We start from the raw sequence: 59,028 nt of genomic DNA, 5'->3' as shown, positions 1-59,028 counted from the left end.
CTGGTGATCTAGTCTTGCCTCACTTTTAACCACTATTCTCCATTCACATTAACTTCTTTCTGTTCTGGGAACAACCCACATTCACTCCAGCCTTCAGGATGGTGCATTTACCATGTCCTGTGCCTGGACTGTTCTTTCCTGTCTCTTCTCCTGGTACAGTCCTCCTTATGCAGGTCTCACCTTTCTTGGTCACCCCATCTGAAGTTACCTCACCCCGCTTCCTCAGCAGCCACTCTATGACATTCTCTGAAATTATCTCCAGGGGAGAGCAGAGAGCTACCTGGTCCCAGCCACATTCCCGCTGCATCGCCATGGCTTGGAAGACACCCAGTTCCTGTTTGTGAGGTAAACGTTGGGTGCACATAAGGTTATGTGTGAGAATTGTGTGTAGGATTGTGTGTTTAGGGGGTTGTGTGGAGAGTGTGTGTGTGTTTTGGTGTGTGTGGTTGTGAATGTGTATGATCATGGAGGTGGCTGGTATGGTTTTGAGAGGGGGTGTGTGAGGTGTTTGTGTGTCGTGGTGTCTGTATGCGGTTCATTTACTCAGTTCTGGACCAGATAATTTTATTGCTTAGTTGCAGTCATTCTGGAGCTGTCAGATGCTCCTCACTCTAGGCATCAGGCAGTGATCCCAGCAACTGACCTTTGCCTTTTCTAGGGTGGGCTGGAAGATTCCCTGTTCTAGAGAGAGGCTCTGAGAACTTAAGGCCCTGCTGTCCCACCCTAAATTTCTGCTCCCTGAGCTGGGGAATATGTAGGAGGCCATCTAGGCCATCCCCTTGCCTCAGGGCAAGGCTGTGTTATACCAGTGCTTGGAAGCTGCTCAGGCCACCCCCTCATCCTTCCGGGCGTACACCTGCTGCCTGAGGGTGGCAGGTCCTGTTCCTGCCGCTGCATCTCTTCCAATCCAGGTCTTGGCCCAGGCTAGCCTTGTTCCCAGGCTGTCTTCCATCTGAACTCTTCCCAGGCCTTAGGCAGGAGCTTCCTGGGGTGGGGCAGGCTTCCCTCTCAGGCTGGGACTTCCCTTGTGTTTGTGTCTGTGTGTGTGTGTGGCAGGGGCCTGGGTCTTCCCTGGGACCAAAGACCCTTTCCTTCCCTGAGCGGGGAGTTGGAGCAGGTGGAAGGCACTGGGAAGCAGGTCAGGCAGAGGGATGGGGGCTTTCCAGCTCTGTGCATGTCTAGGGCCGGGGGTAGGAAGGAGGAGATGTCCCAGGATCCAGGTGGGGGTGCTGCTTTCCTTTCAAGACGGAAATTGTTGTGACTCCTAGGCTGGACTTGGAATTCTGCCCTCACGACATTATCCTCAGGTGGAGATAATACATGACTTGCTGAATTGCTGTCAAGACTCAAACATCTATGTGTGCAGTAGGTCCCATCCCTTCTCACCTCCCCAAGGAGGTGCACTTCCTCACTCTCTCGTCCATTATCAACCTTTTGCCCTTTACTAGAATCTCTCCCATCACGATAAACATTTTGCTATTTCTCCATCTTTAAAAAAAGAACAGCTCCCTTGTTCCCACTTCTCCTTCTAGTGTCTTTCTCATTTCTTTCCGTCCCTTTACCACAAAACTCCTCAAAAGAATTGTCTTCATCCATTGTCTCCAATTTTTCTCTTTCCGCTCTCTCCTGAGCTCACTCTAATCGGGCTTTTGCTTTCCCTACTCCAGCAAGGCTGCTCTTGCCAAGGCCCCCGTGGACTTCCCCATAGCTAAATCCCATGGCCGACCCCTCATGTTTCCGGCCCTCTCAGCAGCATTGGACCAAGCTGTCGCTTCCTTCCTGAAACACTTTGTTCATTTGGCCTCCGGGACATCACACTCTCCTGACTTTTCTCCTTCGTTTCGGGCTCTCTTTCTCAGTCTGTTTGCAGTGTCTTCCAGATCTCTTTTACTTCGAAGTATTGGTGTACCCCGGGGTTCAGGCCTTGGGCCCCTTCTCTTCTCTGCCCTCACGCCCTCTCTAAGCATTCTCATCCAATCTCAGGGTTTTACCTATTTATTTATTTTAATGTCCTCCCCCGCCACCATTCTTTTATTGTTGTAAAAATCCATACAACACAACATTTGCCAGTTCGACATTTTTCAGGTGTACAATTTAGTGACATAAATTACATTAATTATGTTGTGCAACCATTACCCATAATAATTGCCAAATTTTCTGTTACCATAAACAGAAACTCAGTGCTTCCTAGTAGTGACTCCCCTGTCCCTCTTCCTCCCACTTTGGTTTCTACACCTTTGTCTATTCTGTCTCAGGGTTTTAAATAGCAAGGATAGGCTGATAACTCCCAGATGTGTATCTCCAGCCCTAATCTTTTACCTGAACTCTGGACTCATGTATCCACTTGCTACTTTACTTCTCCTGTGGACACCTATAGGTATCTCAGGCTTATTATGCCCCAAACTAAGACCCTCACTTATGAAGGTTGTCAGAGTTAGCAACAAACTCACAAACAAGTACACAAGCAAACAAAAAACAGGATGCCCAGTTAAATTTGAATTTCAGATATTGCATGGGACATATTTATACTAAAAAATAATTTTTGTTTGTCTGAAATTCACATTTAACAACAACAAAAAAATGGGCATCCTGTATTTTATGCAGCAAGTGATTAACATGCTCGGCAGCTAATGGGAAGGTTGGCGGTTCAATGCGTCCAGAGGCACCTTGGAAGCAGGGCCTGGGCATCCGCTTCTGAAAAATCAGAAAACCCTATGGAGCACAGTTCTACTCTGACACACATGGGGTTGCCACGAGCCACAGTAGAATCAACTGACAAGTGGTTTTTTTATCTGGCCTGTGTTTAATCTGGCAACCTACTCCTTATGTTTCTTTCTAAAGCTACTCTTCTCACTTACTCTTCCAGCAAATGACAGTCTTACTCATCTACTTTTCCAGGCTCCAAACCTTACAGTCATTGTTGACTCTGTCTCATATCCCACATTCAATGTCAGTGAATCATTTTGGCACTACTTCCAAAGTATCTCAGAATCTGACCACTTCTTGTCGCCTCCATTAATGTTATCCTGGTAACGTTAAAACCACAAATCATTTCTTTCTTGTAGTATCGCAATAGCCTCATAATTGGTCTTTCTGGTTTGGCCCTTACTTCCCCTTCCCTCTCCCCTCCCCTCCAGTTTATTCTACTGTTAGCACAGCTGGTGGAGGGATTGTGCCCCTTTCTGTTCAAAACGCTCCACTGGCTTCCCGACTCACTCAAAGTGACAGTCAAAGGCATCAGGATACCTGTAAGCCCTCTGTGCTCCGGCCCCTCTCAGGGCTCATCTGAACACTCGGGCCTGATTCTCCACGTTGCTTGACTGACTTGCTGCCTTGCGTTCTTGTGGCTTCCCTGGTGCTGCCCGGGTCCTCCCCAGCCTGGGCGCCGGTGCACTTACTGTTCCTTCTGCCTGGACCACTTTCCCCAGATCTCCGCCTACTCGCTCTCTCGCCTTTTCTGGTCTGGTCTCCCCATCTAGAACTACAGTTCCCTTCCCGGTACCCCCAATCCCCTTCCTGCTTTATTTCTCTCCTTAGCACTCATAACATAATCTATATTTTGCTTATTTTTCTCGTTTATTTTCTCCCTTATCACTAGAATCTACAAAGACAGCAATTTTTGTCTGTTTTGTTCACTGCCATATTCCCATTGCCTAAAACAGTGCCTGGCATGTTGTAGTAGACAAAAAACTATTTGTCAAATGAGTGACTGAAACCCACAAAGCACAGTGAGCTTGTGACCAGGCTAGCACATAACTAACCAGTTGCTGTCGAGTCAGTTCCAACTCCTGGCGACCCTCTGTGTGTCAGAGTAGAACTGGGCTCCATGGGGTTTTCAGCGGCTGATTTTTTGGAAGTAGATCACCAGGCCTTTCTTCAAAGGTGCTTCTGGGTAGATTCAAACCTCCAACCTTTTGGTTAGCCAAGCACGTTAGCTGTACCACCCAGGGATTCCAACCAACACCTAGCAGCTGTTTAATCAGTTCTCTTCTAGCTTACTACCCGTACCATCCTTCCCTTCAGAGGTTCCTCCCTGACCACCTGTCCTCCTTCAGGAAGCCTTTACTGATTGAGCCTCATTTCTCTCCCCTCCCTCCTGCCACCAGGCCAAGCCCCTGCTGTTGAAGGGTCAGTTGGGCTGTCTGGAATCTGTCTGTCCTCATTCAGCCTCTACTCTTCTTCTGGATGAGATGAGGCTCTTGGCTTGGGCTGTCCTTCAAGCTGTGAGGGTTTGGGGTATCGGGCTCGGCTGAGGAAGTCAACCCATGTGAGGTGTGTGTAATATGCCTGAGATGAGCCTGGCACCTGCAGTGTGGAAGCTTCGGGAGCCTTCGTCCTGGGCTGAGGAGGTGATGGGCACCGGGCATTGGGGAATTGAGCCTAGGCCAGGTCTGGCTGCAGGGTTGTGGTTCCTGGACCCCCGTCACCCAAAGTCCAGAGGTCCTGACATAGGCAACTGAGTAGATGGCTTGCCATGAACTGAGCTGGGGAGCATAAAAAGAGGAGCAGATTGGGAAGGGCAGAAGGAAGCAATGGGAGCAGTTTCAGACATGCAGAGTTTGCTAAATGATAGGAATATTTTTAAACTATGATCTGATGTAGCCATTTTGACAAGGCCACTGGGATGGTTTGACATGGCCTTTACAAATGATGCAAGTGCTGAACAGACAGTTTCACCCCATCCCACGCTCCGCTCCTGAGCCTCGCCTAGTCACAGACGCTTAGCCCATCTGCGAGTCAAGGGCTGGGGTATGGCTCAGAAGTGGCTGTTTTCACACAGCCTGGTTGTCCTCTGCATCCAACTGCCCTGCTGTGGCTGGGTCTGCAGTCCCTGAGGCATCCACGTATGGGTGTTCAGAGGCAGCTAGATGCAGGGTCTGGGCTCAGGAAAGAGAAGAGGGGTGGAGATGTGGTCAGAGAGCAGGATGACCTGCATCTGTCCCCCTGTTTCCTCCTTCCCTCCTGTTAAGCAGCTGCCCTGTCCTTCTCTAAGCCTGAGCCTTCACCTGGGCTCTGGATCCCATTCGCTCCGGCTCTCTTGGGGACCTTGAGAGTGACTGCGTGTGGGTGCATGTATCATCTGTGGAGGGTTGGTCAGAAGGGCCTCCTGGAGAAGGGGATGCTTAAATTGAGATGGTGTTATGGATTCAATTGTGTCCCCCCAAAAAATGTGTGTCAACTTGACTGGTCCATGATTCCCAGTATTGTGTAATTGTCCACCATTTTGTCATTTGATGTGATTTTTCTATGTGTTGTAAGTTCTACCTCTATGATGCTAATGAGGTCAGATTAGCAGCAGTTATGTTAATGAGGCAGGACTCAATCTACAAGATTAGGTTGTGTTTTAGGTCAGTCTCTTTACAGACATATAAGAAGCTAGCAGAGAGACATGGGGACCTCATACCACCAAGAAAGCAGTACTGGTAGCAGAGCGCATCCTTTGAACCCTGGGTGCCTGTGTGGAGAAGCTCCTCAACCGGGGAAGATCGATGACAAGGAACTTTCTCCAGAGCCAACAGAGAGAGAAAGCCTTCCCCTGGAGCTGGCAGCATGAATTCGAAATTCTAGCCTCCTAGACTGTGAGAGAATAAATTCCTTGTCGTTAAAGCCAGCCACTCATGATATTTCTGTTATAGCAGCACTAGGTGACTAAGACAGATAGGAATGCTGAAAAGGAACAGCTGTGTGAAGCTCTGGGGGAAGAGTGTGACCTGCAGAAGCAAGTGCTGATACCCTGAGATGGGAACATAGTGTGTTCAGGAATCAGAAAGAAGGCCGGTGCGGACGGAGAGTAGTGAGAAGGGGAGGGTGGTGAGTTTGGAAAGGTTAAAACCCGTTGCTCTAGGGTTGATTCCAACTCTGGCAACCCCATGTGTGTCAGAGTAGAACCGTGCTGCATAGGGTTTTCAATGGCTGATTTTTTGGAAGTAGATTGCCAGGCTTTCTTCTGAGGGACCTGGGGGTGAACTCAAACCACTCACCTTTTTTTAGCAGCCAAGTAGATTAACCGTTTGCGCCACCCAGGGACTCCTTGGAGAGGTTAAGCAGGGGCTAATTTTTTTTAATCATGTAGAATCTTGTAAGCCATGAGTTTAATTTCTTTTTCTTTTTATGGGAAGCCACTTGGAGGGCTTTAAGCCAGGGAGTGATGTGGCTGATCTGAGTTGCACACTGGGAAGATCTCTCAGGTTGCCATGTGGAAGAGGAATTGCAAAGGAAGAAGAGGGCCACTTTATGAGCTCCGCTAACCTAACCCTAACAGCATAAGCTTTGTTGCTGGGAATCCACATGTGCCCTCTGAGCTTGTATGTATGTGTGTACACTGACTATGACACTGTCTTGGCCCCACTGCACGAGGGCCACAGGTGATGCCACCTGTTTTAAACCTAGCCTTCCTTAGGACCCATTTTCTTGGTTGGACGATTTAAAAACTTGGTTTCAACAGGGGTTCCAAAGCACTGACCTAAGCCTCTTGGCTCCTCTCCTTCTCTACCTTGCCTTTTGCCGTGTGGCATCTGGGGTCTTACAAGTTTGGCAGCAGACATCCAGGGCTCATCACTTGGTCTCCCTTTGTCTAGAAGAACAAAAGCAATGAGAAGGTCATGACAACTCCACATGTGTATCTACACATGTGCCCTATCAGATCATTGATCCAATATATTGAGACCTAAAAAACCGAATGGTGCCTGACCCAGGAATAAGGTTGATCACAGATCCTAGATAGGTCTATGATCAAAGGGGGAGATTGTTAAAACCAAATAACTCCTTAGAAGCCTGGGCAAGGTTCCAGGACTTCCGGGCATCTCATCATTAAATATACCCTTAAAAGTTTCTTTTTCCCAAAACCTGTATCTCTAAGATTTTGTGTATTCCATGTGACTTGTTCTTCAGCACTATTGTATAACCTTCAAAGAATTAGCTGTACATTCTTTCTTTAATTATGAGACTGTGCATGGCATATAAGCAGGAAAAAAAAAAAAAAAAAGCTTCACATCCTGGCAGTTTCTCAAGAACTGATGGCCCATTTGCTCACCTCTTTCTCTCTCTCAATAAATAGTTCATCACTTTCATTGTCAAAGTCTTTGTTTTTACCAGAGGGCAGGGATCACTGAGGTTTTTGTTTTTACCTAAATCCAACCCATCAGTCTCATTTATAGGTGAGGAGACTTGGGCCTCAAGAGGGGAGGGCACCTTCCAAGGCCACACAGGGAGACTTGACCCAGGTCGGCTAAGTCTTTCCAGGGCTGTGTCCCCTGTGGTTCACACACAGCCTCCATCCCCACCCCTGGCGATGGGACAAGACCAGAGAGTCTGCCCTGTTTGAGATCAGGTTCCCTAGGAGCAGAGACTGGGGCAGGAATTTGGTATGAAGAAAGGAGCAAGGGATACAAGATGGGCGGAAGGGGACGCTGAGTATGGATGTGGACTCATCCATACTTTGGCCTGATCCCTATGGGGTGAAGGGACACTGGATCATAAACCCTACCAATAGAGCTGTTTCCTCTTGCAGGCAAGGCCACCAGGCCTTTGAACTCCTGTATTAGCCAGTCATTGGCTTCAGGCCACCCTGAGGGTAGGAAGGGAGTGGCAGGAAGGGGTAGGCGGTTCCCACTCTGTCAAGGTCAGTTCTTCTAGGGCAACTATAATAAGCCAAAAGCAGCCAATATTCCAAGCAGCTCAGGCAATCTGGTCAGGGTGCCAATAGCATCTACCGACTCCAGGAAAACAAGGGCAGCTCCCATTCCCAATGCAGAGTACGGACCACCCAGTCTGGGACAACAGGGTGACGCTCTGAACCAGGTGGTCCCACACTGTTCAGACCAGGGCTTCGAATAGATTCATTTCAGTTTAAACTCCTGCTAAGAATTTGCATTTCTAACAAGTTCCCTGGTGAAGCAGTGGCTCTCAAAATTTATTATACGTAAGAATCACCTGGTGATCTTGCTAAAGTGTAGATTCTGATTCAGTATATCTGGAGGTAGAAATGCAAATTCTCAGCAGGGGTTTAAACCGAAATGAACCCAGTTAAGAGCCCTAGTTCAGTCCAAGTAGCTCCCAATTCCTGGCCAGGGGACCATCCCTGGTCAACTCTCCCTGAGCCTCTAGATTCCCACTGGGTCTACTTTATGGTGAGCATGCTCTGGGCCCAACCACTCCCATCACAGACCTTTCCGTAGGTGCTGCCCCCAGGAAGTCTCAAGACCTTAGTCACTGAGCCAGCCAGAGGCCAAATAGCATCTGACCAGCCAGAGGCCTCAGGAGGTAGCCAGGACTAATCCTGTAGGAAACCCTTCAGTCATCTATTCCCATGGATTGTCTTATGCTCAGTCCCTGTGCACACTCTCACCTCCCCCACATTGCTGTCACCACCGCTCTCAGACTTTTCCGCGTCCACCTTCTTGAAGAATCCCTGACTAGTCATCTTAAACCCCAGCCACCTTTCTCTTCAACCCTCTGCCCTGCTCCCCACTGCTGCCATCTACTTCTCATTCATTAAAGACTTTAGTATGTGGCTCAGGGTCTTCTTCTCCTGTTGTTCTCCTATGACCCAGGATGTCAGGGCCCACCTGTGAGTCACCCTGTCTTTTTCATTCCATGGCCCCCTCATCTTCTGTGACCTCCTCCATCCATTTGGCTACCCACTCACAGGACCACACCTCAGATCTTGTCATCACCCAGAACTGCTCCACCTCTAGAATCTTCCATTCAAGTTGACAAATACATGTTCACTTATATGTGACAAGCCCCATGCTAGGATTTATCTGGAAGAATCAGACACAGTCCATCCCCTCATGGAGCTTATGTTCTAATGAAGAGGCCAGCTATTATACTAGGGGCATACTGTGGAAGCACAGGATGCTGGAGGAGGTAGGAGGTTGATCTGACATCCAGGCATCCAGAAAAGGGTCCCTGAAACTTCTTACACTGGAACCATCCATTATCCCCCTTCACTGGTAATCACTCACTTCCTGTCCTCCCTTCCCTCCTTATCCAGTTTAGACTCCATGGGCCCCATCAGAGATGGATTACTCAGTAGGCCAGGTAAGCGTGTGCTTAGGGCATCAACAAAGCAGGGGGACCAGTTGTCTGAAGCAAAGACCCATAGATGCCAAGCAGACAGGACACAAGGAAAAGTGAGCACCACAGTGGAAGGGAACTTGCTGCCTCTACTCACCGATGGGCAGTTCTTAAAACAAATTTAGGCAATGATCTAATATTAACCTGTCTTCTAATACATGTTGGGAAGCGCATGCTGTAGCAACCAGTGCAATCCTGGAATCATCTACTCAGATTCTAGATGCCTTCAAAAATATTGCTGCAGTCCAGACACAAAAAGGAGATACCAGAAGAGAAGTTGAAAACATCACTAACAGAATGCAAATGCTAGAGTATGTATTTATGTTATGTTGAATAACATATTGCAGCATTTTCATCAGATAAGTCAAGCCTCAAGATTCAGAAGTAAATCTAAAGACATGCACAGACCTCCACCAGTCATTAACAGGGTATTTACATAACTTAAGAAAAGATTTTGAAATTTTTGAAACACATAACATAACAAATACTGCCAAATACTGATTATCAAGTAATTCACCATTGCAGAAGCATTAGAAAGAAGCAAGTAAATTTGGAAGTGCTCCTGAAGTATTGCGTGCCAGAGATCAATTTCACATAACCACATACTACACCATCATCGACACACTTGAATATTGCATAAAAAGAAGGGCAAAAGTGTATGAAGTTCTTTCAAATAGACTTTCCTTCTCAAACAGTGTGGATGTACCTGATGAAGAATGCGTGAAGGCATCCAAAAAATTAGTGCAGGCTTATCCCAATGACTTAAATCCAAACCTACGGAGAAGTACAATTTCAATCTTCTATGAGACCCAAGTTTACAGATTCAAGAAAGACAAATTTTACTTGTGTAGACATGTATGAAGATACATGTATGAAGAGGCATGTCTGAAGGTAAGAGAAGATAAACTACAATGTGAATGTGTTTCCCAATGTTGAAATTGCTTTACACATATTCATGACTTTAATGATCACAAACTGCACAACAGAGTGCTTGCTCATTTTCCCCGCAGAGACTCAAAAATCAGCATATGACAATGATTCCAGAAAGACTCGATTCATTATCCTTATTATGCATGGAAGTAAATATTGTTCAGCAATTTAATTGTTTCAAATCATTGAAGAATTTGTAAGAGCAAAGAATAGAAAGAAATATTTTTAATATATAACATGTTAGAGATGAAAGATCTATCTAAAAATGTTGTTGTTTTTGTTAGGTGACGTTGAGTCAGTTCCGACTCATAGTGACCCTATGTACAACAGAACGAAACACTGCCTGGTCCTGAGCCACCCTTACAATTGTTGTTATACTTGAGCTCATTGTTGCAGCCACTGTGTCAATCCACCTTGTTGAGGGTCTTCCTTTTTTCTGCAGACCCTGTACTTTGCCAAGCATTATGTCCTTTTCCAGGGACTGATCCCTCCTGACAACATGTCCAAAGTATACAAGACGCAGTCTCGCCATCCCTGCTTCTAAGGAGCATTCTGGTTATACTTCTTCTAAGACAGATTTGTTTGTTCTTTTGGCAGTCCATGGTATATTCAATATTCTTTGTCAACACCACAAATCAAAGGCGTCAATTCTTCAGTCTTCCTTATTCACTGCCCAGCTTTCACATGCATATGATGAGATTGAAAATACCATGGTTTAGGTCAGGCGAAACTTAATCTTCAAGGTGAAATCTTTGCTCTTCAACACTTTAAAGAGGTCCTTTGCAGCAGATTTACCCAATGCAACGTGTCTTTTGATTTCTTGACTGCTGCTTCCATGGCTGTTGATTGTGGATCCAAGTAAAATGAAATCCTTGACAACTTCAGTCTTTTCTCCATTTATCATGATGTTGCTCATTGGTCCAGTTGTGAGGATTTTTGTTTTCTTTATGCTGAGGTGTAATCCATACTGAAGGCTGTGGTCTTTGAACTTCATTAGTAAGTGCTTCAAGTCCTCTTCACTTTCAGCAAGCAAGGTTGTGTCATCTGCATAACTCAGGTTGTTAATGAGTCTTCCTCCAATCCTGATGCCCCATTCTTCTTCATATAGCCCAGCTTCTCGTATTATTTGCTAAGATACAGTAATTTGTTGTTTCTGATCATTAAATTTTATTTTATGACATCTTTTGTACACTTATAGCATTTATTACAAAACAAGCATCAAAATTGAAGTATGAGCTATTTAAAGCAAAATTGTTGAACGTCAATTTTTCATTGTGGGAGACCAACAGAATTTTACATTGATTGTTGAAACAATTAAGTTCACTGACTCATTTTCTATATTGTAGAATATGTGGAATATTCTTTTTGTAGAAAATGCTGTATACGGTAAAAATCTTAGTATCCTGCATCCACTAAAAATTTTATAATCCAGTTCATCTCATTCCACTAAAATGACATACGCCACTTTTTTGTTCAATCACTAATATTATAGTGACATTTAAAAAGAAGTTGCATCGTGAATAGCTAAGACACACACACACAAATATATATATACATATATATGTTGTTGTTGTTAGGTGCCATCGAGTCGGTTCTGAATCATAGCAACCCTATGTACAACAGAACCAAACACTGTCTGGTCCTTCTCCATCCTCACGATCGTTGTTATGCTTGAGCCCGTTGTTGCAGCCAATGTGTCAATCCATCTTGTTAAGGGTCTTCTTTTTCAATGGCCCTCTACTTTACCAAGCTTTGTGTCCTTCTCCAGGGGCCGATCCCTCCTGATAACATGTCCAGAGTATGTGAGACATATCATCACCATCCTTGCTTCTAAGGAGCATTCTGGTTGTACATCTTCCAAGACAGATTTGTTTGTTCTTCTAGCAGTCCAAGGTATATTCAATATTTTTCACCAACACCACAATTCAAAGGCGTCAGTTCTTCTTCAACCTTCCTTATTCACCATCCAGCTTTCACATGTACACGAGGCAATTGAAAACACCATGGCTTGGGTCAGGGGCACCTTAGTCCTCAAGGTGACATCTTTGCTTTTCGACACTTTAAAGAGGCCTTTTGCAGCAGATTTGCCCAGTGCAATGCATATTTTTATTTCTTGACTGCTGCTTCCGTGGGTGTTGATTGTGGATTCAAGTAAAATGAAATCTTTGACAATGTCAATCTTTTTTCCATTTATCATGATGTAGCTTATTGGTCCAGTTGTGAGGATTTTTGTTTGTGTTGAGGTGTAATCCATACTGAAGGCTGTGGTCTTTGATCTTCATCAGTAAGTGTTTCAAGTTCTCTTCACTTTCAGCAAGCAAGGTTGTGTCATTTGCATATTGGAGGTTATTAATGAGTCTTCCTCCAATTCTGATGCCCTGTTCTTCTTCATATAGTTTAGCTTCTCACTTTATTTACTCAGCATACAGATCGAATAGGTATGGTGAAAGGACACAACCCTGATACACACCTTTTCTGACTTTAAACCATGCAATATCTCCTTGTTCTGTTTGAATGACTGGCTCTTGATCCATGTACAGGTTTCTCATGAGCACAATTAAGTGTTCTGGAGTTCCCATTCTTCACAAAGTTACCAAAATTTGTTATGATCCACACAGTCGAATGCCTTTGCATAGTCAATAAAACACAGGTAAACATCTTTTTGGTATTCTCTGCTTTCAGCCAGGATCCATCTGACATCAACAATGATAGATATCCCTGGTTTCATGTCCTCTTCTGAAACTGGCTTGAATTTCTGGCAGTTCCCTGTCAATATACTGCTGCAGCCGCTTTTGAATGATCCTCAGCAAAATTTTACTTGCATATAATATTAATGATACTCTTCTATAATTTCCATATTCTGTTGGATCACCTTTCTTGGGAATGGGCATAAAAATGCATCTCTTCCAGTCAATTGGCCAGGTAGCTGTCTTCCAAATTTCTTAGCATAGACGAATGATCACTTCCAGTGCTGCGTCCTTTTATTGAAACATCTCAATTGATATTCCGTCGATTCCTGGAGCCTTGTTTTTCCACCTCTGCCTTCAGTGCATTTTAAACTTCTTCCTTCAGCACCATCAGTTCCTGACCATATGCTGCCTCCCGAAATGGTTGAACGTCGACCAATTCCTCTTGGTATCGTGACTCAGTGTATTCCTTCCATCTTCCTTTAAGGCTTCCTGCGTCGTTTAATATTTTCCTCATAGAATCCTTTACTATCGCAACTTGAGGCTTGAATTTTTTCTTCAGTTCTTTCAGCTTGAAAAATGCCAAGCGTGTTCTTCTTTTTTGGCTTTCTACCTCCAGGTCTTTGCACCTGTCATTATAGTACTTTATCTTCTCGAGCCACCCTTTGAAATCTTCCATTCAGCTCTTTTACTTCATCATTTTTTCCTTTTGCTTTAGCTACTTGACATTTAAGAGCAAGTTTCAAAGTCTCTTCGGACATCCATTTTGATATTTTCTTTCTTTCGTGTCTTTCTAATGACCTCTTGCTTTCTTCATGTATGATGTCCTTGATATCATTCCACAACTCGTCTGGTCTTTGGTCATTAGTGTTTAAAGCGTCAAATCTTGTGAGATGAGGCCGAGACAGTGTCATCATTAGTGTACACATATAAGTACAATCTCAGAGGGCTTGTGTGATTCCTAGGAACAAAGTTTACAATGTTAAGATTAGGTTAGCAGAGCTCATAATGTGGCCCTCTATTGTGGGACTTCCCGCCCTGGGGTTTTTAATTTAGTCCAGATAATTTAGGTTAGTCCTTATTTTAGAGGGTTTTCCCGAAGCAGTCAGTTTCAAATAATTCTGTGTGTCTGTGACATCAGGTTATCAGTCCCAAGAGCATGGACGGTGTCTGCAGGGGCTGTGTGTGGACAGCACACGAGCCAAGCCCGTTTTGTTTTGGTCTTTATCAGCTTCACAGTTTTCACAGCAGCTTGGAAAGGCAGTGCTGGGAGTTCTCAGAAGGAGGAGGAAAAGTTTTCAGGCACATTTTTGAAAGAATGTAGATCCTTAGTATTTCCGCCTCCCCCATGCTTCCCCAGGTGTCTGTGTTCAGGTTTATTTTTCTATATAGCAGTGTGTCTCATTCAATAATTAAAACTTTATATCATTTTCAATTATCCCTGATTCTTATTTAAATCTTGTATCTGGAATATGCAAAAGTGACAAAAGGAAAACATTTTCTTACAATAGACAGTGTGAATGTGTGTAATGAGAGGCCCGAATATGATTTACCTGCTAAGAAAGCCCTGGCCTGTTGGCTCAGGAATCCACCCCTGGCCAGGGTTTTTAGCCTTGGCCAGGGTCTCTTAGGCAGATCAGCTTTTCCATGTTGTTCAGGGTCTTCTGATAACAGTGTCAGTCCATGTATATTGGCCCAGTCCAGGACGGTGTCTAAATCTTTATGGGCTGCTTTTCCTGGATCCAGGAGGCAATCGGCTGCACATCTGTTTGCTCTGGAGCAGAGGACACTTCGTCCTCTGCAGTTAGTTGACAAGTGTGGTCTGCTCATTGGTTATGTTTCTTTTGTCATCATAGAGGCCTTTCTGGTGACCATTCACATGGGTAGCAAAGGCTTATCAGGGGCAGAACTGGTTTTATCTAGATGTCTCATCCTCACAGGGGGGTTGCTTTATATGCCAGTCTAAGGCTTATCAATGTCTGGATCAAATGGCCAGGCTAATAGCTATAGCCCATGTCACAAGTTTCCATGTGCCCCACTAAAAAGGCCCTAACTGTAGCAATTTCTATCAGGGCTTGGAGGCCAAAGCTAGCAGAGGTGTACGTTAATGCATAGACTTCATCAGTACTTACAATAGAGGTTTATAGGGGTCCCAATAGGACTTATCCATAGTCAGGCTTCGGCAAGGGTCCTGATGGTGGTGATCTCAGATACAAAAGCTTTCCTCATCTTGGTACCAGATCCCTGTGGACTGATATCTAAAAAACCCAAGACATACAATTCTTTTTCATTTCCTCATTGAACTTTAATTTTGGCCAGGGTCTTTAGTTACCCCTGGCAACAAAGGGACATGTACTTAGTCCTTGTTGTTGTTGTATGCTGTGAAGTTGATCCTGGCTCATCCCACTGCCATTGAGTCAATTTGGACTTATAACGACCCTGTATAAGAGAGTAGAATTGCCCCCTAGGGTTTCCCAGGCTGTGATCTTTATAGGAGTAGACTGCTAGGTCTTTTCTCCCACCGAGCAGCTGGTGGGTTTGAACCACTGACCTTTTGGTTAGCAGTCCAACGCTTAACCATTACATCACCAGGACTCCTTACTTAATCCTTCATCCAGTTTATTTAAATAATATTGTGTTTTGTTTTTTAATTTTTTTTTTTTTATTGTGCTTTAGGTGAAAGCTTACAGAGAAAACAGTTTCCATTCAAAGTTTGTACATTAAGTGTTCCATAACATTGGCTGTGTTCCCCACAATGTGTCAGTGCTCTTCCGCTCTGGGTTCCCTGATACCTTTCATTGGGATATTCTACCCCTTCCTGCTTCTCATCTTTGCTTTTTGGGCAAATGTTGCCCTTTTGATCTCATATAATTGCTTGTTCTAAGGAGCCCATTCCTTTCAGGTATTATTGTTTATTTTCTGGGCCTGTCTATTGTTTGGCTGGAAGGTGGTCTCTAGGAATAGCTTCGTTTCCAGTTCAGAAGGGTGTCAGGGCCATAGTCTCGTGAGTTTCTCCAGCCTCTGTCAGATCAGTTAGTCTGGTCTTTTTTTGTGAATTTTATTTTTTGTTCTACTTTTTTCTCCTGCTCTGTCAGGGACCCTCTGTTATGATCTCATTCAGAGTGGTGGGTAGTGGCAACTGGGCACCATCTAGTTCTTCTGGTCTTGGGGTTGTATTGGCTGTTGTTCATGTGATCTGTTAGTCCTTTGGACTAATTTCTCCCTCGAGTCTTTGTTTTTTTCACTCTCCTTTGCTCCTGACTGGAAGAGATTAATCGTTGTATCTTAGATGACCTCTTGCAAGCTTTTAAGACCTCAGATGCTACTCACCAAAGTAGGTTGCAGAACATTGTCTTTATGAATGTTGTGCCAATTGACATAGCTGTCCCTGAGTCTATGGCCCTTTGTCTTCTAGCCTAGAAATTTTGTCCCACGAGGTGTTTGGCTATGTCTAAGAAGCTTCTGTGACTGTGCCCCTTGTGTGCTCTGTTGTCTATATCAATATACATGCAGCACTTACAATTATGTATGTAGAAATATCCACAATCAAACCTATATTTGCTGATGGGTGTGCAGTCTTGCACCCTCCCACACCTCTTTAGCATACCTACCTACCTATGTATCCTTTTGTAAGTTATTGTTTGCTAATACTATTGTTGTAGGATTTTCCACGTTATAGTAATTACTGCAGTTGCCTTTTATTTTTGTGTTCCTCTCAGTGTCTTCCTTTGCCTTGGTCATGCTGTGCTGACTTCCCCCATATTGTGTATTGTCTTTCCCTTCACCAATATTAACACCTGTCTTCTATCTAGTTAGTGATTTTCCCTCCCTCCCCTTCCCATCCCTGGTAACCATCAAAGAATTTTTTTTCCCCCTGTGTGTAAACCTTTTTTTCTTTCTTTCTTTTTTTTTTTTTTTTTTAATAATAGTGGTCTCATACACTATTTGACCTTTTGTGATTGACTTATTTCACTCAGCATACTTTCCTCCAATTCGTCCATGTTGTGAGATGTTTCGCGGATTCGTCACTATTCCTTATTGTTGCATAATATTCCATTCGGTGTATGTACTGCGGTTTATCTATACATCCACTTAGATTGTTTCCATCTTTTTGCTATTGTGAATAATGCTGCAATGAACACGGGTGTGCATATGTCTATTTTTGTCATAGCTCTTATTTCTTTAGGGTAGATACCTAGGAGTGGCATTGCTGGATCATGTGGTATTTCTATTTCTAGCTTTTTAAGGAAGCACCATACCATTTTCCATAGTGGTGGTATCACTTTATATTCCCACTAGTAGTGTTTAAGAGTTCTGATCTCCCCACAACCCCACCAGCATTTGTTATTTTCTGTTTTTTTGATGAGTGCCACTATGGTTGGCGTGAGATGGTATCTCATTGTAGTTTTGATTTGCATCTCTGTAATGGCTAATGATTTCGAGCATTTCTTTACGTGTCTGTTAGCTGCCTGAGTGTCTTCTTTGGTGAAGTGTCTGTTCACGTCCTTTGCCCATTTTTTTAATTGGATTGTTTACTTTTTGTTGTTGAGCTGTTGACTTTTTTAAATAAATTTTAGAGATTAGACCTTTGTTGGATATATCATAGCCAAATTTTTTTCCCCAGTCTGTAGATTCTCTTTTACTCTTTTGGAGAAGTTTTTTGCTGAGCACAAGTATTTAATTTTTAGGAGATCCTATTTATCTAATTCGCCTTCTGTTGTTTATACATTTTAGTTATGTTTGGTATCCTATTTATGCCATATATGAGGGTCCCTAGCATTGTCTCTGTTTTTTCTTCCATGATTTTCATAGTTTTATATTTAGGTCTTTGACCATTTTGGGTTAGTTTTTGTATATGGTGTGAGGCATTGGTCCTGTTTCATTTTTCTACAGATAGACATCCAGTTTTGCCAGTGCCATTTGTTAAAAAGACTGTCTTCCTCATTTAGTGGAAGCTAGCCCTATTTTATTGTGTTTTAGGTAAAAGTTTACAAAGCAAATTAGGTTCACCTTTAACAATTTTTATACAAATTGTTCTGTGCCATTGGTTACAATTTTTACGATGTATCAGCATTCTCCTTATTTCCATTCTGTTTGTTCTATTTCCATTGATCTAGCTTCACTTCCCCGCCTTGCCTTCTCATCTTTGCTTTTGGGTAACTGTTGACCATTTGGTCTTATATAGTTACTTGTTTAAGGGAGCACATTACTCACAGGTGATATTGTTTATTTCACAAGCCAATCTATTATTTGGCTGAAAGGTGACCTGCAGAAATAGCTTCAATTCCAAGTTGAAAGGGTATCTTAGGGGTCTCTCTAGTATCTACCAGTCCAGTAGATCTGGCCTATTTTTTTTTTTTAGGAATCTGAGTTTTGTTCTACAGTTTTCTCCCATTCTGTCTTGGACCTTCTATGGGGTCCCTGGTCAGGATGGTAGGTAGTGGTAGCCAGGCAGCATGCAGTTCTTCTGGTCTCAGATTAGAAGAGGCTGTGGTTTGTGAGTCCTGTTTATATTTGAAAGTCAGAAGGTCTGGGTAGAAGTTGGTGGGCCCTCCTATCCCTCCTTAGGTCTATTGAGAGGGATGGAGGGAACAGAACAGAACCTATGTCAGCCATAGGGCCAACACCATGCGGAGAGGTCTGCACGCTGGGATTTGGCCATAAGCTTTCTGGGGCAAGGAAGCAGACAGCCAGGTGGCTCAGGGCAGGCAGGCTTCTACAAGGAGAGAACCACGCCTAGAAAGGCCGTAGCTGCACAGGGCAGGCATCTCTTTCACCCAGCCACTCCCATGTTGCCCCTCTGCTCGTTGTTGTCACCCTTGCTTGTATCCTCAGTTGTCTGTGGAATCACACCTCTACCATGTCAAGTGGGAGCAGCACAGTTCCCACCTGGTTGCTGGGCAACGTGGAGGTAGCTACCCCTCCCATTTCTCATCCCCTTTACTATTGTAGCTGCCACTATGTTGCCACTTGGTTATCTCAGCAGGGGCAGTGGTCAGAGCATTCCAGAGAGGGCCTCTAAGGTCTTTTCAAGGCAGCTCAAAAAAGCGGCCTTCAAGGGCTTTTTACTCTTTTTTTCCCTGCAGGTTTAATTCTTGCTTTGCACAGGGTGCTTTTTAGCGCTAGGGACCTGCTTAAAATTACTCAGCTTGTTGGAACCCTTCTAACCATCTCTGGTCCCATTGTCAGAGGCCCCCGAGCAGTGGCTAGGGAATTGCTCCCTTAGCCCTTGAATCCCCTTGTTTCAGTAACCAGAACAACATCACTTTGTGGGTTGGTCCCGATTCTTTCTTTGCCTTTTGGCTTTTCAAGTGTGGATTCCTTTGCCAGATTTCATCCTTCTGGGCCTCTGGTAGTAGAAAAGCCTGCCATCACCTTGCTGTTTCCATTCCGAAGTGGGACGTGAGTTTCTCCACTGCCTCTCCCCCTGTCATACCAGGAGAAAACAACAAAGGTGTGTCTGTGGTTTTCCGCTGAGGAGGGCTGTGGCTCATGGAGGCCTCCAGTGCTATCGAGATAGAACAGGATCATCAACAACAGATGTGGCGACAGGGCCATAAACCAGGCATCTGTGGCCTTTACCTGGAGTGCCATCATGGCTTTATAAACAGTTTAGAACACCGTTCTCAAGCTTCCAACAATCCAAACCGAGAGAGGCTGAAGGACACTCTCCCGGCTTCTACTTATCTTCTTCCTTCAAGTTTCTCATTTCATTTTCAGAAATTAACACATTCATTTGAAGTAAAAAAGAATTTTTTTTCTGTTCTCACAATATCCCAAATCCACGTATTTGTCTTCTCTTGAGGGCAAATTGACTGCACAAATACCAGCATTTTTTCCTGGAGGCAATTTCTCAGTCCTGAGTTAAAATAGGAAAGTTTAAAACATTGTGTCTTTTCAAAATAATATGGGATGGAGAAACCAACAATAACTTATAAGAAATTAAATGACCAGTTGTTGTGTGGCATTGAGTCGCTGAGTTGATTCTGACTCACAGTAACCCCAAGTGACAGAGTAGAACTGCCGCATAGGGTTTCCTAGGCTGTTATCTTTAAGGGAATAGGTTGTCAGGTCTTTTCTCTTGATGAGCAGGTGGTGGGTTCCAACCGCCAATCTTTCAGTTAGCAGCTGAGTGCTTAACCATTGCACCACCGGGGCTCCTTAAATGGCCAATAGAGAAAATGGCCAGTAGTGGAATGTTTTTGTCTTTGATTTAATAAGGTTACCCTATCTGTGGGACTTGGAGTGGTAAAAAAATTCTGTAACATTTAATTGATCATCATTACAGACTGGTTCATGACATAGGGCATTTGGTCTGTCTTATTCCATGTCCTTTTAAAATTATCATCTAATTGCTGTTTTAACAAAGTATATCACTTATGTAACATTTTACAGTATAAGATTTACCAATTTCTCTCTTTTTTCCTGTCTTTTGAGGTCTGCTCAAGATTGTTAACTAGCTGAAGTATTTTTAAAGGGGCACTTTCCCATTAAAGATTATGTTTTTCTTTCTTTTTATAAACTATGTCAGATCCTTTTTAAAAAATGTATTTTATGTATTTTGTTGCTGTTGAAAATATAACTAGAAAGCAGAACTCACACCACTTCAACAATTTCTCCATGTACAGCTCGGTGACTTTGATTACAGTCTTCAAGCTGCGCACCATAGCCACCCTCCTTTACTGAATTGTTCCTTCCTCATTAACATAGACTCACTGCCTCCTAAATTTCCTGTTTAATCTTTTGAGTTGCTGTTGTCAGTTTGATCCCATAGAGGTAGTTCTTAAAAGAGTACAACGCTCAAGGCAAACCTTCTTCACCAGTTAAGCTAGACTATTGTTTGGTTTTAAGAAGACTTCAGGGAATATTTTTGGCTTAAGGTTTAAAGATTATCTCAGGGCAATAGTTTCAGGGGTTCATCCAGCCTCCATGACTCCAGAAATGCTGGATTTCACGATAATTTGAAATTTTGCTCTGCATTTACCCCCATTTGATCATGATTTTTCTGTAGAATCTTTTATCAAAATGTTCAGTAATGGTAGCCAGGCACCAGCCAGTTTTTCTGGTCTCATGGCGAAGGAGGCAGTTGTTCCTGGAGGCAATTAGCCACACATTTATTCCATTTCCTCCCCCTATTCCAGACTCTCCTTCTTCCTCTGTTGCTCTAGGTGAATAGAGACCAGTTGTTGTGCCTTGGGTGGCTGTTTGCAAACTTTTAAGACCCTAGGTGCTATGCAATGAACTAGGAGGTAGAACAGAAGCAATAAACAGGGTATTAGGCCAATTAACTATGATGTTCCATGAAACCATGACCCTAAACCTCCAAACCAAGAAAACAAATTCAGTGAGATGTTTGGTTGTTCATAAGCAGCCTCAGCAGTGGCTCTTTTTTTTTTTTTTTGGTAAATATACCCATTACATAATATTTGCCAATTCAACTTTTTACAGGTGTATGATTTATTGACAACAATAACATTAATCGGTTGTACAACGCTTACCCTTAATCAATGTGATTTTTCCATCACTGTAAACCCAAACTCAGTGCTTCATAAATAATAACCTTCCCTTTCCCTCCCCCTTCCACCTCTGGTAACCACTAAGAAACTTTGGTCTCCATATATTTGTTTGTTCTTGTCGCTTTATGTAAGTGAGGTCAGACAATATTTGTCCTTTTGTGATTGACTTATTTCACTCAACGTAATGTTTTCATGCTCCATCCATGTTGGAGCATGTATCAAGACTTCATTTCGCTTTCTGGCTGAGCAGGATTCCATTATATGTATGTACCACATTTTGTTATCCATTCATCTGTTGATAGGCATTTAGGTTGTTTCCACCTCTTGAATATTGTGAATAATGCTGCAGTACATTGGTGTACATATGTCAGTTTGTGTCATTGCTTTTAAGTCATTTGGGTATATTCCTAGCGGTGGAATTGCTGGGTCATATGGTAGTTCCATTTTTAGTTATTTTGAGGACCCGCCGTACTGTTTTCCACAATGGCTGTACCATTTTGCATTCTTACCAGCAATGGATAAGGGTTCCCATTTCCCCACATCCTTGCCATTATTTGTTCTTTTCTTTTTTTTAATCTTAGCCATGCTAGTGGAAATGAAATGGTATCTCATTGTAGCTTTGTTTTGCGTCTCTCTGATGGCTAATGATGTTTGCATCTTTCCATGAGTTTAGTGTCCATTTGAATATCCTCTTAGGTGAAATGTCTATTCAAACCCCTTTGCCCATTTTTGATTGGGTTATTTGTCTTTTTACTATTAAATTGTTGAAGTTTTATATATATTTTGGTTATTAGATTCTTATTGGATGTATGGTTTCTGATGATAGTCACTTGTATTTTCACTTTTTTGGTAAAGTGCTTTGATGACTGAAATTTATGAATTTTTATGAGGTCTTATTTATTTTGTCTTTTGCTGTTTGTGCTTTTGTTATTATGTTACACAATCCATTGTTAAAAGCTAGGCCCAACAGTCCAACTCCTGAATTTTCTTCTAAAAATTTTATGACTTTAGTTTTCACATTTAGTTTCTTAGCCTATTTTGAATTTGTGTCTGTGTATGGTGTGAGGCATGGATCCTATTTAATTTTTATTCCTGTGGAAATCTAATTTTCCCAGCACCATTTATTGTGAGACTCTTCTTTCCCCATTAGTGAACTTAACACCATTGTCAAAAGTCAGTAGACCATAGCTGTGTGGATTTATTTCCTGACTCTTAATTCTACTTGATTGGTCTATGCATCTATTATTATACTAGTACCAGGCATTTTGCTTATTCTAGCTGTACAATTTGTTTTGAAATCAGGAAGTGTGAGTCCTCCTACTTTGTTCCCCTTCAGAATTGCTTTAGCTATTTGGGGGGCCTGGCTATGTCAGTTCTGAAGCCATTAAGAAAACATGAAGTTAAAGCCTTTTTAGTTTCATGATTTAAAATAGAGTCCTGAACGCTCCAGGAAAACCTGCCGTAATCTTTTCTACAATCCAAATAGATTCATTTTCATTTTTTCTCCTGCTTATAAGATTGAATCCTTATTTAATGTTTCAGTTTTTTATTTCCTTTCTGCAGAAAGTTTTTTCTTCTTTTTTAAAGGAGGGTATTTTAGATTTATTAAATTTGTGGCCTCAGAAAACCAGTTAGAATACTCCTCCCATTGGGCTGTTTAGTTTTAGTACTATTTTTTTTTTTCCTAATTTGCCCCATAAATAAACACTTTTATCTAAAGAGAATAAGCTCTATTGAAGCTGTTGTACTTCCCAATTATCCTTAGTGAAGGCAGCCCAGAGATTTAAAGAAACTGCAGGTCTGGGGACAGGATGTAATTGCAGGAGTCCCTGTTGAAAAGAAAACAAAAATGAAAAAATGGAGGCTGGAGGATAGCTCCTAATTCTTTTCTCTAAGACAATGAACAACACATTTGTTTAAGAAAGCACAACTACGGCCATAGCATTTATTCATGAACCTGACCGGAGGGACGCCTAGTGACCTGTTCTTAGAATTCATGGATCCCACGCATCTGTCAGTTTGTTGTGCTGTGGGGGCTAGTATGTTGCCTGTCACTGTTATCCAAATAACAACAGGGTCACTCGTAGTGGACAGGTTTCAGCTGAGCTTCCAGACTAAGACAGACTAGGAAGAAGGACCTGGTGGTCTACTTCCAAATAAAATTAAGCGGTGAAAACCGAATGAATAGCAGTGGAGCATTGTTTGATACAGTGCTGGCAGATGAGCCCCACGGGTTGGAAGGCACTCAAAATATGACTGGGAAGAGCTGCTTCCTCAAAGTAGAGTAGACCTTAATGACATGGATGGAGTCAATCCTGTGAGACTTCCATTTGCTGATGTGGCATGACTCAAAATGAGCAGAAACACCTGCAAACGTCCATTAATAATTGGAATGTGGAATGCACAAAGTATGAATCTAGAAAAATTGGAAATTGTCCAAAATGAAATGGAATGCATAAACATCAATATCCTAGGCGTTAGTGAGCTGAAATGGACCGGTGTTGGTCATTTTGAATCAGATAATCATATGATCTACTTTGCCAGGAATGACAACTTGAAAAGGAATGGCATTGTGTTCATCATCCAAAAGAACATTTCAAGATCTATCCTGAAGTACAACACTGTCAGCGATAGGATAATATCCACACACCTACAAGGAAGACCAGTTAATACAACTATTATTCAAATTTACGCACCAACCACTAGGGCCAAACATGAAGAAACTGAAGATTTTTACCAACTTGTGTAGTCTGAAATCAACTGAACATGCCATCAGGATGCATTGATAATTACTGGTGATTGGAATGTCAAAGTTGGAAACAAAGAAGGATCGGTAGTTATAAAATATGACCTTGGTGATAGAAATGATGCCGGAGATTGCGTGATAGAATTTTGCAAGACCAACAACTTCTTCATTGCAAATACCTTTTTACACCAACATAAACAGTGACTATACACGTGGACCTCACTAGATGGAATACACAGGAATCGAATCAACTGTATCTGTAGAAAGAGAGGATGGGAAGCTCAATATCATCAGTCAGAACAAGGCCAGGAACCAACTGCGGAACAGACCATCAATTACTCATATGCAGGCTCAAGTTGAAACTGAAGAAAATTAGAACAAGTCCATGAGAGCCAAAGTATGACATTGAGTATATCCCACCTGAATTTAGAGACCGTCTCAAGAGTAGATTTGACACACTGAACACTAACGACTGAAGACCAGATGAGTTGTAGAATGACATCAAATACGTCATACATGAAGAAAGCAAAAAACCCAAAACCAAACCCATTGCCATCGAATTGATTCTGACTCATAGCGACCCTGTAGGACAGAGTAGAACTGCCCCACAGAGTTTCCAAGGAGCGCCTGGCAGATTCGAACTGCTGACCCTTTGGTTAGCAGCCATAGCACTTAACCACTATACCACCAGGGTTTCCTAAAGAAAGCAAGAGGTAGTTAAAAAGATAGGAAAGAAAAAGACCAAAATGGATGTCAGAAGAGACTCTGAAACTTGCTATTGAATGTCAAGTCGCTAAAGCAAAAGGAAGAAAAGATGAAGTAAAAGAGCTGAACACAGTATTTCAAAGGGTGGCTCAAGAAGACAAAATAAAGTTTTATAATGACATGTGCAAAGGCCCAGAAAAAGAAAACCAAAAGGAAGAACACACTCGGCATATTTCAAGCTGAAAAACTGAAGAAAAATTTCAAGCCTTGAGTTGCAATATTGAAGAATTCTATGGGGAAAATATTCAAGGATGAAGGAAGCATCAAAAGAAGATGGAAGAAATACATAGAATCACTGTACCAAAAAGAATTGCTTGACGTTCAACCATTTCAGGAGGTAACATATGATCAGGAACTGACGGTACTGAAGGAAGAAGTCCAAGCTGTAATAAAGGCATTGGCAAAAAACAATCCTGTAGGAATTGATGGAACGCCAGTTGAGGTGTTTCAGCAAACGGTTGCAGCACTGGAAGTGCTCACTTGTCTATGTCAAGAAATTCGGTAGACAGCTACCTGGTCAAGCGACTGGAAGAGATCCATATTTATGCCTATTCCCAAGAAAGGTGGTCCAACTGAATGTGGAAATTATCAAACAATGTCATTAATATCACATGCAACTAAAATTTTGCTGAAGATCATTCAAAAGCGGCTGCAGCAGTATATCGACAGGGAACCACCAGAAATTCAAACCACATTCAGAAGAGGACGTGGAACCAGGGTTGTCATTGCTGATGTCAGATGGATGCAGGCTGAAAGCAGAGAATACCAGAAAGGTGTTTATGGTGTTTATTGACTATGCAGAGGCGTTCAACTATGTGGATCATAACAAATTATGTATAACATTGCAAAGAATGGAAATTCCAGAACACTTAATTGTGCTCATGAGGAACCTTTACCTAGATCAAGAGGCAGTCATTCGAATAGAACAAAAGAATACTTCGATGTTTAAAGTCAGGAAAGGTGTGTGTAAGGGTTATGTCCTTTCACCATACCTACGCAATCTGTATGCCGAGCAAATAAAGTGAGAAGCTGGACTATATGAAGAAGAATGGGGCAGGCATCATGACTGAAGAAGACTCATTAACAACCTGCATTATGCAGATGACACAACCTTGCTTGCTGAAAGTGAAGAGGACTTGAAACATTTACTGATGAAGATCAAAGACCACAGCCTTCAGTATGGATTGCACCTCAACATAAAGAAAACAAAAATCCTCACAACTGGACCAATAAGCAACACATGATAAACTGAGAAAAGACTGAAGTTGTCAAGAATTTCATTTTACTTGGATCCGCAATCAACGTCCATGGAAGCAGCATCCAAGAAATCAAAAGACACATTGCATTAGGCAAATCTACCACAAAAGACCTCTTTAAAGTGTCAAAAAGCAAAGCTATCACCTTGAAGACTAAGGTGGACCTGACCTAAGCCATGGTGTTTTCAATTGCCTCATATGCATGTGAAAGTTGGACAGTGAATAAGGAAGACCAAAGAAAATTGACGTCTTTGAATTGTGGTATGACGAAGAATGTTGAATATACCATGGACTGCTAGAAGAACGATCAAATCTGTCTTGGAAGAAGGACTACCAGAATGCTCCTTAGAAACAAAGATGGCAAAACTACATCTCACATACTTTGGACATGTTATCAGGAGGGACCAGCCCCTGGAGAAGGACATCGTGCTTGGTAAAGTAGAGGGTCAGCAAAAAAGACGAAGAACCTCGATGAGGTAGATTGACACAGTGGCTGCAACAATGGGCTCAAGCATAACAATGATTGTGGGGATAGCACAGGGCTGAGCAGAGTTTCTTTCTGTTGTACATAGGGTCGCTATGAATCAGAATTGATGGCACCTAACAACAACAACAACAATTTAATGATAAAACGCCAGTCCTGGGCATTCCCCAGGCTTCTTGAAAGTTATTTAATTTTAACACCTCGAAGGTCTCAGATGGGGAAACTGACTCTTCCGATCCTGGAGATGACCGAGTTACAGATGGGGTGGCTGAGGCGGTTCTTGGGGGTCCAGGGAGGTGCACAGAGGAGGGAGGAAGGGCATTCCAGGGAGAGGGAACAGCATGTATAAGACAACAGGCATGATACGGCATGATGTGTTTGGGGGAGCATGAACCCTTTGGTGTTATTGGTGGGTTAAAAGGAAGGGAGGAAGCAAGGGGTGAGGTTAGGGAGGTCAGCACGGGCTGGGTTGAAGCCAATGAAGCGGGGATTTTAAAGCAGGAGGAAAGGTATGGTCACATTATAGAAAGATCACTCTGTGAACTGCAGCGGGGGGCAGATGGGGAAGGCCCAGCTAGAGGCGATAAGGCTGTGAGCTAGGGGAGGAGGGGCTGGATGAGGAGTGGGAGTCAGTGGGATTTGGTGTTATGTTGGGATGTGTGGCCTGAGGGGCTGAGGGAGAGAAAGCGGGCGAGGATGATATGCCAGCTCCTGGCTTGGACAGCTGGGTTGATGGCTGTACTGTTCACAGTGTGTGGGGAGGGTGTCTATGAGGAGAATGGGTTTGGGGGAGAGAGTAAGCTCAGTCTGCGTGTTGCTGAGTGTGAGGTGCCTGTGGGGCTTTCCGAGAGTTGTCATGTGGGCGCTGGGTGTTGGGCCCTGGGATTCAGAGGCAGGTCCCAACTGGAGTGTTATCTTGGGCGTTGTCAGGGTATGAGTGATGGTGGCGGTGGATGAGGTTGCTCAGCAGTGTGTGTCTGGCGAAAAAACCGGGAAATTCCAGACTTAATGATCTGTAAGGAACACTTTAACTGACTCATCGAGCCCCTGGCCTGTGGGGATGTGTCTTCCACACACCCTAGCATCCTCCAATGACTCTCAGTACCCCCAGATTTCCCCTCCCACCCTCAGAGGGGTCTCCCTTCCTGTGACCTGTGCCAGGCAGGTTAGAGAGGTCAGAATGGAGGCAAAAGAGGCCTCCGGGCCAACAGGCATTCATGTGATGACACCCACTGAGAACTGACTCACTCTGGGCCCAGGGGCTCCTGGGGTCTTTCTCCTGCACCTCAGCCAGCTACTTGCAGAGCCCAAAGCCCCTGGGGCTGCCCCTGCCTTTGGGAACTCCCCACCACATCCTGGGACACACTCTGTGTCTAGGGGGAGTGATTGTGAGCCCGGATCTGAGGTTCTGGGGCCCAGTCACCTACCAAATCGTCTTGGCTTCCATCGTGAATCCCCTTGCTTACCCATCACTTCCCATCTACTGTATTTTCAGTGCAAATAATGCACGAGTTATAGGGTTTATGCCAGCCCCACATCCCCCTTGTGCATTACTTTCCTATGCGCGTTATGTGTGTTGTATGTAGGGGTGCGTTATGTTTGTGGGCATGTTATTTGTGAAAAATATGGTAGTCAGTAGAGTACTGGGAAGATCCTATTTATTAAAGATTTTGACATACCATATCACCATATGAAGAATCCCCACCAGCCAGTCAGCTGCATCCCCATCAACCCCTGCCCCGCCCCATGAAGGCTAAAGACACAGCAACCCAACTGTCCAAGGCACTGGCCCCAGGGTGAGCTTCCCAGACCCCCACAACGGTCCTCCTGACCTGCCCTGCTACAGAAGAGGTGCCATTGCCCTTGCCTGTTTTCCTGGGTGGCCTGGGAGCAGGCCAGGGGGACCCAGTCATCCTATATGCTGGCATTGCCAGTTATGTATATCCACCTGTACCCAACTCATCCTTCTCATCTTGGTGGTGCTCTTCCTACAGTGGACATATTTCTGGCACATGTTGGATTAATGACTCTGAGATTTATGGCACCACTTGACCACCAGGTAGGTGACCTCATTGAGGTTAAGCAGGATGCAGGTGACAGCTGTCACCATAAAGTAGGTGAAGACCTTCTCTGCAGGTTAGGAGATGTAACAATGCACAGTGTGGAGACATGGTGTCACAGAGCAGATTACCGTGTAGGGCATGTCATAATCCTTGGTGATGGAAGATGTAGAGGAAGCTGGAGTTGATAGTTGTCTTGAAGATGAAGATGGTCAGCAAGTTTGGCCACCAGAGCTCCTTGCCCTTATTGAATAGGAGCAAGGTGTTGTGCCTGTGCTTCAGGTGGTGGCGTGCCTCAAGGTCCTTGTGCTTCTCTCAGTTCTTGCAGTTCACACAGTGCTTGCTGTAGAATACACCCGTGACCACCTGCAGTGAGCCGCATGTGACCAGGATGAGCTACAGGGCCCAGAGTACATGGGGAAGAACTTGTCTTAGTAGATGCTGGGGCAACCTGGCTGCTTGGTGTGGCAGACAAAGTCCTTCTGCTCGTGCCCCCATATTTCTTTGGTGGTTACCATGTACACCAGCAGGCGAAAGAACAATACCATGGAGAGCCAGCTGCAACCCAGCGCAGTGAAGTTCATGTTATCACTGCTCAGGAGGCCCTGCAGAAATGCCCAGTTCATGCTGACAGTGTCCCTGGGCCCTCACACCCATGGGTCTATATACTTCTGCAGCACCCACTCAGACTTTGGGGGCCACTAGCCCCGGGAGGACTGGGAAGTGGGCACCCTTTATTGATGGCACAATTGACAAAACCCTTTCACAACCACTGTGTTGCTGTGTCCCCACTTACTACGACCTGATTGAGTAAGGGTTGCCACGACTCCCATTTCACAGAGGAGTAAACCAAGGCCCAGAGAAGGGAAGGCACCGGCCTAAGGTCCCACAGCTGGATGTAGTAGAGCTGGTCTTGAACCTCAGTCTTCCAGTTACAAAATCAGGGGCTCTTTCCTTCTGTAAACTAATAGATACATGTGAATGATAATTATCCTGCATGGACTTGCCAACCAACCTCTTTCACCCCATGTTTTAGCCCCACTGTTTTGACCACAGTGAGTTTCACTGGGATTCCAACCTTCCCAGCTTTAGGGAGGGACAGGGGAAGGGGCAGAGGTGGGGTTCTGGCACAGCCCTCCCCCCACCATTTACTTTCTCAGAGATGCCCCTCCCTTCCATCTGTTTGCTGGTCCAGTCTTCCATTATTTCTATGCAGCCCCTGTCCTGAGTGCTCACCTCCACACCCCATCTCTGGATTCCCATCGTGTTCCATCCCCTGCTGTGCCCCACCCCGTCCCTGCCTCAGCCCTGGGCGCCTTGAGCATGTTCTGACATTGGCCGCTGGGAAGCCTTTTCTGTCCCAGCCCTGAGCACCCTCCTCTCCTTCGTGGCAGAATGTATCGCCTGTACTCAAATGCTATGTTTTCCTGTCTTCTGGACACACTGTCAGCTGCTGGAGGGCAGACTCTACATCTCAATCATCTCTGCTTCCCCAGGATCCAGCACCCAACCTGGCTAACGGAGCCATGATAATCATGTGTTAAACAGAACTTAAATCACATTTCTTCCTGATCCCTCTTCTGCCTTGTCTTGTCCTTTGCCCTTCCCATGATTTGGCGAGACATTCCTTCCCCTCCAATAAGAGTTTTCCTTGGGCTTTTCCAGGGACCTGACCTGCTGCCCCTTGGGCCCCCTCCCTGAAGCCAGTCCATAGCCCGAGGACCCCTGGCCATCCTTAGCATGGCTGACCCCTTTCTTCCCAGCTGTCCTCCTCATTTTCTTGATCCTCTCCCTTCTTGGGTCCAGCAGCTGCTCTTCTGTCCCTGAGATTGTCCATCTGCCCAAGGGTCTCCTGGAGGCAGCTTTTGTTCCTCACTCCCCTGCTGGGTGGGGCTTTCTGAGCCAATGAGCTGAAAGAGTGAGTGGGTGGGCAGGTGGGCAGGCGGGCAGTAGGCTTTTCCAGACACCTATTCAGAGGAAACACCTGAGACTGTTCTCTACTGATTTATACCGTCCCTCTAGGCAGGTTGAGCACGGCTGGGCCTGGCTGTCTGGGGTAGCAGGTGTGCGGGTGTCTTAGTTTCTTAGTGCTGCTATAATAAAAATATCACAAGTGGGTGGCTTTAATGAACAGAAATTTATTTTCTCACAGTTTAGGAGGCTAGAAGCCCAAATTCAGGGCACTGACTCTAGGGGAAGGCTTTCTCTCTGTCAGCTCTAGGGAAAGGTCCATGTCTCTTTTTAACTTCTGTTCTTCAGTTCTTTGGTGATCTTCATGTGGCATGTATCTTCCCCTACTTTTCTGCTTACTTCTATGTGCCTAATGTACCTTAAAAAAAAAAAAAAAAAACTTCAGAAGTGATTGACTTAACACATACCCTACCCTGATATATGGTCTCATTAAAGTAGCAAAGAAAACTCTGTGCCCAAATGGGATTACACAGGATTTACAAAACACATTTTTTGGGGGACATAATTCAATCCATAACAGTGGGTGAGACCTCAGTGATGGGGTCTGGTGCCCTCACACCCAGGCCCAGGTCTGCACCAGTGGGACCAGTGGGATCACCTTCCCCTTTCTGGTTGCCTCATCATCCACCCTCCTACCCCAACACACACACACACACACACACACACACAGCTCCAGATAGTTCTTTTTCCTTTAGACCTTTTCTCTGGAATCCTGCTTCCGACATTTATGGAAAGGGGCAACTTGGGTTCAGCTCAGGAAGACATCCCACCCTGGTAGGGAGATTTCTGAGGACTTCTGGTTTCTGCTGAGCTTGGGCTGCTCTTAGGAATGTGTCCCATTGGGGGCTGCAGAGGGTCATGGGCTCATCCCACCCTCAGGACAATGAAGGTTAGTGTGCAGCCAGGGAGGGGCCCCCTGCCTCATTTCCCACAGCATTTATTGAGTACTTCGTAATACCAGTGATTAACATTTATGTGGCCTTTCGCAGCAGGCTAAGCCCTTCCACAGCCATGAGCTCCTCCCAGCCTCACAGCCACCCCTCAGGGTAGGAATATTAACCCCCCGCTCCCTTTTTGAGAGAGGCTGAAAGCACTTTCCTGCAGTTCCAGTGAATCTTGGATAGGAATCAGGCATCTGAAGACCCTCTGCCTTCCCTGCAGCCCACAGCCACTGTGGACTAAGCTCCATTGTCTTTTGAGACAACCCTTGGGCCTAAAACTGCATTGGGGAGAAAGGCTAGACTTGAGTATGGGCAAGTAGCACAGGACCCAGGAGAGCTGGGGAAGCCCTTTTCTGGAGGAGAGGATGGCTTCTTATCTGACTGGATCAAGCATAGCCCTTTGCAGGGCCAGAGGGATAGACACAATGACCTGATAAAGGTCACAAATGTCAAAGGACACCTTGAGTGAGTGAATGAGTTGAGTTTTATTAAGCCCTGACCCTGGGCCGCACAGGGAAGGCACTGGCATATGTGTTCTCTTATTAAATGTCCCTCACAATAGCCCTGTAAGGTGGGCATCAGTATGTCCATTTTACAGGAAAGGAAACTGAGGCACAGAGGAGTAATTTGCCCAAGGCCACACGTCTGGGGCAAGTGGCTAGAGTGGAGGAATAGGGATTTGATCACAGGCGTCTGACTTCTCCTTCTCGTCTGTCTCCAACTTGAGGCTCAGCTTGCCCCCCCAGGCTCAACCCCATCAGCCCATTCACTGATGGTGCGCCACTGCGGCAGGCAGGGGTGCTGCTGACCCTCCTGTTCCAGCTGCAACCCATCAGCACAATCTGGGCAGCCCCTCACACCACGGTTTTCTTTACGTGGTCCCGAGGGGGATCTGGTAAGAGAAGAGAGTGAGTGTCTGATTCCAGAAAGATGAGGTCACCGAAGAGGAGGTCATCCTGCTTGCAGGATGAGGTGGCAAAGTCAGAGTGATGCCCCTTGAATGGGGCTCTCCTGGCTGCCGGACTTGTTGGAGTAGCTGGGCTGGCAGGTGTTACAGTCAAAATCCTTGTGGTCATTGTTCCACAAGTGCTTGGCCATCACCAGGTACACCAGCATGAGGAAGATGAAGACCAGAGACAGCCAGATGCTCCCAAATGCTGTGGAGTACTTGTTGACCCCACTTAGGAGCCCCTCGAAGATCCCCCAGTTCATGGTGGGCCCAAACGTTGGCTGCCACTGCAGAGAAATAATAGTAATTGCTCACATTTATAGAATGCTCACTTTGAGCACTTTATAGGACTACGTCATCATATTTAACACTTACAGTCACCCTAAGAGTAGATTTGATTATTGTCCCCACTTTATAGATGAGGAACCTGAGGTTCAGATGGTTTAATTACAAGGTTACACTACTGTTAGGCACTGAGTTGTGATTTGAGCACAGGTCATTTGTGTCTAGAACCCAACTCTTAGCCATAAAAGTGGGTCAAGGGGGGCCAGGGAGCCACCCAGTCCTCCTGCGGCCCAGGGTGCTGGCCTTGCAGCCCTGGTGACAACTTAAGGAGATGGACACTCTGCCTTTTCCCTCTGCCCCAACCTTGGACCTCCTCCTCAGGAGGCTGAGTCTTGGGATGACTCTTCTCCCCTCTGTGAGCACTGCTCTCCCTCCATAGACAGCCCCCTCCACACGGGAACCAGATCTTTGAGCCCTTCACTTGGCTTGGGGACTGGGGCCAAATAACCCATTACCCATTGCCAAGTAGGAGGCTGGAAAAAGGTTCCCCAAACCTCGTCTGGTCTAATGCTCCCGTAAATATCCAGGCAGTGTCCTGCTCAGGGGGAACTCACTTGAAACAAGGCCAGAGGCAACCAGCGGAAGGATAAAGCCAGGAGCCAGGGTTCTCTTTAGGTAGGCTGGTATTCTAGTGTTTCCTAAACTGGTGTTTGATAGGCTGGTCACAGGAATGGTGAAAGGACTCTGTTCAGAAAAGTAGACAAACTCTGGGTTCAGCAAAGCGAAGTAGGTCCATTTACTTGACCATGCTAATAAATTCACATTGTGAATCTCCACAAGAAGGACAGAATACGTGGTCGTGCCCAAACGCCTTTACCACACAGCCCTTCAGTTCTAAGGGTGTTTATTCCTTTCCTCTAGCCATTGTTGGTGACAATTCTATTATTCCCACATTCAACAGGAAATAAAACCACCCAAGCTCCTATACATCATCACCCACTTAAGGAAGGTACTATACAAAACACAGGTCCATAAATCTAAATGTAGTCATTTTAAGTAAATATTTTCATTTATGGTGACTCGAACCTGTATTTTCATCACATTAAACTAAATGGAGGCATCCTTTATCAGACTGTGGGACAGCCTTGTCAGGACAGCAAATGGGAAGTGCTGCTCCAGCCAGTTCTCCTGGGGACTTCGACAGATTGAAACTTCTATTTAAGGAGTATGACTGCTGTGCAGAATGAGGGTGCCCGCTTTCTCAGCCGGGATTTCTCTGCCTGGTGCCTGAGGGGTTCCAGGGGCCATGTGCAGTGGCCTCATCCTGCTGTGCACCCTGGGGCTCCAGGAAGCCTCTCTGCCTAGCCAGGTGCTCTAAGGGATACATGATACCCTTCCAAGTGCGAGGTTCTCAGGCAACACCCAGGGAGGCCCAGCCCTCAGCCTCTGGGGACTCTTGGCACCACCCACATGGGCAGGGTGGGTCAGGGCTGTGCAGGCTCAGGCAGAGCTGTCCTTCTGCTCAGCTCCTGGCCCCCCAGTAAGCCCCTCTCCCTCTCAATCCCTGGCTGAGAGCAGGAAGAACCCAGAGCAGAGAGAGAGGAGCCCTTCATTCCTCTACCATCCAGACCCAAGGTAGCAGACATGCCCAGCCCCCTTACTCTCACTTCCCACCAGAGAAGTCTCTGCTCCACGCGTGCCAGGGCAGGCCACATCTGGACACAGATGCCCTTACCCGATCAGCTACTCCTCAGGGCTCTCTGGGTAATGACTCCTGGCAGTTGCAGTGAGAATTGGCAGGCAGCTGGAATTCATGTCGGGCCAGGGAGGGTTTCTGGGGAAGCAGCTTCCTGGGACAGAGCCTGCCCAGCTGGCAGTAGCCTGGGTGTGCTAGGCCTCCCAGGAGGAGGAGAAGCTATTGGCCGGCACTCTCATTGGCTGAGCTGCCTCTGATGAGACCCAGGAAACTTAGGGGTTCACCCCACCCAGGGTTCTGGGCCCAGAATTCTGGCAGCCTCTCAGGGGAGGCACAGGTCCATTCTGACCCTGCTCATCCTCCCATCCCGGGCTTGTGGGGGAGGAGCTGAGGCAGGCCCTGCCCTCTCATCCCTCTGCAGAAATTCTGCCCTGCTTCTTCTTGGGACTCCTTCTCTGGCCTCCATGGGCCACTGTCCAGGTTCTCCTCTCTCTGTGGTTTTCCATTCTCATGGTTTCAATTAGTTTTGCTAACTCAGTGACTCCCAAACTCTGCCTCCAGCCCACTCGCTTTTGCCCGATCAATTCCTACTGCCTGGATGCCTGTCCCCAACTTTCCTTCCTTGCCTACAACTGGAGCCCTACACATCTGCAGCTGAAGTTTCACAACCCTGCATCTGGATCCCCACATTCCTATATCTGGATTGTCGTGCATCGGTCTCAGGGGCCTCATACCCTGCATCTGGATCCCCATACCCCTATATACTCACATATCTGCATCTGGATCCCTACATCCCAATATCTGCAACCCTACAGTCTGTATCTGGAGCTCCCACACTGCATCTGAAGCCTCATACTCTTGTATCTGGATCCTCATGCCCCACATCTGACACCCCACACAATTGCATCTGGCATCCCACATCTCTGCACCTGGAGCCCCACACCCCTACACCTGGAACCTGACACCCCTATATCTAAACGTCACATACCCACATCTAGAACTCCACACTGCTGCATCTGGATCCTGACACCCCTATACCTGGAATCCCACGCCCCTAATCTGGATCCCCAAAAGCCTGTATCTGGAGCCCCACACCCTGCTTCTGGAAACTGATACCTGTATATCTGGAACCCCCCACCCCTAATTTGGATCCCCACATTTCTGCATCTGGAACTCATAGCCCTGGATTTGAATCTCACCTCTGCTACAATTTGATTTTGGGTAATTTACTTAAGCCTATTTCCTCTTCCGTTCAGTGAGAAAATAATGTGTACCTGGAGCCTCTGAGGGGTTTCGTGAGACAACGGGGAGCTCGAGGCAGTGCAGTGACTGAGTGCACAGGCCATGTGGCCTGAGAACTGGCTTCCTTGCTGTGTAATGCCTCCGTGTCTTATCTGAGATGTGGAGAAGGGAGGGGGAGACAGACTTCCTCACCAGAGAAAATCTCATTTGGATGGATGCTGTCTTTGGGTTAAAAAGGCAAAACCCCAGTCAGGCAGAGACTGTAGGGGGAGGTGGGAGGGCAGGCAGGGGTGCCTGGGGAGGGTTTCTCATTAGCTCTCGGACACAGCCTGTTGGCCTAATTAACTTCAAGGTGCCCTTTAACAGCAGATCACACGGGGCTGGAATCCAACGGACAATGTGCCCAGGAGCCACAAATGCCACGCTTCCACAAGCAAGCACAACACAGTCCCACATGTACACAGTGTTACACACAGGCCACACTTACACAGATGTGTGTGCAGTGTTGCACACACACACACAGAGGGCAGGACTTTGTTTTGTTTACTTACTGCTATACCCCGGATGCCTAGAATGGGGTCTGGTACCTAGTTGTTGTTATTAGCTGCTGTTGAGTCGGCCCCCAACACATAGCAACTCCACACACAACAGAACGAAACACTGCCCAGTCCTATGCTATCCCCAGGATTGGTTGTGGCTCAGACTGTTGTGATATATAGGGTTTTCATTGTCTGATTTTCAGAAGTAGATTCCCGGGCCTTTCTTCCTAGTCTGTCTTAGTCTGGAAGCCCCACTGAACCTGTTCAGCATCATAGCGACACTCAAGCCTCCACTGACAGATAGTGGCTGCACACAAGGTGCATTGAGTGGGAATCAAACCCAGGCTCCCCACATGGAAGGTGGGAATTCTATCACTGAATCACCAATGCCTCTGGTATCTAGTTAGGCCTCAATTTATATTTCTTGAGTGAATTCTGTATGAAACGAACACATGCACACACCCTGCAAAGTGACACATACCTATATCCTTCTGCATTCTTTTGGAAAATTTATTTCCAAAATTTATTGCCAAGTACAGGAGAGAGGAGACACTTCAATGCATCAGTTGCAGCATTATGAGACATGCTGTCACACAGAATGGAATTCCAAGTTCTGCCAAAGGGAGACCCAGAGAAGGAGGCATGCAAGTGGGTATTGAAGGATGTGTAGGAGTTTACCAAGAAGAGATGAGGAGGAGAAGTTTATGACGCAGCAGGCACAGTGTGTGCACAGGGCCTTTGTAAAAGATGATGTAAGAGCATTAGAGAGTAGGCAGGGCCAGCACTAGGGATACCACAAAGCTAGGTACTTGGAATGTCTACGAGGACTGGATCATGGAAGACCCGGAACACCATGCTAAGGAGTTGGATTTATCTTGTGTGCGGAGGGAGGCACGGCAGAGTTCTAAACAAGGAAGCAACATGGTCAAATTGGTATGTTTAGAAAGCTTCCTCTGATAAAGAGGCTGGATCAGAGGGACTTCTGACACCGATAAAAAAGTTATTGTGATGATTTAGGAAAGCGACGAGCAAGAGAGCTGGATTTGGGCCATAGCTTAGGGTGCTTCCCGGGAGGCTGGTTTTTGCCAATTTCACAAATGGTGGGGCCACTGGTAGAAATACAGAATACAGGAGAAAAAGCAGGTTGTTTGGTGTGGTGGGGAAGGTAATGAACAGATTCTTCACAGATGTTTGTGGAGTTTGGTTCAGTGTTACCTGAGCTAAGTGTGAGGGTGTCGAGGATAGCCAAGTGTACTTTGTGCTGACCAATAGGTGGCAGCAGTGGCTGGAGACATACTTCGAGAGTCCTCAGTCCTGGGGGGTGATAGGAGTCATAGGAATGAACGAGTAGGCCTTGAGAGAGTATGTTGAGTGAGAAAAGAAGATGGTCCGGGCAGGCTCTGCAAGTCCTGACATTTTAGAAAACAAGCAGAGAATGAATTGCCTGTGGAGGAGAAAGAACTCTCTATCAGGGATAGAGAAGCCTGGGTGGTGGGTAGGGGGCGGTGGGGGAGGAGAGGGATGTCGAAGAGGAGTGATTCAAGGAGCCCATGTACATGGAGGCTGCTGTGGAGGAGGCCAGTTGGAGGTCACTGGTGACTTCTGCCAGAGTAGTTTCAGCAGAGTAGTGGGGGCAAAAACTAGGGGCAACGGTTTGAGAAAGTACAGGCTGCGCATTTTCAGGAAGTTTTCAGGGGAAGGAGAAAGACAGGTGAGTGGGCAGAGGGAAGCAGGGCTGAAAAAGGATATATTTGTTCGGGGTAGACAGGATTAGGCATGAAGATGGAGGGGAAGAAGCCAGTGGAGTCTATTGGATCTACAAATGGATCTTGCTCTATACCGGTGTCTTAGTTCCCCAGTGCTGCTGTAACAGAAACACCACCAGTGGGTGACATTAAAGAACAATGAAGAACAGAAATTTAGTTTCTCACAGCTCTGGAACGAAAAAGTCTTTCCTGTAGGTTGTTGTTAGGTACCATCGAGTCGATTCTGACTCATAGCGACTCTGTGTACAACAGAACAAAACACTGCCCATTCCTGCACCATCTTCACAATCATGCTTAAGCCCACTGTTGCAGCCACTGTGTCAATCCACCTCATTGAGGGTCTTCCTCTTTTTCACTGACCCTGTACTTTACCAAGCGTGATGTCCTTCTCCAGGGACTGGTCCCTCCATATAACATGTCCAAAGTATGTGAGATGAACTCTCACCACCCTTGCTTCTAAGGAGCATTCTGGCTGTACTTCTTCCAAGGCAAAACTGTTCATTCTTCTGACAGTCCATGGTGTAGTCAGTATTCTTTGCCAAGACCATAATTCAAAGGCGTCAATTCTTCTATCTTCCTTATTCATTGTCCAGCTTTCACATGCATATGAGGCGATTGAAAATACCATGGCTTGGGGCAGGGGCACCTTAGTCCTCAAGGTGACGTCTTTGCTTTTTAACACTTTAGAGAGGTCTCTTGCAGCAGATTTGCTCAATGCAATATTTTGTTTGATTTCTTGACTGCTGCCTCCATGGGCATTGATTGTGGATCCAAGGAAAATGAAATCCTTGGCAACTTCAGTATTTTCTCCATTTATCATGATGTCGTTTATTGGCCCAGTTGTGAGGATTTTTGTTTTATGTTAAGGTGTAATCCATACTGAAGGCTGTAGTCTTTGATCTTCATCACTAAGTGCCTGAAGTCCTTTTCACTTTTAGCAAGAAAGGTTGAGTCGTCTGCATATCGGTTCTTAATGAGTCTTCCTCCAACCCTGATGCCTCGTTCTTCTTCATACTGTCCAGCCTCTCGGATTATTTGCTCAGCATACAGATTGAATGGTGAAGGATGCAACTCTGACACACACCTTTCCTGATTTTAAACCACGCAGTATCCCCTTGTTCTGTCTGAACGACTGCTACAACTGCTTTTGAATGATCTTCAGCAAAATTTTACTTGCATGTGATATTAATGATATTGTTAGATAATTTCTGCATTCTGTTGGATCACCTTTCTTTGGAATGGGCACAAATATGGATCTCTTCCAGTCAGTTGGCCAGGTAGCTGTCTTCCATATTTCTTGGCATAGATGAGTGAGCACTTGAAGTGTTGCATCCGTTTGCTGAAACACCTCTTCTTTTGATGCTTCCTGCATTGTTTAATATTTTCCCCATAGACTCCTTCAGTATTGCAACTTGAGGCTTGAATTTTTTCTTCATTTCTTTCAGTTTGAGAAATGCCGAGCGTGTTCTTCACTTTTGGTTTTCTATCTCCAGATCTTTGCACATCTCGTTATAATACTTTGTCTTCTCCAGCAGCCCTTTGAAATCTTGTGTTCTACTCTTTTACTTCATCATTTCTTCCTTTTGCTTTAGCTATTCTATGTTCAAGCATCTTTCAGTTTGTCGTACTATGGTGGCTTGTGTGTTGCTGTGGTGGCGGAAGCTGTGCCACTGGTATTTCAAATACCAGCAGGATCACCCATGGTGGACAGGTTTCAGCTGAGCTTCCAGACAAAAATAGACTAGGAAAAAGGACCTAGTGATCTACTTTTGAAAAAAAGTTAGCCAGTGAAAACATTATGAATAGCAGCGGAACATTGTTGATATTGTGCTGGAAGATGAGACCCTCAGGTTGGAAGGCACTCAGATCATGACTGGAGAAGAGCTGTCTCCTCACGGTAGAGTCGACTTTTATGACATGGATGGAGCCAAGCTTTTGGGACCTTCATTTGCCTATGTGGTACTAGTTAGAAGGAGAAGAAATAGCTGCAAACATCCATTAATAATAGGAACACGGAATGTATGAAGTATGAATCTAGGAAAATTGGAAATTATCAAAAATGAAATGGAACCCATAAACATTGATATCCTAGGCATTAGTGAGCTGAAATGTATTGGTATTGGCCATTTTGAATCGGACAGCCATATGGTCTACTATGCCAGGAATGACCAATTGAAGAGGAATGACATTGCATTCATTGTCAAAAAGAACATTTCAAGATCTGTCCTGAACTACAATGCTGTCAGTGATAGCATAGTGTCCATACACCCGCAAGGATGACCAGTTAATTCAAATTTGCCCACCAACCACTAAGGCCAAGGATGAAGAAATTGATTTTTACCAACTTTGGCAGTCTGAAATTGATCAAACATTCAATCAAGATGTATTGAAAATTACCAATGATTGGAATTTGAAAGTTGGAAACAAAGAAGAAGGAACAATATTTGGAAAACAATGGCCTTGGTGATAGAGATTGCATGACAGAATTTTGCAAGACCAATGACTTCTTCGTTGCAAACACCTTTTTCAACAACACAAATGGAGACTATGCATATGGACCTTGCCAGATGGAATATTCAGGAATCAAATTGATTACATCTGTGGGAAGAGAAAATGGAGAAGCTAAATATCATCAGTCAGAACAAGGCCAGGGGCCAATTGTGGAACAGACCATCAATTGCTCCTATGCAAGTTCAAGTTGAAGCTGAAGAAAATTAGAACAAGTCCACGAGAGCCAGATACAAGCTTGAATGTATCCCGTCAGAATTTAGAGATCATCTCAATAGATTTGACACTTTGAACACTAATGACCAAAGACCAGACGAGTTGGGGAATGACATCAAGGACATCATACATGAAGAAAGCAAGAGGTCATTAAAAAGACAGGAAAGACAGAAAAGACCAAAATGGATGTCAGAAGAGACTCTGAAACTTGCTCCCTGTATGTAGCCCTGGGCATTCCTTGGTTCTTTGCTTTGTAGACAATCCTCACATGGTGTCTGTCTTGCCCTGGGTATGTGTGTGTGTGTATCTATGCTGCTGTTTATATAATTCAGAAGTCATTAGGTTTAGGATCTACCCTACGCTAGTATCACCTCAACTGACTGATTAATTGCATTACATTAGATTGCATCCATGGGTATAGAGGTGAAGATTCCAACACATGTTTTGTGGGGGACATAATTCAATCCATAATAACGATTAGTAGTCATCCCCTCTCCTCCCACCTCTACTCTTCCCTGGTTCTCCAGCCTGTACTTGACTCTCTAACCCCTCAATCCTCTTCTCAGGCATTTTTGATGCCAGTCACCATCTTTGGACATATTCTTCTGGCTCAGACTCCCAGGTCCAACCCTGGGAGATAGTTCTGGCCTCCCTGCCAGGTCAGTCCTTTCTGCATTCTGCCTCTCCTCCCTGTTAACGGGCATGGGGGGGTGGGGATAGGAATTGAATATTCTCCTGGAGACCAGCCATCCCCTAGAGCTCTCTTCTGAATGCAGTAGGCAAAGGGAAGTAGAGGCAACCTTCCCTGTACCCCCAGCTAACCATGAAAACTACCATTTCTTAAAGGAGAGTAAATTTTTGGTCCTGGGGGAAAAAGACATATTGGCACATGGGCCAGGATGCCAAGGGTGTGCACATTCACTCCACTGTGGAGAGGTGGAAATGCTGGAAAGTGGGATAATAATATTACTGTCAGCTTCATGATGGAGCACCTCCTCTGAGCCAGACACCAGGGCAAATGCTTTGCAGGCATTGCACATATCACAGTAATGCCCTGCTCTCGCTTTGCCTCTCTCCAGTCAGTTCTCCACACATAGCAGAACCATCTTTGGAAAATGAAAATCGTATTAAAAATATCTGTTGAAAGCTTTTCAGTGGCTCCCCACTGCTCTGGAATTAAAATCCCATATTGCTAACCTGGACTGTAAAGCCCTGCATGACCCAGCCTCTGCCTCCCTCTTTGTTCTCAGCCTCTTGCCTTCAGTCTTTGCACTCTGGCCACACTGGCCTTGTTTCACTTCCTTGAACACAGGAATCTCTTTCCCACCTCAGAGCCTTTGCACATGCCCTCATGGTCTTTCCTCATTTTCTCTGAGCTAGCATTGACTCAAGCTTCAGACTTCAATTTAAATGTCACTCTCTCAGAGATGCCTTCCATGACCCACCCATTACAGTTTTTGTAGTGCTGTGTTCTCTGTTACACATTCTTGTAGTACTGTTTCTCCTCTGTAATGCTATCACAATTGCACTTGCAAAGTTATTGGTGTGCTTGTGTATTTAATGCCATCTCTTTTCCTTGAGACCCTAATCTTCAAGAGAACCAAACTTGGAGGGTTGAATCATGGGAATCATGCTTTCTACTCTGCCTCCACCATCTGGCATAGCTCTTGGCACATAGTTGGTACTTAATGAATATTTGAGGATGAATGAATGGATGATTCTGCTTATTGAGAGAAAACGAGCCAAGAGAATCACCAGATCCTTGGGCATGAGGGTGCTGAAGCTTTATTGTGTTAAGAGCCTGGGCTCTGGGCCTAGACTGCCTGAATTCTAACCCAGCTCTTCGGCTTACTGACTTTGCAACCTTGCACAAGTGTCTTAACCTCTCTGGGCCTCAGTTTCTTCATCTGGACATGGTACCACTATAGTAGCTACGTCCTATGGTTATTGTGAGGGTTAGATGAATAAAATATGTAAAACGTGTATGTCTGGCACGTAATAAATTTTTATTGTGCTTTAAGTGAAAGTTTACAAATCAAGTCAGATTCTCATAAAAAAATTTATAAACACCTTGCTGTATACTCCTAATTGCTCACTCCCTAATGAGACTACACACACTCCTTCTCTCCACTCTCTGTTTTTGTGCCCATTCGGCCAGCTTCTGACCACCTCTACCCTCTCATCTCCCCTTTAAACAGGAGATGCCAACATAGTTTCATATATCTACTTGATCCAAGAAGCTCATTCTTTCCTAGTATCATTTCCTATCCCGTAGTCCAGCCCAATCCCTGTCTGAAGAGTTGGCTTTGGGAATGTTCCTGTCTTGGGCCAACAGAAGGTCTGGGGACCATGACCTCCGTGGTCTTTCTAGTCTCAGTCAGACCATTAAGTCTGGTCTTTTTATGGGAATTTGGGGTCTGCATTCTGCTGCTCTCCTGCTCCCTCAGGGGTCCCCTGTTTTGTTCCCTGTCACGGCAGTCGTCCGTTGTAGCCGGGCACTATCTAGTTCTTCTGGTCTCAGGCTAATGTAGTCTCTGCTTTATGTGGTCCTTTCTGCCTCTTGGGCTCATAATTACCTTGTATGTTTGGTGTTCTTCATTCTCCTTTGCTCCAGCTGCATTGAGGCCAATTGATGCATCTTAGATGGCCACTTGCTAGTGTTTAAGACCCCACATGCCACTCTCCAAAGTGGGATGCAGAATGTTTCCTTAATAGATTTTATGATGCCAATGAACTTAGATGTCACCTGAAACCATGGTCCCCAAACCCCAGCCCCTGCTACCCTGGCCTTTGAAGCATTCATTTTCTTCAGGAAACTTCTTTGCTTTTTGTTTAATCCAGTTGTGCTGACTTCTCCTGTATTGTGAGTTGTCTTTCGTGGCTGTTATTATTCTTAGCTAGGACCAATATCTAGGCATGAGACTGAGTTTATGTTGCTTTCTGTTTTCTTGCCCTCATAATTTGGTGCTGGTCTTGGGTGAGTCTGTCTCACCTCTGTGCCCCTGTCTCTACAAAAGTGACTCCTGCCATGGGTACCGATGTCTGTTTTGTTGTTAATCTAATAGACACTTTTTGGCCCTTATCTAATTTGAGCCAAGACAGTGTTTGGCCCTGAGGATCACTTTCTCCTTCTAGAAATACTCTTCTCTTGGCTTCTGTGACATCTATTTACCCAACAGTTCCCTTGGCTGCGTTTTTCCACTTTATTTGGTTTATTTAAAATTTTTTTCAAATAAAAAAAATTTTTTTTTACTGTGGTATAATGTATATAATAAAACATTTGCCATTCTATTTTTAAGTGTACAATTCACTGACATTAATTACATTCACCATGTGTGCAACCATCACCACTATCCATTTTTCAAATGCTTTTCATTACCCTAAACGGAAACTCTGTTTAGAAACTTGGAAAACCCTGGTGGTGTAGTGGTTAAGAGCTATGGCTGCTAACGAAAAGTTTGGCAGTTCAAATTCACCAGGTACTCCTTGGAAACTCTGTGGAGCAGTTCTACTCTGTCCTATAGGGTCGCTATGAGTCGGAATCAACTAGATGGCAATGGGTTTGAACAGAAACTCACTACTCCTTGTAGTAACTCTCCATTTCCTTCCAGCCCCCAGTAACCACTAATAAACTTTTGTCTATATGCATTTGCCTACTCTAGATATTTCATTTAAGTGGGATCATACACATTTATCCTTTTGCATCAGACTTATTTCCTTCAGCATTATGTTTTCAAAGTTCATCCATGTTGTAACATGTATCAGAACTTTGTTTTTCTTTATGGCTGAATAATTTTTCATCACATGGATATGTTGTTGTTGTTAGATGCCATCTAGTCAGTTCTGAATCATAGTGACTCTATGCACAACACTGCCCAGTCCAGTACCATCCTCACAATCGTTGCTATGTTTGAGCCCACTGTTGCAGCTGCTGTGTCAATCCACCTCCTTGAGGGTTTTCCTCTCTTTCGCTGACCCTCTTCTTTACCAAGCATGATGTCCTTCTCCAGGGACTGGTCCCTCCTCATAACATGTCCAAACTACACAAGACCAAGTCTCATCATTCTCCCTTCTAAGGAGCATTCTGGCTGTACTTCTTCCAAGACAGGTTTGTTTGTTCTTCTGGCAGTGTGTGGTATATTCAGTATTCTACACAATCACCGTAATTCAAAGGCATCAATTCTTCTTTGGTCTTCCTTATTCATTGTCCAGCTTTCGTATACATATGAGACAATTGAAAATACCATGGCTTGTGTCAGGTGCACATTAGTCCTCAAAGTGACATCTTTGCTTTTCAACACTTTAAAGAGGTCTTTCGCAGCAGATTTGCCCAGTTAAATGCTTCATTTGATTTCTTGATTGCTGCTTCCGTGGGCATTGATTGTGGATCCACATAAAATGAAATCCTTGACAACATCAATATTTTCTCTGTTTATCGTGATGTTGATTATTGGTCCAGCTGTGAGGATTTTTGTTTTCTTTTATGTTGAGGTGTAACCCATACTAGATCTTTGCATATGCTGACTCTTGTGCCTAGAATCTTCTTTTTCTTCTCCTCTCCCTTTTGCTTGACAAAATTGTCCTGTTTCTCTGGGAACAAGTGCCACATAGGGAGTTGGGCTTAGCTAGAGTTATGGTCTTGCCAGAGGACATTGGTGGTTCGGTGGTAGAATTCTCACCTTTCCTGCAGGAGACCTAGGTTGGATTTCTAGACAATGCACTCATTTGAAGCCACCACCCATCTGTCAGTGGAGGCTTGCATGTTGTTATGATGCTGAATGGGTTTCAGTGGAGCTTCTAGGCTAAGATGGACTAGGAAGAAAGGTCTGACAATCTAATTCTGAGAGTCAGTCAGTGAAAACCCTTTGAATCACAAAGATCCACTCCGTAACAGAGTGGAATTTCTTTCTGTTGTGCATGGGATTGCTGTGAGTCAGGAACCAACTAGACTGCACTAACTATGGCAACAACAATAGGTTCTTGCCAGATGAGCACTACAGAGTCAAGGAAAAGAAAAGGAATCACGAATATCTACAAGTAGGTGTATTATGGGGGCCCATGGAGTCCAAACTGGGTAAGGAGGGAAGGGAGGACAGGAAGGAGGTGATTTCCAGTGAAGGGGGGTGATGGATGTTTTCAGTTTAAGCAGTATCAGGGAGCCAGTTCCTGGATGCCTAGCTATCGGACCCACCTACCACCTCCTCCAGCACCCTATGGTTCCCCAATTTGCCACTGGTTTAATAGCTGACCTCTTCACTGGAATGTAAGCTCCATGAGGGTAGGGGCTGTGTCTGACTCTTCCCAGAAAAATCCCCAACACAAAGCTTGGAGCCTGTCACATAAAGTGAACAATAAATATTTGTTGACTTGAATTCTAGAGGTGGAGCAGTTCTGGGTGATGACAAGGTCTGGGGTGTGGTCCTGCAAGTGGGTAGCCAAATGGATAGAGGAGGCCACAGGAGATGAGGAGGTCATGGAATGAAAAGGACAGGGTGATGCACAGTTGGGTCATAGGAAACTATCAAGAGAAGAAGACCCTGAGCCACATGCTCAAGACTTTAATGAATGAGAAGTAGATGGCAGCAATGGGTGCAGGGCAGAAGGTTGAAGAGAAAGGTGGCCAGGCTTTAAGCTGACCAATCAGGGATTCTTCAAGAAGGTGGGGGTGGAAAATTCTTGAAGTGGTGCTGACAGCAGTGTGGGGGAGGTGAGAGTGTGCACAGGGACTGAGCCTAAGACAATCCGTGGGAATAGATGGCCGAAGGGTTTCCTACAGGATTAGTCCTGGCTATCTCCTGAGGCCTCTGGCTGGTCAGATGGTGTCTGGCTTCTGGCTGGCTCAGTGGCTCAGGACTTGAGATCTCCTGGGGGCAGCACCTTTGGAGAGGCCTGTGGTGGAATGGCTGGGTCCCAGAGCACGCTCACTATAATGTAGGCCCAGTGGGGATCTAGAGTCTCAGGGAGAGTTGACCAGGGATGGCCCCCTGGCCTGGAATTGGGAGCTGCTTGATCTAACAGTGCGGGACCATCTGGTTCTAGCTGGTTGAGAGTACCACCCTGTTGTCCCCAATTGGGTGGCCAGTGTTCTGGTCTGGATTGGAGGTGGGAGCTACCCTTGTTTCCTGGGGTCAGTAGATGCTATTGACACCCTTCCTAGGTCCCCTGTACTGGCTCAGTGTGCCGGTTCTCCAGCTGCTGGGAGTATTGGCTGCTCATGGCTTATAGCTGTTCCAGAAAAACTGACCTCGATTGAGTGGGAACCAACTACCCCTTCCTGCCACTCCCCTGACCTCAGAGTGGCCTAAAGCCAACAACTGGAGTTCAAAAGTATGGTGCCCTTGCCTCCAGGAGGAGACAGCTCTTTGGTGGGGTTTATGATCCAAAGCACCTTCACGCATAGAGGTCAGGCCAAGGCTAAACTTAACCTGAGTCCACATCCATGCTCCCCATCCTGCTTCCCCTGTAACTTCCTTCACACCAGATTTCTGCTCCAGGCTCTGCTCCTAAGGAATCTGACCTCAGACAGGGGAGACTCTCTGGTCTTGTCCCATCGTCAGGGGTGGGGATGGAGACTGCATGGACCACAGGGGACACAGCCCCAGAGATACTCAGCAGGCTTGGGTTCAGTCTCACTGTGTGGCCTTGGAAGTTCTCCTCCCCTCTCTAGGCCCAAGTCTCCTCACCTATAAATGAGACCATTGGGCTGGATTTAGTGAAAACAAAGACAAAACAAACAAAAACCTTTGCTCACTTCCCTGGGCTAGGTGTGGTAGAGGATTCCAACACAGAGGACTCAGTTCCTTCCCTCAAGCAGCTCATGGTTCATTTAATTAGTGACAAACATTTATTGAAGGCAGTTGGGACCTGCATGACTCAGCGGTCCCTGCCCTTGAAGGGCTCACAGACCCATGGGAGACAAACAGGGAGACCTACCATTCTGATCCTGAAGAATGAGAGGCAAAGCTGGGGTGGCTCACAGGAGAAGGTGGCTGAGGCTGTTCCTGAGGATCCAGAAAGGTGCACAGAGGAGGGAGGAAGGGCATTCCACGGAGCTGGAACAGCATGAACGAAGGCACCAGGCATGACGCAGCATGATGTGTTTGGGAGACCATGAGCCCTTTGGTGTTACTGGTGGGTTAAAAGGAGGGGAGGAAACAAGGGGTGAGGTTGAGGAGGTCAGCAGGGTCTGGGCTGAGGGAAATGAAGGGGGATTTTAAAGCAGGAGGAATGGTATGGTCAGATTATAGAAAGATCACTCTGTGGCCAGTAGTGGAGGGCAGATGGGAGAGGCCCAGCAAGATGCGATAAGACTTTGAGGTGGGGGAGGAGAGGCCGGTTGAGGAGTGGGAATCAGTGGGATTCAGTGTTGTGTTGGGATATGGGGCGTGAGGGGCTGAGAGAGAGGAAGGGGCAAGGATGATATGCCAGCTCCTGGCTTGGGCAGCTGCGTGGATGGTGGTCCTGTTCATGGTGGTTGGGTGAGGGGTCTGCAAGAAGAATGGGTTTGGGAGAAGATGGTGAGTCTGGGCATTGCTAAGTGTGAGGTGTCCATGGGCCTTCCAAGCATCGTCACGTGGGCACTGGGACTTGGAGGCAGGTCCTGGCTAGAGGGATGATTCTGGGAGTTTTAAGGGTCTGTGTGGTGTGGAGGATGAGGTTGCTTGGGGAGTATTGTTGTTGCTAGGTGCTGTTCAGTCAGTTCCAACTCATAGAGACCCTGTGTACAACAGAACGAAACACTGACTGGTTCTGTGCCTTCCTCATACTCTTTGTTATGCTTGAGCCCATTGTTGCAGCCACTGTGTCAATCCATCTCGTTGAGGGTCTCCCTCTTTTTTGCTGAACCTCTACGTTGCCAAGCATGATGTTCTTCTCCAGAGGCTGATCCCTCCTGATAACATGTCCAAAGTATGTGAGATAGAATCTCACCATCCTTACTTCTAAGGAGCATTCTGGTTGTACTTCTTCCATGAAAGATTTGTTTGTTCTTCTGGCTGTCCATGGTATATTCAATATTCTTCACCAACACAATGAATGTATCAATTCTGCTTTGGTCTTCCTTATTCATTATCCAGCTTTCACATGTATATGAGGCTATTGAAAATACCATGGCTTGGGTCAGGTGTGCCTTAGTCCTCAAAGTGACATCTTTGCTTTTTAATGTTTTAAAGAGGTCATTTGCAGATTTGCTCAATGCTGTAATCTCCACAGTAGCAGACTGCCACATCTTCTCCTGTGGAGTGGCTAGTGCATTTGAACCACTGACCTTTCAGTTAGCAGCCAAGCGGTTAACTAATGCACTACCAGGGTTCCTTTTTTGGGGGAGTGTATGACCAGTGAAAAAAAAGGGAAATTCCACAGACTTGATGATCCATAAAGAACCCTTTAACTGACTCTCACTGAGCCCCTGGCCTGTGGGAATGTGCCTTCCACATACCCTAGCATCCCCCCAGTGACTCTCAGCACCCCCAGGATTTCCCCTCCCACCCTCAGAAGGGACTCCCCTTCCTGGGACCTGTGCCAGGCAGGTTAGAGAGGCCAGAATGGAGGCAGCAGAGGCCTCCGGGCCAACAGGCATTCATGTGATGACACTCACTGAGAACTGACAAACACTGGACCCAGGGGCTCCTGGGATCTCTCTCCTCCACCTCAGCCAGCTGCTTGCAGAGCCCAGAGCTCCTGAGGCTGCCCCTGCCTTTGGCCACTCCCCACCACATTCTGGGACACATTCTGTGTCTGGGGTAGTGATTGTGAGCCCAGATCTGAGGTTCTAGAGCCCAGTCGCCCACCAAGTAATCTTGGCTTCCATCGTGAATCCCCTTGCTTCTCTACCCACCACTTCCCTCCTCATCTTCAGAATACTGGGAAAATCATATTTATTAAAGGTTTTGACATACCATATTACCATACAAAATCCCTGCCAGCCAGCCAGCTGCATCCCCATCAACTCCCTCCCATGAAGGCCGAAGACCCAGGAATGCAACTGCCCAAGGCACTGGCCCCTGGGTGAGCTTCCTGGGCCCCCCCAACCACCCTTCTGGCCTGCCCTGTCACAGAAGAGGTGACCCAGCCTTTTCCTGGGGGGACTTGATTGTCTTATATGCTGGCGTTGCCAGTTATGTATACCCATCTGTATCCATTGGGGCCAACCCAGCCTTCACTAAGACAGAGGTCCCATCTTGGGGGTGCCCTCCCTGGGATAGGGCATATGGTAGGCACGTGTCAGGTGGATGATCCCGGTGCCCAGACCTCCGGCGCCTGGGGCCCAGGATCTCCATACACCTCTTGCCCACCAGGTAGGCAACCTCACTGAGGTTAAGCAGGATGCAGATAACTGCTGTGGCCACCATGAAGTAGGTGAAGACCTTCTTTTCTGTGGGTCGGGAGATGAAACAGTCCACAGTGTGGGGGCATGGTGCCACAGAGCAGGCAACCACGCGGGGCATGTCGTAATCCTTGTAGAGGCGGTGGAAGATGTACAGGAAGCTGGCGTCGACGGTGGCCTTGAAGATGAGACTCAGCAAGTATGTCCACCAGAGCCCACCACGCTTCTTGCCTGCATTGTCGTACAGGGACCGGGCGTTGGGCCCGTGCTTCAGGCGGTGGCGTCGCTCCCGCTCCTCCCGGTAGGCCACGTGCATGACCACCAGCAGCGAGGGGCATGTGACCAGGATGAGCTGCAGGGCCCACAGGCGCACGTGGGACACGGGGAAGAACTCATCATAGCAGACATTGGGGCAGCCTGGCTGCTTGGTGTTGCAGACAAAGTCGTCCTGCTCGTCATGCCACACATCCTCTGCGGCCACCACGTACACCAGCAAGCGGAAGATGAACACCACGGACAGCCAGATGCGACCCAGCGCCGTGGAGTACTTGTTCACGCCGCTCAGGAGGCCCTGCAGAAATGCCCAATTCATGCTGACAGTGTCCCTGGGCCCTCACGTCCACAGGTCTATACCTCTGCACCACCCACTCAGATGCTGGGGGCCGCTAGCCCCAGGAGGACCTGAAAGTGGGCACCCCTGATTGATGGCACGATTGATCAAACCCTTTCACAGCCACCCTGTCCTTGTGTCCTCACTTACAATGGCTTGGCAGGGTAAGGGTTGCCATGATTCCCATTTCACATTGGAGTAAAGCAAGGCACAGAGAGGGGAAGAGGTCTGCCCAAGGCCCCACAGCTGGACTTAGTGGAGCTGGTCTTGAACCTCAGTCTTCCAGTTCCAAAGTCACGGTTTCTTTTATTCTGTAAACAGATAAATGTGAACGACAATCATCCTGTGTGGCCATGCCAACCAACCTTTTTTATCCCAGGTTACAGCCCTACTGGTCACACAGCTTCAACAGAGATAGTAAGAAGGCAAGGACTGGGCGGTCTGCTCTCACACCAGCTGCCAGGGATGGGCCAGGGCAGGAGGGTATTGGCTGTCAGATTCATCCAGCTTTTCTTGAGTGCCAACAGGAGCCAGGCCCTGTCTGGGCACGTTCATATCTGACTCTTTGGTAGACTTTGGAACAATCTCCATCCTCACTCCTCCTCTCTGGGCCACAGAAGTCCCCAGCCCTGAGGTTCCCTCCCACACCCAATAGTAGGCTCTTTGGAACCTTGGCAGTTTGGTAATCCCCCCCAAACCACCTTTCCTGTCTTAGTGCTGTGGCTCCAGGGCTGACTGTGCTGACTACAGTGAGTTTCTCTGGAATTCCAGCCTTCCCAGCTTTAGGGAGGGACAGGGGAAGGGGCAGAGGTGGGGTTCTGGCACAGCCCTCCCCCCACCATTTACTTTCTCAGAGATGCCCCTCCCTTCCATCTGTTTGCTGGTCCAGTCTTCCATTATTTCTATGCAGCCCCTGTCCTGAGTGCTCACCTCCACACCCCATCTCTGGATTCCCACCGTGTTCCATCCCCTGCTGTGCCCCACCCCGTCCCTGCCTCAGCCCTGGGCGCCTTGAGCATGTTCTGACATTGGCCCCTGGGAAGCCTTCTCTGTCCCAGCCCTGAGCACCCTCCTCTCCTTCGTGGCAGAATGTATCACCTGTACTCAAATGCTATTTTCCTGTCTTCTGGACACACTGTCAGCTGCTGGAGGGCAGACTCTACATCTCATTCATCTCTGCTTCCCCAGGATCCAGCACCCGACCTGGGTAACGGAGCCATGATAATCATGTGTTAAACAGAACTTAAATCACACTTCTTCCTGATCCCTCCTCTTCCTTGTCTTGCCCTTTGCCCTTCCTTTGGTTTGGCCAGACATTTCTTCCCCTCCAGTAAGAGTTTTCCTGGGACTTTTCCCCGGGACCCTGATCTGCTGCCCCTCTGCGTCCCTCCCTGAAGCTAGCCCATAGCCCAAGAGCCCCTGGGCATCTTCAGCCCCACTGAACCCTTTCTTCTCAGCTGTCTCCCTCTCCTTCTTGGTCCTTACCCTTCTTGGGTCCAGCAGCTGCTCTCCTGTTCCTGGGCTTGTCTGTCTTCCCGAGGGCCTCCTGGAGGCAGCTTTTGTTCCTCAATCCCCTGTTGGGTGGGGCTTTCTGAGGAAATGAGCCAAGAAAGAGTGAGTGGGTGGGTAGGTGGGTGGATTTCCCTGGGCACATACTCAGAGCAAACACCTGAGTGTTTCTACCCTGACCCATGTCTCTGTCTAGCCTGGTTGGGCGTGGCTGGGCCTGGCTCTCTGGGTGGGCAGGTGAGTGGGTGAGACCTCAGTGAAGGGGGCAGAAGCCTGGTGTCACACCCAGGCCCAGGTCAGCACCAATGGGATCACCCTCCCCCTTCCCATTGCCTTATTGCCTCTGGCTCCCAGGCCTCTCTCCCTGACCTTTTTTCTGGAATTCTGGTTCTGACACTTACGGAAAGGGGCAACCTCGGGTCAGCTCAGGAAGGCACCCCACCTGGATGGGGAGATTTCTGGGGACTGCTGCTTTCTGCTGAGCTTGGGCTGCTATTGGGTTATTCAGGGGATGGGAGTGGCACACCAAGACTTTCCAGACCAGGGTTCCACTGCCCCAGTGGAGACAAGGAATGCAGGTTGGCAGCATGAAACGCCCCAGTTGGCACAGGGCCAAGCACGGCCTCAGTGGCTGTCTCTCTGGGCCTGACCCTCTGGGGCCCTGGAAAAACCTCTAGGGAAGCCTGAGTGTTTTCCAGCAGGGACTACAGAGGGTCAGGGGCTGGTCCCACCCTCAGGACAATGAAGGTTAATGTGCAGCCAGGGAGGCCCCCCCCCGCCCCCGCCTCATTTCCCACAGCGTTTATTGAGTACTTCGTAATACCAGTGATTAACTTTTATGTGGCCTTTCCCAGCAGGCTAAGCCCTTCCACAGCCATGAGCTCCTCCCAGCCTCACAGCCACCCCTCAGGGTAGGAATATTAACCCCCCGCCCCCTTTTTGAGAGGGGCTGAAAGCACTTTCCTGCAGTTCCAGTGAATCTTGGATAGGAATCAGGCATCTGAAGACCCTCTGCCTTCCCTGCAGCCCACAGCCACTGTGGACTAAGCTCCATTGTCTTTTGAGACAGCCCATGAGCCTAAAACTGCACTGGGGAGAAAGGCTAGACTTGAGTATGGGCAAGTAGCACAGGACCCAGGAGAGCTGGGGAAGCCCTTTTCTGGAGGAGAGGATGGCTTCTTATCTGACTGGATCAAGCATAGCCCTTTGCAGGGCCAGAGGGATAGACACAATGACCTGATAAAGGTCACAAATGTCAAAGGACACCTTGAGTGAGTGAATGAGTTGAGTTTTATTAAGCCCTGACCCTGGGCCGCACAGGGAAGGCACTGGCATATATGTTCTCTTATTAAATGTCCCTCACAATAGCCCTGTAAGGTGGGCATCAGTATGTCCATTTTACAGGAAAGGAAACTGAGGCACAGAGGAGTAATTTACCCAAGGCCACACATCTGGGGCAAGTGGCTGGAGTGGAGGAATAGGCATTTGATCCCAGGCGTCTGACTTCTTCTCATCTGTCCCCAACTTGAGACTCAGCTGCCCCCACCACCCAGGCCGCACCTCATCAGACCATTCACTGGTGGGTGCCCCAGTATGTAGGCAGGGATGCTGCTGACCCTCCTGTTCTAGCCCCAACCCATCAGCATAATCTGGGCAGCCCCTCACAGAATGGTTTTCTTCACGTGGTCCCGAGGGTGGTCTGATAAGAGAGGAGGGTGAGTGTCTGATTCCAGAAAGACGAGGTCACCCAAGAGGATGTCGTCCTGCTTGCAGGATGAGGTGGCACAGTCTGGATGATGCTCCTTGTATGGGGTCCGAGCTCTCCTGGCCGCCAGACACTCGCAGCACCTCTTGCTCACCAGGTAGGCCAGCTCCACCAGGTTGAGCAGGATGCAGATGGCAGCTGTGACCACCATGAAGAGTGTGAAGATGTTCTTCTCCGAGGGCTTGGAGATGAAACAGTCCACAATATTAGGACACGGAGCCACGTGGCACTTGACCACAGGAGGGAGGGTATATTTGGGGTAGAATGAATGGAATACATAGAGGAAGGCAGCATCCACGCCAGCCTTGAACACAAGGCTGCAGACGTAGGTCCACCAGAGCCCACCCCTCTTCTTGCCGGGGTCCAGGTAGAGGCGCCCACTGCCCTCCCCTGCTGCCTCTCGGTGCTTCTTCTCCCGAGCCTCACGGTAGGCCACGTGCATGACTACCAGCAGCGAGGGGCATGTGACCAGGATGAGCTGTAGGGCCCACAGGCGCACGTGGGACACGGGGAAGAACTTGTCAAAGCAGACATTGGAGCAGCCGGGCTGGCGGGTGTTACAGTCGAAATCCTTGTGGTCATCGCTCCACACCCGCTCGGCCGTCACCAGGTACACCATTATGCGGAAGATGAAGACCAGAGACAGCCAGATGCGCCCAAAGGCTGTGGAGTACTTGTTGACCCCACTCAGGAGCCCCTCAAAGATCCCCCAGTTCATGGTGGGCCCAAATGTCAGCTGCCACTACAGGGAAATGATAATAACAATTGCTCACATTTATAGAATGCTCGCTCAGCAATTTATAAGACTACATCATCATATTTAACCCTCATAGCCACCCTAAGAGGAGATTTGATTATTGCCCCCATTTTACAGATGAGGAAACTGAGGTTCAGATGGGGTAATTACAAGGTTACACAGCTATTAGGCCCTGAGTTGTGATTTAAGCACAGATAATTTATATGTAGAACCCAACTCTTAGCCATAAAGTGGGTCAAGGGGGGCCAGGGAGCCACCCAGTCCTCCTGCGGCCCAGGGTGCTGGTCTTGCAGCCCTGTGCAGTGACAACTTATGGAGGTGAACACTCTGCCTTTTCCCTCTGCCCCAACCTTGGACCTCCTCCTCAGGAGGCTGAGTCTTGGGATGACTCTTCCCCCCTCTGTGAGCACTGCTCTCCCTCCGTAGACAGCCCCCTCCACAGGGGAACCAGATCTTTGAGCCCTTCAGTTAGCTTGGGGACTGGGGCTGAAGAGGAGGCTGGAAAAATGTGCCCAGAGCCCCACCTGGCCTAACATTCCCATAATATCTAGGCAGTGTCCTGCTCAGAGGATTTCTGGTGGCACAGTTTTTAAGCACTCGGCTGCTAACTGAAAGTTTGGTAGTTTGAACTCACCAGCGGCTTCTCGGGAAAAAGATGTGGCGGTCTGCTCCTGTAAAGATCACAGCCTTGGAAACCCTATAAAAAAAAAAACCCTATAGGGCAGTCCTATTCTGTCCTGTAGGGTTCCTATGAGTTGATCCTGCTCAGGGGTGACTCACTTGAAGCATGGCCAATGGCAAACAGCCGAGGGATAAAATAGAGAGCAACAGTTCTCCTTCTGCAATAAGATTCCCAGAGTAGGCTTCTGTTCTAGTATTTCCCAAACTGGTGTTCCATGGAACCCTGCTCAGTAGTCTGGTCATAGGAATAGTGAAAGGATTTTGTGTTCAGGAAAGTAGGCAAACACTGGGTTCAGCAAAGTGACGTTGGTCTTTACTTGACCGTGCTAATAAATTCATATTGAAAATCTCCAAAAAAAAAAAAAAGAGGGACGGAATATGGGGCACTGCCCAAACTCCATTGACCACAGCGCCCTTTTTCCTGTGGAACAGCCTTGCCGGGACAGCAAAATGGGAAGTGCAGATTCGGTCAGTTCTCCTGGGGACTTTGGCATGATGGGCACACACAGATCAGATTTAAACCTCTACTTATGGAATTGACTGCTGTGCGGAATGAGGGGGGCCCACTTGCCCATCTGGATCCCTCTGCCTTGTGCCTGGGGGGCCCCAAGGTGCCCATGCACAGTGGTTTACCCTGCTGTGCCCCCTGGGGCTCTAGGAGCCTGTCTGCTCAGCCACCAGCTGCAGGGGGTACACAAAGCACTTCCCAGTGCTGGCCCAGGCTGATGGCCACCACGCTGTCCTGACCAGGTATAATCTACTGCAGGTGGGCAGGGCTATAATAATACCCTACCCACTGCTATCCCGTCGATTCCGACTCATAGTGACCTTGTAGGACAGAATGGAACTGTGCCATAGGGTCTCCAAGGCTGTGACCTTTGGTCATAACAGTAGCCAACATGTATTGGGTGCTTACACTGTGCCAGACACTGTCCTGACCACTTTGCATGAATCAAAACATTACTCCCTCACAGCAATTTTATGAAGGGGTATGATATTTTTTATTCTCAATTTACAGATGAGGAAAATGGAGCACAGAGTGGGTAACTAAATTGCTCACAGTCACACACAGCTAGTAAACGGCAGGCTAGGATTTTAACCCAGGGAGACTGGTGGCCTCCAGGGCCCTCACCCTGGGAACTGCCCATTCTGGAGCCTGGGCCCCTTTCCTCCAGCTGCTGATCCATCTGTGCCTACTCCCTCCTCTGCGTTTCGGTGATGTCTCTGCTTTCCATCCTGTGTCTCTCCCAGCAGTCTTACCACTGGTGCATCCACACCACCTACACTTGGATATGGGGCCCCTGCTCTGAATCATCAGCTTGACTGCTCAGTCTTGCCTAAGGTGGGTGGAACTACTGGCAGCCTCTCTGGCAACACCCAGGGAGGTCCCAGCCATGCCCCACCTCGGTACCGCCCACGTAGGCAGAGCAGGCCAGGGGTCTGCAGGCCCAGACAGAACCTTCCTCCTACTCAGCTCTTGGCCCTTCTATGCATCCCTCTCCCACTCAGTCACTGGCTCTCAGCTTCACAGTTTGGGAGAGCTGGAAGAACCCAGAGCAGAGAGAGGGGAGCCCTTCATTCCTCCACCATCCAGACCCAGGGTGGCAGATATGCCAGTTCCCTTACCCCCACCCCCCACAAGAGAATCCTCCCCTCCGCGTGTGCCGAGGGCAGGTCACATCTGGACACAGATGCCCTTACCTGATGGGCTACTCCTCAGGGCTCTCCAGGTAACGACCCCTGGCAGCCACAGTGGGACTCGCAGGCAGCTGGAATTCATGTCAGACCGGGGAGGGTTTCTGGGGAAGCCTGTTCCTGGGACTGAGCCTGCCCAGCCTTCAGCAGCCTGGGTGTGCCCAGCCAAGCCCAGGGGGAGGAGTTGTGGCCAGCACTGTCATTGGCTTGGGCTCCCGCTTCCCCAGGCTGCCTCTGAGGCAGCTCAGGAAACTTTGGGGTTCACCCCACCCAGGGTGCTGGGCCCAGAATTCGGGCAGCCTCTCAGGGGAGACACAGGCCTATTCTGACCCTGCTCATCCTCCCATCCCAGGCTTGTGGGGGAGGAGCTGAGGCAGGCCCTGCCCTCTCGTCCCTCTCCAGAAATTCTGCCCTGCTTCTTCTTTTCTTCTTCTTGGGACTACTTCTCTGGCCTCCATGGGCCGCTGTCCAGGTTCTCCTCTCTCTGTGGTCTTCCATTCTCATGGTTTCAATTAGTTTTGCTAACTTGATGATTCCCAAATTCTGCCTCCGGCCCACTTGCTTTTGCCTGATCAATTCCTTCTGCCTGCATGCCTGTCCCCAATCTTGCCTTCAGTACAGCCAAGAAAAACCTGTGGAGCAGTTCCTTCTCTGTAACACATGGGGTCACCATGAGTCAGAACCAACTTGACAGCAACTAACAAAAACAACAACAATGAGACCACGACGTGTCCGTGGAGCCTCTGAGGGGTTTTATGAGACCACGGGGGACTTGAGGCAGTGCAGTGACTGAGTGCACAGGCCATGTAGCCTGAGAACCCGGCTTCCTCACTGTGTGATGCCTCTGTGTCTTATCTGTAAAGTGGAGAAAAGAACAGAACCCACCTTGTAGGACTGATATGCAGATAGGCTGAGCTAACTCGGGTCAGGTGCCTAGGACAGTGCCTGGCACAGGGGAGCCCTTTATAGGATTACCTGTAATGGATGTAAGCTGCCCGGCACAGGCCTGGCACGTGGTGGGGACTAAAAAAAAATTTCTATTTCTCCACTTTTCCTTATTCTTGCACCCTTTCGTTCTGAGATGTGGAGAAGGGAGAGAAGAAGGGGGAGAAGAAGGAAGAGAAGAAGGGGGAAAAGAAGGGAGAGAAGAAGGGGGAGAAGAAGGAAGAGAAGAAGGGGGAAAAGAAGGGAGAGAAGAAGGGGGAAAAGAAGGGGGAGAAGAAGGGAGAGAAGAAGGGGGAGAAGAAGGGAGAGAAGGGAGGGGGAGACAGATGTCCTCACTAGAGAAAATCTCCCTTGGATGGATGTTGTCTTTGGGTTAAAAAGGCAAAACCCCAGCCAGGCAGAGGCTGCAGGGGGAGGTGGGAGGGCAGGCAGGGGTGGCTGGGGAGGGTTTCTCATTAGTGCTCAGACACAGCCTGTTGGCCTAATTAACTTCAAGATGCCCTTTATCAGCAGATCACACGGGGATGAATCCAACGGACAGCGTGCCCAGAAGCCACAAATGCCATGCTTCCACAAGCAAGCACAACACAGTCCCACATGTACACAGTGTTACACACAGGCCACACTTACACAGATGTGTGTGCAGTGTTGCACACACACACACAGAGGGCAGGACTTTGTTTTGTTTGCTTACTGCTATACCCCGATGCCTGGAGTGGTGGCTGGTACCTAGTTGTTATTATTAGCTGCTGTTGAGTCAGCCCCCAACACATAGCAATCCCGCGCACAACAGAACGAAACACTGCCTGGTCCTATGCCATCCCCAGGATTGGTTGTGGATCAGACTGTTGTGATCAATAGGGTTTTCATTGGTGATTTTCAAAAGTGGATTGCCGGGCCTTTCTTCCTTAGTCCATCTTAGTCTGGAAGCTTTGCTGAAACCTGTTCAGCATCATAGCAAGACACAAGCCTCCGCTGACAGACTGGTGGTGGCTGTGCATGAGGCGGATCGGCCAGGAATTAAATGTGGGTCTCCAAGACAGAAGGTGAGAATCCTATCACTGAACCACCGATGCCTTTGGAAACTAGTTAGACCTCACCTTATA

General features: G+C 46.8%; 2 protein-coding genes and 1 pseudogene across 2 annotated transcripts; all 3 read right to left on the bottom strand.

Moving 5' to 3' along the window:
• Positions 1 to 28,440: 28,440 nt before the first annotated feature.
• Positions 28,441 to 29,148, bottom strand: LOC111752030 (gap junction beta-4 protein-like; annotated as a pseudogene).
• Positions 29,149 to 32,096: 2,948 nt separating this feature from the next.
• On the bottom strand, positions 32,097 to 50,626 carry LOC100672543 (gap junction beta-4 protein). The gene is made up of 2 exons (XM_003415482.3): positions 49,885 to 50,626; positions 32,097 to 32,442 (listed from the first exon to the last, which is right to left on the bottom strand). Exons 1-2 carry the CDS (start codon positions 50,550 to 50,552, stop codon positions 32,289 to 32,291), a joined length of 822 nt encoding a protein of 273 aa, XP_003415530.1. The 5' UTR covers positions 50,553 to 50,626; the 3' UTR covers positions 32,097 to 32,288.
• Positions 50,627 to 53,714: 3,088 nt separating this feature from the next.
• Positions 53,715 to 54,562, bottom strand: LOC100672254 (gap junction beta-5 protein). Its single transcript, XM_003415481.2, has one exon. It carries the CDS (start codon positions 54,560 to 54,562, stop codon positions 53,741 to 53,743), a length of 822 nt encoding a protein of 273 aa, XP_003415529.1. The 3' UTR covers positions 53,715 to 53,740.
• Between the last annotated feature and the right edge of the window lie 4,466 nt (positions 54,563 to 59,028).

The sequence above is a fragment of the Loxodonta africana genome, chromosome 3 (assembly GCF_030014295.1).
Source record: "Loxodonta africana isolate mLoxAfr1 chromosome 3, mLoxAfr1.hap2, whole genome shotgun sequence".
Lineage (NCBI taxonomy): Eukaryota > Metazoa > Chordata > Mammalia > Proboscidea > Elephantidae > Loxodonta > Loxodonta africana.
The sequence above is the reverse complement of the archived record's forward strand: the minus strand, read 5'-3'. Positions and strand labels throughout refer to the sequence as shown.

Coding starts and splice junctions, on each gene's coding strand:
- LOC100672543 (XM_003415482.3), bottom strand. CDS start 50,552: ATGAATTGGGCATTTCTGCAGGGCCTCCTGAGCGGCGTGAACAAGTAC. Junction 32,443..49,884: donor CTGGGCCCCAGGCGCCGGAG/GTCTGGGCACCG, acceptor GGCAGCCAGGAG/AGCCCCATTCAAGGGGCATC.
- LOC100672254 (XM_003415481.2), bottom strand. CDS start 54,562: ATGAACTGGGGGATCTTTGAGGGGCTCCTGAGTGGGGTCAACAAGTAC.